General features: G+C 46.4%; 4 protein-coding genes and 1 long non-coding RNA gene across 5 annotated transcripts; 4 read left to right on the forward strand and 1 right to left on the reverse strand.

The window, feature by feature from the left end:
• Window positions 1–10,812: 10,812 nt before the first annotated feature.
• On the forward strand, window positions 10,813–11,521 carry LOC120702072 (protein CDV3 homolog). The gene is made up of 2 exons (XM_039985845.1): window positions 10,813–10,830; window positions 11,138–11,521. The coding sequence occupies exons 1-2, from the start codon at window positions 10,813–10,815 to the stop codon at window positions 11,519–11,521; spliced, it is 402 nt and encodes a 133-aa protein (XP_039841779.1).
• A 4,165-nt stretch (window positions 11,522–15,686) lies between these two features.
• Window positions 15,687–16,265, forward strand: LOC120702073 (zinc finger protein ZAT7-like). The gene has a single exon (XM_039985846.1). The coding sequence runs from the start codon at window positions 15,726–15,728 to the stop codon at window positions 16,263–16,265; it is 540 nt and encodes a 179-aa protein (XP_039841780.1). The 5' UTR covers window positions 15,687–15,725.
• A 7,364-nt stretch (window positions 16,266–23,629) lies between these two features.
• LOC120703593 (zinc finger protein ZAT12-like) lies at window positions 23,630–24,321 on the forward strand. The gene has a single exon (XM_039987719.1). It carries the CDS (start codon window positions 23,697–23,699, stop codon window positions 24,174–24,176), a length of 480 nt encoding a protein of 159 aa, XP_039843653.1. The 5' UTR covers window positions 23,630–23,696; the 3' UTR covers window positions 24,177–24,321.
• A 520-nt stretch (window positions 24,322–24,841) lies between these two features.
• On the reverse strand, window positions 24,842–26,728 carry LOC120703594. The gene is made up of 3 exons (XR_005687086.1): window positions 26,330–26,728; window positions 26,028–26,203; window positions 24,842–25,730 (listed from the first exon to the last, which is right to left on the reverse strand). It is a non-coding gene; the product is annotated as an uncharacterized LOC120703594 (long non-coding RNA).
• An 18,207-nt stretch (window positions 26,729–44,935) lies between these two features.
• On the forward strand, window positions 44,936–58,385 carry LOC120702074 (zinc finger protein ZAT12-like). Its single transcript, XM_039985847.1, has 2 exons — window positions 44,936–45,178; window positions 58,113–58,385. Exons 1-2 carry the CDS (start codon window positions 44,936–44,938, stop codon window positions 58,383–58,385), a joined length of 516 nt encoding a protein of 171 aa, XP_039841781.1.
• Window positions 58,386–72,089: the final 13,704 nt, after the last annotated feature.

The raw sequence follows: 72,089 nt of genomic DNA on the forward strand, positions 1-72,089 counted from the left end.
CGAGGTCAAAGTCTCGTCCTGTCATGATATACAATAAGAGCCACTGCTGCAGAGCTGTAATCCCCTCGTTGTATCCAATCCGGAACAACAGACTCTTCCTCAAAGCTAGGTGAACAGAGTGTGCCACGTGAGTCAGCCTGTCCGGAGTCCTCGGTGTGCCAGGCAGGAAGGGCTGCTGGAAGAGAATACTGATCTCCTCGTCAGATGGTACATGAGACTCATGAGGACGTCGAGGAGGTACCGTGCTGCCATAAGCCTGATAGTGTACGAAGTGTGGCTCCTCGGCAATCTGAACTCCAAGAAAGGTGGCCAGTCGTGCTCGGGTCAAGCGATAGTGCCTCTCCTGGAACATGAAGTCAATAAACTGCCGGTCCTCCTCAATAAACAGAGTGGCGTAGAAGACTCGAACCCACTCTCGAATGTACCTGGACCTCTCACTGAGTAGAGCAGGCAATCCAATATATCTCTCGAAGAGAGGAAGCACTGGAGTTCCACCTGCTGCTACACGCATAGCTACCCAATGGAGCATCTTGTGCTCACTGATCTTGATGTCCAACTAGCAGTAGGTATGGTAAAAAGACTCCTGGAGCAGAGTGTAAAAGCGACGATCAACTCCGACATCCCTCTGCTCGGGAAACCACTGCTCCGGGGTCACATAACGCAGTCTCTTGACCCTAGGTCCTGGAATACCCCTGAGATCGAACAACTCAACCTCGGGCAGCTCCTCACCACTATCCTGACCTCCTGACTGAGTCTGACTGTCAGTGTGCTGCTGTTGTGCATGACCTGCTCCCCTCTGAGTGCCACCACCTCGAGTCCGTGGACGAGAGCGGGACTCAGGTGTGGCCTGAGCTACCTGTGTACGTCCTGAGCGACATAACTGCTGCTGTGGCTCCCCCTGAACCTGAGGATCCCTGATCCTAAGCGATCCCTGCCTATCGGCTGCATCTGCAACTGCCTCAGCTTGCTCTCGCTCGCGGTCCTCACGGGTGCGCTTCTTCTTTTTCTGCACAACCATCTTACCCTTGCCTTTCTTGTCACCAGCCATCTGTCATAGAGAGTCAAAACAAGGATTTGATTTGAGCCTATGACGTGAAATCTAGTGGTTAGCAGCCTTGATATCGATGACACGCTAAAAGATTTAAAAGATAGCTATGTGAGCATGTGCAAAGATAAGTGACAAGATTCTTATGTGTGTGATCAAGGCAAAGATATATGTAAACATGTGTGCAAAGGATGATGTATGAAAGGAATTTCACTTTGCAACAAGGTGTAAAGGTCATACCCTTGCAAACCAGGGAAGAAATTGAAGAAAGACCTAAGAGGTAATTCCTCGAGCACCTTGAGTGCGCCTGATCAAAGGGTGTAGGGAGAGAGACAGAGCCCTTGCTGCGGCTCGAGTAGGGCAAAAAGGCAGAGGAACGCGCGTGCGGAGGTGTTGCGAAGCGGCGGCGCTGCTCGTGGAAGGCGGCGGCGCGCGGTGCGGGCGGCGCAGGGCGGCGCTGGGCGGCGCGGGCGCAGGCGCGGGCGCTGGCGCGTGCGCGGGCGCTGGCGTAGTGGAGCAGGAGCGGCGCGCGTGCGGCAGCGGAGGGGCAGCGCGGGAGTGGCGGCGGCGGAGCGGCGTACGGGCGCGGATGTAGGGCGGCGGTTTCGCGAGGAGGAAGAAAAACAGTGAGTGAGACTGACGCGTGGGACCCGCAGAAGAGTTAAGAGAAAACAGAACGAGCGGGCCCGCCAACCCTAAGCACCGGAAGGTCCGATGGTTCAGAGAAAGTAGCATCGGTGTAACCATCAGAGCAATGTTGACTGAATCTGTACGAAATTGAAACTTGGTCAAAAGGGGCACCAGAAGATCCGCCACTGAGGCACCGGAACATCCGACTGACGTCGGTGCATCGGCAGGAGTAAGGTCCAGAGGCTATGCAAGGGCCATTTACTCCACGCAGTAGCACCGGTTGAACCGATGCTTAGGCGTCGGTTCATCCGCCAACCATCGGAAGCACCGGTGGCCGTCGGTGTAACGGTCGGAGGTTGTTCCAGAGGCGATGCAGAAACCGAGCCACGAAGACTTTAAGCACCGGTTGAACCGATGCAGAGAAAAACCAGGCGTCGGTTTAACCGGTGGTTAAGGAAATTTTCTGCTGAACTACAAACTCTACTTCTGATCCAAATTTTCAAAACCAAAGCCATAAACACTCAATTTGGATCATTTTCGAGAGACAACCTCACCCCTCAAACACTCATTCTAAGTGCTCACAAGCTTTTAGATTAACATAGGCAAATTAAGATCCAAGCGAGGTTTAAACACAAAAACCAAATGTATGAGCCACTTTGCCTATGAACTTAGAGATTGAAACTTTAAGTTCGATAGGACGTGGCTCAATAGGCATAAAAGCGCAACATTGATCTTATCACTCTTGTGGAGATGATATATCATATTTAGCATGAATATCTTTCTCGAAGTGTGATTTGCTCCCTTGTGATGCTACTAACGTGATGCAATGCCAATGCAAAGCGAGAGATTAAATATGGATGCATTCTATATGACAAGCACATGCATTGCAAAATTTTAAATCTATCTTGTCAAGTTTGAACCCTCGGCAAGCTTCTTCATGATGAACCATTCTTCATGCCATGAGCGAAACAAAGACCACCGGCTCATGCAAGACCCATGTTCATCACTATCTTGACAAGGTTAGACAAGCCCCTAGCACATGTACAAATGAAATGCATCTATATGACAAGGCAATTATATGACGTTAGAAGCATCTAAAACGTTAAGCTCACTTCGCAACCTACAAAAGGTGCTCTCATCTAGAGGTTTGGTGAAGATATCCGCCAATTGATCTTCGGAACGAACACCACAAAGTAGTATATCATTCCTTGCCACATGATCTCTTAGAAAGTGATGGCGAATATCTATGTGCTTGGTGCGAGAGTGTTGAACCGGGTTATTAGCAATTTTAACGGCACTCTCGTTATCACAAAGGAGCGGGATCCTATCTAATACTACACCATAGTCCAAGAGGCTTTGCTTCATATAGAGGATTTGAGCACAACAAGCCCCGGCGGCAATATATTCCGCCTCCGCGGTTGACAAGGCCACGGAATTTTGTTTCTTTGACGACCAAGAGACTAAAGAACGCCCTAGCAAGTGGCACCCACCGGATGTACTCTTGCGATCCACACGGCATCCGGCAAAGTCCGAATCCGAGTATCTCAAAAGTGTAAAACTAGCGCCTTTGGGGTACCACAAGCCTATGCTAGGCGTATGCTTGAGATATCTAAGGATCCTCTTAACAGCAATAATGTGTGATTCCTTAGGATTAGCTTGAAAACGGGCACACATGCATACGCTAAACATGATATCGGGCCTAGATGCGGTTAGGTAAAGAAGTGACCCAATCATAGAACGATAAAGAGTTTGGTCAACCGATTTACCTCCCTCATCTAAGTCAAGATGTCCATTAGTTGGCATTGGAGTCTTGATCGGCTTGCAATCATCCATCTTGAATTTCTTGAGAATATCCTTTGTATACTTTTCTTGATGGATGAAAGTCCCTTCCTTCAATTGCTTGATTTGAAACCCAAGGAAGAAATTGAGCTCACCGATCATGGACATCTCAAATTCCCTAGCCATTATTTCTCCAAATTCTTTGCAAAGAGTGGGATTAGTTGAACCAAAAATGATATCATCAACATAAATTTGACATACAAATAGCTCTTCATTGATGATTTTTGTGAATAGAGTTGTATCCACCCTCCCGATCTTGAAGCCCTTGTTGATAAGGAAGTCACGGAGGCGTTCATACCAAGCCCTTGGCGCTTGCTTGAGCCCGTAGAGCGCCTTGTGCAACCTGTAAACATGATTAGGATATCTAGGGTCCTCAAACCCGGGAGGTTGTTCAACAAATACCAACTCATTAATCAAGCCATTTAAGAACGCACTTTTCACATCCATTTGAAAGAGTTTCATGTTATGATGTGAAGCGTACGCTAAAAGGATACGAATGGCTTCAAGTCTTGCAACGGGGGCAAATGTTTCACCAAAGTCCAACCCTTCAACTTGTGCAAAGCCCTTTGCCACAAGTCTTGCCTTGTTGCGAATCACTACACCATGCTCATCTTGTTTGTTGCGGAAGACCCACTTAGTACCAATGATATTCTTGTCTTGAGGACGTTCTTCAAGAACCCAAACTTCATTGCGGGTGAAGTTGTTGAGCTCTTCTTGCATGGCCATCACCCAATCCGGGTCCTCAAGAGCTTCATCTATATTTGTGGGTTCCAAGCAAGAAACAAACGAGTAATGTTCACAAAAAGAGGCATATTGACGTCTACGAGTTCTTACTCCACTAGAGGGGTTACCCATGACTAAGTCAATGGGATGATTCTTTGAAGTTCTTGTATGCCTCTCTTGTGCTTGTGACGTTGATTCTTCTAGTGATTCGTCATCTTGATCTTGAGCTTGGGCTTGTTCACTTGTGATGTGTGTGTCATCAAATGGAAGTTGTTCTTCAACCACTTGTTCATCTTGGGCACCTTGGAAAGGAGGTGAGGCTTCATCTTCTTCATCGGATGACTCATCATGGTGATGTGATGATGTAGACTTGTCTTCATCTTTTGAGTCATCCTTGGAAGTGGCTTCCACTTGAGTGGATGAGGCTTGTAGCTCTTCTACTTCCTCCTTTGGCTTGACTTGCCCAATAGTGATGTTCTTCATGACTTCTCGAAGTGGTTCATCACCTACATCATCACAAGAGAAAACTTCCCCTTGGGAGCCATTAGTCTCATCAAACTCCACATCACAAGTTTCTTCAATCTTGCTTGTAGCACTATTGAATACTCGATATGCTTTGGAGTTTGATGAATAACCAATAAGAAAACCAACATCACATCTACTTTCAAACTTGCCTAGGTGCTTCCTTTTCTTGAAGATGTAGCACTTGCAACCAAACACCCGGAAGTAGGAGATGTTGGGCTTCCTCCCAATAAGAAGCTCATAGGGTGTTTTTCCCAAGAAGCGGTGAAGGTAAACTCGGTTGGACGCATGGCATGCGGTGTTGATGGCTTCCGCCCAAAATCTTTGTGAGATGCCATAGTCATCCAACATTGCTCTTGCAAGAGTGATCAGTGTCTTGTTCTTCCTCTCCACCACTCCATTTTGTTGGGGTGTGTATGTTGATGAAAACTCATGCTTGATCCCCAAGTCGTTGCAAAGCTCTTCTACTTGAGTGTTTCTAAACTCCGTGCCATTGTCACTCCGGACCTTCACAACACTTGACTCAAATTCATTTTGAGCTTGCTTGACAAAAATCTTGAAGATCCCCATAGTCTTGCTTTTGTCCTCTAAAAAGAAAGTCCAAGTATATCTAGAATAATCATCAACAATTACAAGACAATAGAGATTACCGCCAAGACTTTTGTAGGTGGTTGGTCCAAAGAGATCCATGTGTAGTAGCTCCAAGCTTCTTGATGTTGACAAATAAGCCTTCATGGGATGTGATGATGCAAATTGCTTCCCGGCTTGACAAGCACTACACAATTTGTTTTTGTCAAATGTAACATCTTTAACACCAACCACCATACCTCGTTTGAAGGCCTTCTTGAGTTGACTCATGCCAATATGAGCAATGCGGCGATGCCAAAGCCAACCCATGGAGTTCTTGGAGAAGAGACATGTCGCCAAGCTTGCATCATTAGATGAGAAGTCAACAAGGTAGATGTTACCATGTCGAAATCCTTTGAATATTAAGCTCTTGTCCTCCTTGCTTGTCACTACAACCTCGCTATCACTAAAGGTGCATATTAGTCCTAAATCACAAAGTTGAGCAATAGATAACAAATTAAAACTAACCGACTCAACAAGCAACACATTAGAGATAGAGAGTTCCTTGGTTATGGCTACCTTACCCAAACCTACCACTTTTTCTTTTGAGTTGTCACCAAAGGTGACATGTTCATAATCGCCCACATCTTCATCTAGTGAGGTGAACATCTTTACATAGCCGGTCATGTGTTGTGTACATCCGCTATCAAGCACCCAATGCTTGCCACCAGCTTTGTAGTTCACCTACACACAAGTGAATCACTTTTGAGGTTTGGGAACCCATGCAAGTTTGGGTCCTTTGACATGAGTTACTAAAGCTTTAGGAACCCATAGTTGGCGTGGTAGCTTTCCCTTAATTTGAGTGCCAATAAACTTTGCCTTAACCTTGCCACTTTTAAGCTTGCTTAACAAGAAATGATTTTCATTGAATTGAGACTTGTAATTAGGAGGCAAGGTAGGAGGTGGACGTGTAGGAATTGGACACTCCCTTGTGTGATGCCCGGTGACTTGACAATGTTGACAATATGAGCCAACTTCCTTGTTGAAGCATGCCATGAGCTCCGGCGACTTGGGACAATTTTCCGGAGGGTTGGGAAATGATCCAAGTCCATTTGTCCCATAGTGCCTTGCATTGTGGAAGAGAATCTCTTTATGCAAGTATTCTCCTCTTGTCACATTGAACATGCATTTGCTCATGCTTTCAAGTTCCTCCTCAAGTTGTTTCTCCCTATCATGGTTAGTCTTTGAACAAGAAGGAGAAGCATGATGACAAGTAGTAGGGTGAGGCAACTTCACAAGATCATCACAAGAAGTAGCTATATTGACTTTGATGACTTTTGTTTGAGTTTCTTTTAGTTCTTCATCCAAAGCATCAAAGGCAAGGTCAAGTTCTTGATACTTCATATTTAAATTAGCATAATCAAGCTTAAGCTTTTTGTTGCATGAAGTAAGTGACTTGTTAAGCACAACTACTTCCTCATATTTAACATTTAATTCATCATGCTTAACAAGTAGCTTGTCATGCTCCTCTTTAAGTTGTTTGCTAGGAACAATGCTTGTATCATGAGTTTCTATTATCTCATTGTGCCTAACAATTAACTCATTATTTGAGGCCTTAAGCTTGGCATATTCAATTTCAAGAACTTTACATTTTGATTTGTACTTCTTGATCACTTGTTGGTACTCTTCTAGGATGTTTTGCACTTCAATAGGAGATAAGCAATGTTCACTTTCATCACTAGAGGAGTCATCATTATCACTTACCTTGGAGTTACCTCTTGCCATTAAGCACATGGGTGGTGGAGGTAGAGGTGCCTCATCACCATCATCTTCATCATTATGCATGGCAATCCCCACAATCTTTTTATTTGATTCTTCATCACTTGAGTCATCATTTGAGGATTCACCATCCGTGATCCATTCTCCAAGGAAAGCCTTGACCTTCTCTTTTCTTGTGAAAGACCCTTTCTTCTTGTGGTCCTTCTTCTCATGATTTTTCTTTGAAGTCTTGTATTGATTGTCACCATCTTCTTGTTTCTTGTTGAGTTTTGAAGGCTCCGGACAATCATATGAGAGATGACCATATTTGCCACAATTGTAACAAACTTTCTTGACATTGTCTTTGCTCTTCCGGGTACGAAACTTGTTTTTCTTAGGGTCATAGTTGTACCCTCTCTTGTTCAACCTTGACATCATCTTGGAGGTCTTTCTCATGAGAAGTGCTAGCTCAACATCACCATCTTCATCACTTGAATCTTCATTAGCTTCATCTTCGCTTGAGCTTGGTGATGGAACTTTGCACTTGTTCTTTTTCTTGGACTTGTGATCACTCTTAGCTTTGAGTGCAAGATCTCTCTTGTCTTGCGGTGGATCAACTTCTCCCAAGAGAAACATCTCATGAGATCGAATCTTCCCAACAACATCACTCACTTCAAGCGTTTCAAGATCCTTCTCATAGAGCAATGAGGTGACGATGTTGTACTTGGGCTTGTGTAGACAATGTAGGATCTTCCGTATGATGTCACTGTTAGACAAGGGAGAAATTTCAAGAGCGTTAATGTCCTCAATAAGCACATTTAATCGAGCAAACATTTGTTCAACCAACTCATTTGGAAGCATTTTGAATTCATTAAGTTTTTCCTTAAGCACTTGATATTTTTCTTCACGAAGCTTTTTAGAACCAACATAGATAGCTTCAAGTGCTTCCCAAATTTCATGAGAGGTCTTCTTGCTATGAACACGAGCAAAGATCTCCTCACTAAGAGCATCAAATAAAGCATTCTTAGCTCTAGCACCATATTTGACTTGATCCTCATTCCACGGACCAACAATAGGTTTTTCCGTGACCGCCCAAGCGATGGGATTTATAGCCTCAAGGTAACCCGCCATGCGAGCTTTCCAATAAGCATAGTTTCTCCCATCGAGCTTGGGTGGACCACCACTTCCCCCGGCCATTCTCTAGGATTTTAAGCCTACAAAGAGAGCCCTTGCTTTGATACCAATTGAAAGGATCGTGGCCCAAGAAGGGGGGGGGGGTTGAATTGGGACTTTTTCGAATTTCTAACTAGTCCTTAACCTAGACTAGTATTGCCCAAACTATAAATTCGAAACCTAGTCACTATAGCATGCTAGCAAAGGGTCCTTAGGTAGGTAAACACACTATCATGATCATTTTGCCTAGATGGATGCACACTAGCAAGATCAAATCCTAAGAAAGAGCTCACGCTAACAAGCAAGTTGTCCTAGTCAAACTACAAGCAAGAAGAGCAACGGAAGGAATTAAATGCTTGAAGTAAAAGTAAAGGACATGAGACAACCAGATTTTTCCCGTGGTATCGAGGAGTTGACGCTCCCCCCTAATCCACGTTGGAGCACCCACACAAGGGTATAGCTCCCTTGCTCCACCAAGAAGCAAGTGATCACTAAGAATGCTCCTTTTCCATCTCCGGAACGGCGAGCTTCACACCGTGTACAAACTTCTCGTCTTGGGGCTCCCACAAACTCCAAGAGCTCACCAAGAACCTCCCGATCACCAAGACCGGCTAGGTGCCGTCAAACACCAAGAGTAACAAGTTCCTAAGCCTTCACTTGACCTACACTCAGTTGGCCCTAGCTCAACCACACTTGCTACACTTGCAAAGGATGGATTCTTCAAGGTTGAAGCACAAACAAAATGCTAGATCTTCTCTTGTTTGCTCAAAGCACTTTCTCTTCTTCTTAAGGGTGGCCTCAAGTATTCAGGGTGTCAAAGGCAACTGAAATGAGCCATGGGGTGCCCTTATATAGAGTGGAAGGAGTTGCATAGCCGTTGGAAGTCCACTGCAGAAAAACCGTGAGCACCGGAAGAACCGATGGGTGTCTGTTTTGAGGCGTCGGTTCAACCGGTCTCTTTGTGTCCCAATTGTAGCCGTTGGAGTTCTGACACAGTGTCCAGGCTTGCTTCAATGCACCGGTGCATGCTCCGTAGAGGCATCGGTTCAACCGGTGCTGAAGAGGTTTACTGATTAATTCAAACAAGCTCTCTGGAACATAGGACGCTCAATGCACCGGTGCTTTGATTCCGAAGCGTCGGTTCAACCGGTGCTGAAGAGAAGTTGAAGTCCACCAGAACATGCTCTCTGGAACAAAGGACTTTCATTGCACCGGTGCTTTGATTCTGAACCGTCGGTTCAACCGGTGCTTTACTTGATTTCTGCCTTCATCCAGAGAAGATAGACCGACAGGGCATCGGTCCTTCCGCCAAGCATCGGATGCTCCGACGCTAGGGCACCGGTTCAACCGGTGCTGCTGTTTTTCCTGGTTTTCAGCTGAATTAACTTGGATTTCAATGTAACTTCGATTGTTTCTTCTTCCAAGTGTTGTGTTAACTTCTATTGACTATCTTGAGCTGTTTTTGATCGAGTGTGCAAGATTTCTAAGGCCAACTCAATTTTGATCAAGCTACTAACTCATGAACCCCTCTTAATAGTACGGTCAAGAACTAAAAACTATAAACCCTATCTAAATCAAGTGTCCTTCATCTCCTTGTGACACTTGAGACTAGAAAGGTCCTTAATCTTTGAAATTGAGTTCTTGGCACGCATGATTGTTTCGAATTGAGGGGTCTCATTTCACATTTCATATGGGACTAAATCAATCATTAATTTTTCCTTCAAAACATACGTTAGTCGCATACAGTTGTCATTAATCACCGAAACTTACCATTACATCTATCGGCCTAGATGCACTTCAATATGAAATGCTGGTTTATATGCAGAATATTTGATAGTGAGCAGTGGAAATCTTCTCGGCAACCTACGAGCAAGCAATTAGATAAATTACGCCTTGAGGGATTAAATGGAGGGCCCAGTTTCGTACAATGGTTCCGGCAATATGTAATTCTCTATCGACCAATCTTTTTTTTACGTTAGCTAGGTTAATACATCTTCTACGACAAGGTTGTAATGATGCCTTCTTAACGTTTGCAGTCTATGCGCCATCACAATGTCCATGAAGATCTGCGACAGCTATCTCATGGATCAGTGACCGCAAGAAAATTTAGTCGGTACGATGTAAATGGATTCCGGTTTCGAACAGCAAAACTGGAAGCAACTCGCCCAATGGCAGCCACTTGCAATAGCGGAGTGGTAACTAAGGCATGCGATGCAAAACAACAAGTTATTAATTACTATGGAATTCTTCAAAATGTAATTGAGTACACGTTCGGTGGAACAAAAGAACTCAAAGTTGTTTTCTTCGACTGTGATTGGTTTGACCCTAACAGTGGCACACGGGTAGACGAATTTGGTATGGTAGAGGTGAAAAGGAGTCCAGATTGCAAACGAATAATAATTTTGTCCTCGCTCACCAAGTTGAGCAGGTTTACTACCTTACCTATCCTCACCCAGGGTTATGTGCTTGGTCTGTCGTATACAAAGTGAATCCACGGGAATGGTTATATGCTCCTAGGGATTCTGACTATTTCGACAGTACAACTGGTGACGAGGATGTCTGTCAGGAAGAAGGTCTCCGAAGATCATTTCCAGTTGCCGAAATGTCTGGGCTTCACCAATTAATCACAGAATTAACAGAACCACCTAGTCCATCAAGAAAACACTCTCGCAATCCTAGAAGAATTCGACGTGCTGTGACGACACGACTCTCAAGACAACGAGGCAACAATGTGCCTCCAGAGACCGATGAGTTTTGAAACGTATATACTTATTATTTCGCTATATTCTGTACATGGTATTCTTCCTAATTCTGCATACGTTCTTTACTGCATATAATTTTTGTCATTATGAATTCTAACTTTTTGGATAATATTTGCAGATGTTTGGCTTTCGGCATGGAGAAGGGAGGAGCAAGGGATCGGGCTCAGGGTCGAAGGGCTCAGGATCAAAGGGCTCCAGGGGTACGGGAGGACGCAGGGGATCTAGTGGCCAGTCCTCCTCGAGGAGCCAGGGGCCGCTCTTCAGCGGGTCTGTGCACAGGTCCCGACAGGAACAGCTTCAGCGGTGCTTTGAGGACCAACATCAGGAGTACCAGCCGACCCCTGACTCGAACTCTGAGTTTGAAGAGTTAGAGGAGGAGCAGATGGCAGCGGAGGTTGGTCAGATGCAGAGTGAGATGGAGGAGGATGACTCGGAGGCAAATGTGGACGCCGACGCTGAAGATAACGAGGAGCAGGGTGGTGGCGGAGGGTCTTCCTCATAGACCCTAAGGTATGATGCAACTCGCTTAAATACTTTTCTATGTGCATAGATGTTAGTTAATTGTAACATTCCACTTCTCCTAGGTTCCGAAGCGCGAACCGTGTCCCTCCAGCTGCAAGAGAAGGTCACCTGCGGAGGTTGATCAGTCCCACCGGGGATTGGTAAGTAATTCTATATCTTCTTGGCATATCTAGCAGTGTTTAGAACTGCGCGCTATACGATTTTGCGTGGACCTTCCAGAAACGCTAAGCAACGCTATAGCGACGCTATTGCGGCGCTATGCCATTTAGCATTTTTCAAAAAAAAATGTAAAAAACACTCAAGCTCTCTTGGTCTGAAACAGACAATCACAAATGAAGTAGTCCAACAAGGCGATGAAGTACACAAATAAACATTCAATCTCTCTGTCTCAATCATAGGAGTTTGTTGCGCCTCTTTGTGTGAATCTGTAGATGACATTCCCAATTCTCAAATGAATATGCAAGTGACAGTGAGAAAGGAAAAATAGAAAAAAGGAATTTAGATGCTTACTTGCTCATATGCACTCCAATTTCTCTTAACAGCTGAGGAGCTACATGTCAAACTTAGAATCCTTGCAGCCAACTTCTTAAGATTTGGTGTTGAAGTTCCATGATTAAGCCAACACTTAGCTGCATGAAAAAACAAGTGAGGAGCTGCATCAAAAAACAATAGATAATGCTCTGCTCATACTATTAGCTATACAAATTATAGCGTCTTTAGCGCTGTTAGCGGGAGAAAGAGCCATATCGTAGCGTCACCTCGCTCAGGACGCTATAGCGACGCTATTGCATCGCTATAGCACGCTATTTTGTACACTGATATCTAGCATAATGAGTGGTTTCATATCTGACCAATAATTAGTTGGGTTTCCTTTCTCTCTCTCTCTCTCAAACTTTGGGCCATCTGGATAGAATAGAACGTTCTCACTAGGACTTTTCTCCAGCTGCATTTTTCCTACGCTACCAGATGCTCCTGTATATAAAGTTTTATTTCAGCTGAACAAACTTCTGCTGTTTGTTTTACACTTTTACTCTTATCAGATCATGTCCGTATTTATAACGTTTTAACATTTTATTGGGCCTGCGCCTTAGATACTCAAATATCTTAATATATTACTTATTGAAGGCTTTGATGAAGTCCCCATGATCATTCTCGAAAACACGGTAAGACAAAAAAATATAAATCATCACAAAAACTAGAAACATATATCGATTCATATAGTCCCTTCTATAGTAATAGGCGTCAAGTATATTTCTTAAATTACCCACTTTACCACTATGAAACATAATTTAAAATAACTTACACTTAAGTTATACCATAGCACAAACATAATTGAATTTTTTATGTAAATTACCCATCTATGGCATGGCATAATAAAATGTGATTTAAAGTAATTGCTAAATTTAATTTTAAATTACCAACGTATGCTATTATAAAGGTAATTTAAAATAACATCAATTTTTTCTTAGATTAGTCAGCTATTACCATAATGGAAATAACTTAATATAACCTTATAAACTTGAATCTAAATTATACGCATTTTTCTATAATAGTTAATCTACATAATGCATTGAGTTTGCCCATAAATTATTCACCTCTACATTTGAAAATACATAAAATTAGCTTTGAAATCTACATCTAATTATTAACATGTGCTACTATAAAAATAATTAGGTAAATATAAAGTAGGTCTATATATATACTTCTAAATTACGCACGTCTCCCACTAATTAATACAGGGAATAAAATAATCTAGAAACTCATTCTACTTGTTTTGTTGGTTAAAATTCTAGCCGATGGCAAGTAGTTTTTTTATTAATCTATCTAGAACGTGTTGGTACGTTCAGCATGTGGCCCTAGTGGGAGCAGCTTTCACACCTGGAAAAACATAGACTATTCCAAATGCTAAACCTCGATCGTTTCCGCTTTACTACTACATCTGATCTAAAGTACAAGGATCTTTGAGTCCTGATGAATAGATTCATTAATTCATGAATATGAACATGGACTAGTGAAAAACAAGGGATGGAGACAGCATTTGGAAACACGATGACCGGTCGTTATGAGGATATGTAAAAAAGCGGCTTAAACCGTGTGTATCAAACGTGCGTGCGTGGTGTCTATGCGAATAGTCCAATCGGATTAATATATTGGACTTTCTGACTGATTATATGTATGCAAGGTCAGGTCACTTTGTTTTGTGATCTGGATTGATGTGAACCCCTAGCTAGTCTATGCTAATAACAAATAAAATTAGCCAAGTGCAAGTCGTTAATTTTGGGGTCATGATACTGCGTGCTGATGATGGGAAGCCCAACTGATTTTGTATGAAGACTTGAAGGACGAGATCCGCGTTGACGATGTACTCATAATAACTTTGCGATTATTCACCAAATACATGTGTATGTAAGCAAGCGTTTCCTCCCTCGAGGAAGCAGGCCGGATATTAAGTAGTTGTTGAGCTGACACGCTAATATCATTGGCGCGTTGATCATCGAGCAACTAGCTAGCTAGCTCTGTACTGTATTTGTTACAGCAATTTGCTGCTGACTTGCTATTGTGAGTCGTCACGTGATATTGTTCACCAGCCAATTTGCTGCACAGTCTCCATCAGTCTTGATGATGAGTTGCGCGTATGTATTGTTCACCAGCCAGAGCGACAAGGCAATAATTGAAGAAACCTCTGCAATTGGCTGGCACATCCAACACGCTAGTTTTGTTGTTGCTCCCGTCTCCAGTGACAATCCATAGAATTCTTTGTGCATTGCATTGTATTTGTACTTCAAATCACACATGTCAAGTTAACTGTGGGCGGCATATTTAACCGTTCCACCGTGATTTAATTTGCATGGATTATATATATAAAGCTAGCTAGTTAGGAAAAAAAATGTATATAAAAAAACTACTATATATAAAAACATCATCCCATCTGACGACGCTCATCAAGTCGCTCTTGATAATGAGTTCATTTCGTTGTTGACCAGCCGACAATGCAAGCAGCTGGAACCATAACAGCAATTGGCCAGCACATCACACACATCCCATACTTACAGTTAAAGCACCCCCTCTAACCAGTACAACTATAAAACCTAGGTGATATAGAAGGAGCGAGGGGGCTTTTGTCCTCAGTCCAACATCCCCCCTACAGCGTGCGAGTAGCAAAAGGCGTGGCCGGGAGGGTTCGAACCCAGGACCACGGCTTTGGTACCAAGTTAAAGTACCCCCTCTAACCAGTCCAACACTTACGCTAGGCTAGATTATGTTAGATGCTGTCTATCCCATTTCTAGTGACAGAATCCATATATAGGAGTAAATAATCTAGCTCAGTGTACTACTGCGTTGTTGGTGGACGCCATCGGCATCAGCCATTACGCACACGCATGGCCATTCAAAGAGACACGCATCATATCGACGACGGCTACTAGTGTTGGGAAAAAGGGAAGCCATACTCCTATCTCAGGTAAACTGTGGGCAAATTTAACAACCGTGGTTTGTACGGAACAAGCTATGAGGAAACAACCTTAGCTACTTGCTCATCGAAGTCGTTCGCGCTGCTATATATGTTATCAGCATACGCGTGTGTGCACTTAGATTGGAAAAAAGTTCAATTCGTATATATGAACTTTTTTGGAGTATATAATAATTATTAATTAGTGTTGTCGAAAAAAAAACTAATTAACCAGGCCATTCATGTGTGAACAACTGAGGTATTACCAAACAGCATGCTCCGATGATCCTACCATTCGAGGCCGAAGCATCCCAGAAACTTGGTTCGGCACGAATCTACCCGCACAACTAACAACGGTCCATGCTAGCCCGAGACAGTCACTTGACGTGACGCCACCAAAGCTATATATGCTCGCGTCCACACATCCATCGTGAGCAAAGAAATTAAACCGCAGTTCCGATCCTGTGGGGAAACATCACAGGAACTTCGCTTGTCAAAGCTCGTTAGCTCCATCCGATCCCAAGAACTTGACGTCGTCGTCGTTGACGCTGGGTCAATGCAGCCAGCAGCCAGCAGGCATCGATCGATCGATGTAGCTAGGAGGTTCGTTGCCCTATAAATACGTGCCTTGCCTGAGCATGAAAACATTCGCTAGCAGCACCTGGCCTATTACCTATAGCTTGCTTTATCTTAGCACTACGTAGGCAACTAGGCACTGCACTGCACGTGCTACTTTATGCAGTATATATACATACACAGTACGTCATACGTGATCCATCCAAGCTACATCATATCGAGCTTCCATTCATGGCCACCACCACCGCACGACCAACGCCTGACGCTATCGCCGGCGAGCAGGGTGATCTCCAAGCAGCAAGGGCAGGGCGGTGGCTGCAGGGCAACGCGGCTGGACGGCGCCGGCGCCGGCGAGTTCCGGTGCCGCACCTGCGCCCGCGCGTTCGCCACGTTCCAGGCGCTGGGAGGCCACCGCACCAGTCACAAGCGCCCGCGGGTGCGCGCCGACGGCCTCGACCTCCTGCTCGGCGCGAGGCCCGGCAAGGGCGCCACCGCCAGCGACGTCCACCGGTGCAACACGTGCGGCGTCGTGTTCTCGACCGGACAGGCGCTCGGCGGCCACATGCGACGCCACAGGTCGCCGCCGGCGACCATCAAGTTCGTCGCCTTGTCTGATGATGGAGAGGGCGATGATGATGATATCGAGGATGACGATGCGAGCCATTTGTCCACCGCCACGTCGTTCATCAAGTTCTTATGAATTATTGAACGATCCATCAGTATATATATGTCATCAACGTTAGTTAATCTGGCCAGCCGGGGTGGTTTCTTCGTCCAATAATTAATATGCATGTAATAATACGCCACAAGAGGATTATTTTATTTTAATTTGTTGAACTATATAACAGTCGTAGCTAGTAAAAAATATACACAGTTTGAGCGTGAATAATGCTGCCATTTTTTGTTCAACACAAATCGAATAAATGATGGTCCAAATCCAGGGAATTGTGTTTTTGAGTGAACTGCACGGAAGGCCATTAAACTTTCACCGTGGTACCATCTAGGTCTATCAACTTTTTATTTTTGATTCACTAGAGGTCCAATCGTGGACCTACATTTACACTAGAATGAACCACATGAAAAGTTAAAGGACTCAGATGATCACTTTCGAAGTTCATAGACCTAGATGGTATTGCGGAAAAAGTTTAAGGACCTGGTGTGCAATTCGCTCTTGTTTTTTTACATACAGCTCAATCAAAGTTCCATTGTTTATATTTAAATTAAAAAATAATAACTCTCTCAATAATCGAATCCAAACAACCTCCATCCACAGTGCCATAGAAGGGCTTAAATAAACAATCCACATCAAAACCATGTTTTTTTCTGAGCTAGAACTAATTTGCAAGCTATAAATGTCTCCATTTTTTTTGCATCAACAACTCTAAGATGGAGACATCTATCCAGGAGTCGAGCAAGTCAACCTAGGATGCTTGAATTCAATGACTTAGAGCTCGATTTGGGGGTCGATCGAGTATAATATGGATGCTGAGGAGGTCCAAAATACCCAAGTGCTATAGAGATTTACCCTAATAACTGAAATCGTTTCCCACCACGCTGCCAAGCAACTTGTCTCCTCCTTCCACTAAAGGCCAATGTTGACACTGAACTTAAACCCCTAACGTCTGAACTCTGACTCTGAGGAGTTATCTAGGACTTCACCGAACAACGTGTATGAAAACACGATCCTGAGACGCTTCGCGCTAATATTCAAGAGAAAGTAATGATAGAATTTCAACTAGCTGTAAATAAAGTTTACTTTACTGTTGCTCGCATGTTCAAATTATTTTTTTCCGCACAACTGCAATACACGATTGATACATCATATATTCTACTAATATGAAGAAGTACAGTAATCACACCTTAAGATCAAAGGAAAGAGAAAAGTGAGCCTAACTGAAATGGTTGGGTGGGAGCTAGGTATAGTTATGCACTCATCCATCCAAGTTTGAGTCATGTCTAGCTTGTATTTGATGTCTATCGATCTTTTCTTATTAAAAAAACGCCTAGTTTTTCCCTAGGACGGCCTCACTTTTTTAGATAAAAGGAAAGCTCTGATAATTATTTTGTTGGCGTGCTTCAAATAGAGAACAAATACTACCCCAGCCAAATATGATTTCTTGGTTTTGGAAGCCATCAGAAGTTTAGCATCCCAATAATCTAGCCCCAATATGAATCTATTAGACTCAAACCACTTAATTATTGAGAAGTTATATTCCCGCCTTATTTTAGTGGAGACGGGGAGTTTATGATGTAGAAAAAAGAAAGATATCTTTAGGAACTGTGCTTGAGAGGAGTACATAGGAGGCTGTCGGTACCCTGCAATCGGGGTACCCACTACTACTGTATCAAGACCAAAGACACGCGTGTTATATGTAAATACGCACTAGGGCCCGAGCAACCAGACCCCTGGGTCCAGACCCACCTGGCGGGCCAACAGCCTCGGGACCGCGCCCACTCGGGAACGGGTCCGGTGACGCCATGTGTATCAGAGGTGGAAGTGATCAGGACCCGCAGCTGGAAGTCCGGACCCCCCGCAGATGGGTCTCGGACCTCCACTTGCCCATCCGGACCCCGGGGTGCGCGGAGCCTGGGCCTCTGCACAATGGTGGTTTGGAGCTGCCATGTGTCCCACAGATGCGGGCATTGGCACAGGCGCAAGCCTTCCACTGGAAGATAGCCCATCCACCGCATTAAATGCGGTAGTTGAGGCGTGCTCTGTCGCCGCAGAACGCGGGGCAGCTTTTGGCAGACTGCACTGTAGGGCGCATGTTACCGAGGTGAGCTTGAATGACCGTACAGTAGGTCGTGAGTTACCGAGGTACACAGTACAGCCACAGACGCCGCGCGCGCGCAGCACACGTCTGCCGCATTAAATGGAGAAGACGGCACAACTCTTTCCATCATGTCGCCTATCCCGCAACTGCGCGACTGACTTTGCTCACACGCCGCAACCTACTCTACCAGCTACAGGCGCCGCGAGACAAGACGGGGCAAGCCATACCGGTCAGAGAATCCACGCAGACAAGGCAGGAAAATCCCGGGATGAGATCTCCGTCGACCATAGAGCCATAATGATCTGAGTAGTATGTTATTTAATACATCATTGGGCCCACCTGCCGGGGTGCCAACGGCCATGTACGTGCCCCCTTGAACTATAAAAGGGAGAGTACATGCTAAGAACAGGACAAGTTCAACACCAGGACACTCTCACACACACAGGCTCTGGATCACTCAAAACCCGCTGAATACATCACACAATGGACGTAGGGTATTATGCTCCGGCGGCCCGAACCACTCTTGATCCTTGTGCATTTCCTCTCTGCCGCAGCCTCGAACACCGTGCCCTTCGTCGTGCCCTCAGGGGCTGGCGCCGTGCTGGAGTGGGTACGGGCCAGCTCCGTGGCAGCATCCTCCAAAGATTGCTGCTGGGGACTAGGCCCACCACCTGAGCTGGTGCTCGACGAGACGGGGGCGACGGGCTTGCGGACCGAGTGTGGAGCCCTAACTAGCAGACGAGAGTGAGGCTAATCGACCAAAACCGTGCTACAGGAAGTCAAGGAGAGGAAAGGGAAAGGTGCACTTACTTTGGCCCTCCTGCCTCCTAGCGCCCATGGTAGCCAGGGGACCGTTCCTTGGCGGGCTGCTGCGGCGGCGGCGGAGGTGGCGGTGCGTGCTGTGCCTGCTGCTGCTATTGCAGCGGCGGAGGTGGTATCAGTGACTGCTGCTGTGCCTACCGCTGTTTCTGCTACTGCTGATGCCTCTGCTCCTGCTCCTGCCGCTGGCGCTGTTGTGGCAGCGCTGACGGATCTTGGCGTGATGGAGGCACTTGCTGCTGTTGTTGTTGCTCCTGCCACTGTGACGGTGGTGGTGGTGGTTCTCGCTACTGCTGCGGCTGCTGGGGACGAGCGGACCCTGGTGGTGATGGTGGCGGCAGCACCTCTAAACCAGGGGACGTGTGGGAGCCGTGAGCCTGGGAGCTGCTCTGGCCAGGCTCCCCCCCCCCAGTCCTCTGGCGCTTCGCGGGGGGTTCCCTGACAAAGGACCCATTGCCGTGGTGTAGTCTGCGCCGCCCATCCTCCTCCTCCTACGCCAGACACGAGCCAATCGGGGCAGATCCGCTGTCCATGGCCTGCTTGCCCTTGTCCGAGCGGCCGAAGCTTGTGATGTCGGGCTACGGTCAGACCACTGATGCGCCGGGGATCCGGACCCCGCGGTCAGGGTCGCCCCCCAATTGTCGGGGCGCCAACCCGCCGTCCTCAAGAGTTGGCATGGACACCAGCATTGCCGACCTCAGGCTCTGATCCTCGCATAGGGGAATGATGCCCTGAGGGAAGATCAGGTGCTCCGATATGAATCCCTCGCCGATGATCCCCTGCACCAGGATCTCCAGGCCTTCCTGGGACAAGTCGGCGTCCTCCCCACGCTGGACCCTTCCGTAGTCTTTGGGGCTAGTGTAGCTCCAGGCCAGACGTGGGCTCTGCTGTAGGGGAGTGATCCGGCGCTTCAGGAAGTCCCCGAGCACATGCATCGAAGTCAGGCCGCCCTCTGCCAGCGACCTGATTTTGTCTAGCACAGGGGCGAACTCCGGTGGAAGAATCAGCTTAGTCCTCCAGTTCTTGCGGTCAAAGGCAGGACCGTCGGTTGGCAGCGCGAGGCGCTCATGGTCCTTGGTGCTGGCAATCACCTACTCATGGTGCCAGTCCTCCCATTTCCCGCTGGCAAAGGTGGGGATGTAGGGCGTCGGCACACCAGACCTCGTCTGGAAGTAGTACGCCTTGATCTCGTCCTTGCTCCTGCCAGACTTCACCAGGACGAAGAAGTGGCGGAAGAGGATGACGCAGGGCCGCACACCCACAAACATCTCACACAGGTGGACGTAGATCGCCACCTGGAGGATGGAGTGGGGCGTGAGTTGCTGGAGCTGAAGCCTGAACTCCTCCAGCAACAGCAGGAGGAAGGAGGAGATCGGCAGCCCGAGCCCCCGCGAAGATATGGGAGGTGAACATCACGAACTCGCCAAGGTGCAGATTGTGGAGGGGAACAGAGCCTTCTCGAATCCTCTCGGCGAGCCCCGGGGCGGTCCACCCAAGCAGACGACGCACCGCATCCAGCTCCCTCTGGAACTAGAAGCGACGGGGATGGCCAAGGGAAGCTATTGCAATGGTGGCACCGGATGCGAGGAGTGAGGGTTTGCAGGGACGAAAAGAGGAAGATTTGCTCGAAGGTGAAGGGACGCAAGAGCTCGGAGAAGGCGAACGCGTAAAGAAGACCGCAATCCGCGGCGGACTCCTTTATCAAAGCCTGGCTCTCCCACGTGCCTCCAAACCGTCAGGCAAGACACCAAGCGACACTCTCACCAAGCACTTGTGACCCAGACTAAGACAGGGGGCCCGGGCCAACGAGTCATAGGAAGTGGGTAGCCGGCAAGGGTGAGAAATGGCGGAATCTGAACCGCCGCGCACGCAGGCGTGGGCAGGGCCTATCTTTTCGGGATCCGCTCTGACGGTAAAAACTCCATTTTTACCCCAGACACAGTACTGCCGAACGTTATGCGCATGACCAGGCGTACCACCAAACATGGGGGCCGCAGGTCAGTGAGCCGATAGAGCGTGATGAGGCAGCCAGTGACCCGATTGGTGGGAAACACCCCCGCTACGCACGCCACAGCACGACTAATACGGTCAAACTACACGGAACGAGATCACAGCAGTGGCTCCACCTGCAGGTTCGTAGCCTCTCCCGAGGTGGGCTCGGGGGCCTCTGTCGGTACCCTGCGATCGGGGTACCTACTACTACTGTGTCAAGACCAAAGACACGTGTGGTTATTTGTAACTACACACTAGGGGCTGAGCAACCAGACCCCTGGGGTCCGGACCCACCTAGCAGGCCAATAGCCTCGGGACCGCGCCCACTCGGGAACAGGTCCGGTGACGCCACGTGTCCCAGAGGTGGAAGTGCTCAGGACCCGCAGCTGGAAGTCCGGACCCCCCGCAGACGGGTCCCGGACCTCCACGTGCCCATTCGGACCCCCGGCTGCGCTGAGCCTGGGCCTCCGCACAAGGGCGGTCTGGAGCCGCCATGTGTCCCACAGATGCGGGCATTGGCACAGGCGCAAGCCTTCCACTGGAAGCTAGCCCACCCACCGCATTAAATGCGGTAGTTGAGGCGTGCTCTGCCGCCACAGAACGCGGGGCAGCTTTTGACAGACTGCACTGTAGGGCACATCTTACCAAGGTGAGCTCGAATGACCGCACAGTAGGCTATGAGTTACCGAGGTGCACAGTACAGCTGCAGGCGCCGCGCGCGCAGCACACTTCTGCCGCATTAAATGGAGAAGATAGCACGACTCTTTCCATCATGTCGCCTACGCCGCAGCTGTGCGGCTGACTTTGCTCACACGCCACAACCTACTCTACCAGCTACAGGTGCCACGAGACAAGACGGGGCAAGCCATACCGGTCAGAGAATCCATGCAGGCGAGGCAGGAAAAATCCCGGGATGAGATCTCTGTCGCCCATAGCGCCATAATGATCTGAGTAGTATGTTATTTAATAAAACATCATTGGGCCCACCTGCCGGGGTGCCAACGGCCATGTCCGTGCCCCCTTGAACTATAAAAGGGAGAGTACATGCTAAGAACAGGACAAGTTCAACACTAGGACACTCTCACACACACGGGCTCTGGCTCACTCAAAACCCGTCGAATATATCACATAGTGGACGTAGGGTATTACGCTCCGGCGGCCCGAACCACTCTAGATCCTTATGTGTTTCCCGTGTTCTTATGCTTGATTAGGCAAAACCTCTCGCTACCGCCGAATTCTCACCCTCAGGGTTAGGCGGGTGCGATCCGTGACCCGGCTGGAGTTTCCTCTCCGACACAGGCTGTTGGAGATCGTAGATCCGCAGGCAACTTCAGAGGTACGGTACGGTGTCATTACTAGTGAACGTACAGTGACAGTACGTACTGGAAAGCCAAATTCCGAGAAATTTCCTAAAAGCTAGTCTAGAATAGAGCGAAGGGATATGCTTAAACCACACACGTACATACTCATACCTTTGTTCCTACTATATATGGCTAGGTTGACGTCTTGACCTATATGCACGATAGGTCTTAAGCTAGCTAGCTATATGCACCTTTCTAGCTTTAGCAGATGCATACTTATCTTAGCCTTTTATTTGCATTATATTGGGTTCTTGACATGGACATCTATCTAGCTAGCCCCCTACCTGGTCCTTGATTCCTAAAAAACATTCTTTTCATATATACAAGTAGGTCATTAGTGAATAATTACACGAGCGGGACACTTGATTTCATAGATATATATGCTAATAATAAAAGTTTTGTATAATATAATACGTACTCCCTCCGTTCTTTTTTGTTTGACGTCAAGCAAGTCAAAAATGACTTGGCCAACGTCAAACATTCACGAACAGGGGTAGTATAATAAATCAAAAAAATGTTGCATAAAATAAACTCACTAGTAGCCCTTTGTTATATACCATATAGGCCACTGCTGAATTGACTTCAATTCAAAGACGTGTTTTTAGTTATATGGTACAGAGCGCGTTCATTCGATTCCTGTCATTTCTTAATAAGCTCTGGACGCGTTGAATGGATAGAAGGGTCTAGATAGCATTGCTTGCACGCAGATTAGTAGCTCAATATGTATTCGTTCCATCGGCCCCAGCACATGGTTACATACACTACTAGGACTTAAACTTTCTTGGCAATTAAGTTGTAATCCAAAAATAGCTGGATAGCTACGCACAAAGCACTAGTTGCATGCGTGTGTATCCCCCTTCCCTACGTACGTACGATTCAATCATCGAATACTACACGGACACGGCAAGCACCAAGCTAAGAGAGAAACGCTTTGTAGCCGGCTTAGCTTGCATTTTGTACGTCGTCTGAAACGAATATGTCTTCAGGATATGTTCTCCTTCCATCTCATCCTCAATTTGCTTGTCAATTACTGCACCTAGCTAGAATCAAGCTACTATATATACAACTAGCAAGAAGGGTGCATCACCTCACCTCAACCTCATCAGCTCTCGACGACTCCATCGTCATCGACAGACACTACTCCATCAATCACAGCCAGCACCTAGCTGCTAGCGTCATCCATCCATGGACATGGAGCGTCGTCGAGATGACCTCCGTTTCATAGAAGAAGACAACGACGGCCACCGAGCGGCGGCGGCAAGCTTCCACCACGACGTCTTCCTCTCCCTATCCTGCGGCTCCTCCTCCTCCGGGGAAGCAGCAGGCAGCACGCCACCACGAACACGCCGTCGCTGGCGGCGGCGAGGGCAGGCGTTCGCTTGCACGACGTGCGGGCGGCAGTTCGCAACGTTCCAGGCGCTGGGCGGCCACCGGACCAGCCACCTCCGGCGACCCACGGCGAAGCCGAAGCGAGTGGTGGCGCACGCGTGTGGCACGTGTGGGCTGGGCTTCGCGACGGGCCAGGCCCTTGGTGGCCACATGAGGAGGCACCGATGGGCTGCTGGTCCGGCTATGGGTCCTGGTGATTTGGACCTCACCCAGGTCATCGTGCTCAAGGAAAGGCCCAGTTCAACCTCCTTGCAGCTACTCGATCTGTTCGTGTAGATCAAGCAAAAAAAGAATAATCCTGTATATATTATATACCTACTAGTAGGTTTTCAGTCTAAAATAAAATGTTCACAGTTGTGACAAATAATGTGTGTATACTATATATAGCAGCCGTATGAATATATTTTTCATTATAATTTGAGCTTGATAGTAGGGTGGGTGTGTGTGTGTGTGTGTGTGTATATATATATATATATATATATATATATATATATATATATATATATATATATATATATATATATATATATATAGGGCAGCACTATTTAGTCCCCGGGTTTCAAATAGGCATTTGGTCCCCAGCGTCCAATCTCCACCGACGAGAACGAGCCCCGGAGCCGTCCGAGTCATGTCGCACCCCCGGTTTTCCTCCCCTCCTGGTTTTCCTGTCGCTGCAGTTTCCGTTTTTTTTCCCCGACCTGGGGTCGTGGGAGTCGCTACTGTTTCCGTTTTTTTTCTTTTTTCCGACCTGGGTCGTGGGGGTCGTGGCTGGTTGCCTTTTACAACCGGATCCAAAGGCTTGCAAACTTGTTTGATTTGGTACCTTTATCTGCTCGTTGAAAGAAATTTTTAATACCGTACTACATAATCACTGATTTATTTGAATTGAGTTGTGACAAGTCTTTTTTACTATCATTCATTGCAGTTGAGCTCGGAAAAGCTAGCAATTTACATTCTCACCTTGTTGTCGTAACAACCAGTATCTGTTTCATTCATCAATGGCTGGTTTGTCTCTACCATGTATAAAAAGCTAAAATTTCCAACTTGAGTACAATTAGGGCGAAACCAGATCATTTCAGTGGTCATCAAAGCTAGCATTTTGCAGTTTGAACACACAGATTTTGTCAACACAATTCACATGTTAGGATCACAAAGATCGAATCTTCACACACTAGAGCGACGCGGCACAAGGCTAGCTCCACATGCAACATGACGGTCGCTCGGCAGCTTGAACTTGCCATCCCAGAGCTCGAAAATCTCATGCAGCCAGCATGGTCACAGGTGATGCCAGTGTCGTTGCAGAGGAACACCATGGTCAGCATCACCAAGTTCAGCAGTCAAAAATTCATACACAAAAATTGAAGACGTGATATAGAAAGCCATGAACTTGGTGGAGAGAAGTATCATTGAAAACGAGTATGCAACCATTTATTATGATTTCATCATATGTATACTGAGATGACTTTGGAATTGACTATATAATTATTCTTCCCCCTGCAGTTAGCAGATTAAAATCAAGCACACCTAGAATTCTGATTGTAATCTGACCATGAACATGCTACAATTTCGTTCCATATAAACCAAAAAAAACTAACCAGTGAACTCAGCTAGAACTGATACTGCATATTTTGAAAAATTAATGCACATAAAGGCTGGTAAATACATATTGTGCTTAGCAGGCTTTTGTTGTTTAGAAAGTACATAGCATAAAGAGTTGCGAAAAGGTGCTGGGGTGCTTTGTAGAAATCAGTAATTGTAGAAGAAACTACCTATGTGAGCAATCATGAAGAGCAGATGGATGAGGATGCTTTGATGGCAAGCGCTTGTGATCTGCAAAAAAAAAAAAAAAAATACAAAAAAAGTGAGAAGAGGATAAATAACATTGATGAAACTATTAGCTCGAACCAGGAAGCATAACTAATAAATATTCAGATCAGAGTAAAGTGGAAATTTTGAGAATAGGATGGAGATCTCTGGGATTTGTCAAAGATCACAGGCAAATAGAATTTATAGATGTGACTACACAAAAAAGAAATTGATTTTATACTACAATCTCTAACGGAACTAAAATAGGAATCAACGCCATGTCCAGACAGGTGAAGCAAAGATAACAAACGGGAAGACAACCTGGGGAACTGGATGCCATCTTTGGTTGTGGGAGAAAGCATCGATACAGCCAGACAGTGGGGATCAGCTGCTCCCTAGGCCTACTACGCCTGATCCATCATTAGGCCTACTACGCCTGATCCAGGAGGAGTCAGTGCCGGTGAGGCGGTGAGAATAGGTGCAAAATCAGCCAGCAACTGCAAGATCCACGTCCAAGGAAAGCAAGAATGGTTATCAACATAAATTAAGCAGTCACAACGTCTGCACACAAGGAGTTCACCGAGAAGGTAATAAAAAAAGAACGAAAAAGGAGATGGAAAAACCTCCAGCCTCCGTGGATCCCAGCTCGACAGCCAGGGGCACTCCACCATGGCCCGCCGCTTCCATGGACTAAGGAGGGAGCAGGACGCTGGTAGCATGGATGACGACGAGGTGCCAATGAATCGGTCCCGTGGTGCGCCGATGGACGGGATCCGCAACCGGAACGACACCATCCGTGTGGACCGCGCTGCGCTACTTCCGCAGTTACGGCCCTTGGCTGCGTGGGATCGTGCTCCGGCGAGGCTGGTGAGGCCGCTGGCGCCTGGTTGAGGAGCGGCGCCGACGAAGGTGGTGGGTCGAGGAGTAGCGCCGGCGGCGGGTGGTACGGAGCAGGCGAGCGGACGAGTTTGGGGTAACCGAAAAGAACGTGCTATCGTGGGTGGAGTGGGGGAGCTGACGAGATGTGATTGTGCTCGGGCCTCGGCACTGGAAACTGGGCCGGGCATCGGCGTGGAAAAAACTGGGCCTGGCCTGGGAGCCTGAGCGTGAGCGGACAGGGGCCTGGAGCCTGCGGACGCGGACGCGGTGCTGCTAGGTACTGAATAAGTATTCCGTACCCGGGTACCATATAGCAATACTATATATATATATATATATTTGTGACATTTTACATAATTAGAAAATGGAAATACATAGTTCTAATCTGGCCTATGTGACCACACACAACCAAGTTTTAGCTATCAAACTCTCAAATATGTGGCAAAATTTGAACATAAGCAAAAAAATCAGAAGCAAAGGGTGTTGTATTACTTCTATCTGTTCTTGACATAAAGACGAAAAAATTACTTAAAACTACGCAGTCCTATGTGCCCATATATATTATATGCTCAACAACATTGTAGTTTTTCAACTTCTAAGCAACAATCCCTGGCTCAAATTCATAACTTGAAGTGGATAAAATGTTGAAGAATAATCAGGTTAATGTAAAAATTTGATAACACTGTCACCAGGATGAAGAAGGTGTTTAAATAACAAATCATGTACGAAAGATTGGCACAAGTACCTTGACTAGCGATCTAGTCCCCTCGCCCTCTTGAAATATGATCCCCTTGTCATCACCTGTTGCGTCATAGAGATCGAATGAGGCGGTTGATGGATAATGAGCGAGGTTTCCGAAGAGAGGAAAGAATCAATGAAATTGCTATCGTCGTCAAAAGGTAGATGTGTTGTAGTTTCCCCAATAGTACGAGGGCTTGCACTAGTACTTATTGTCATGAACAAGATGAATACAGTCGAGGCAACTTCTACGTTGGATTAGATTTATTGCACAGATAAATTAAATGAAGCCTCACCATTATCGTTGTTGGTGACTATAGATTGAGTTTGGGGTTGAAGAGCAATCCCATCTTCTTCATTCATGCAAGGAATGCTCTTAGTTGAAGCAGTCGACTTTTCTTGCAATTCTTTCTTCAAATTAAATTCATATTTTTAATAGGATAATAGTTTGCAATTCACTAGGTAGAGGGAATATATATATATATATATATATATATATATATATATATATATATATATATTGGAAAAGAAACTGAAATTTGAGCTTGCATCAATTGTAATGTTGAATATATTGACATTGTTACCTTGGGTTTCGATCATGTGATCAGATATTAGTCAATCCAAGTCAATAATGATACCATTGTCTACATAGCCTAGTGTGTATTCATATGCTTGTAATTATTGATACTTTAGATAATTAATGTCATGTTTTTAATTAATTGCCAGTTGATTTGATATTAAGTGTAGCTATAATTATCAACCCACTAGAGGAGGTATCATCAACAAATGGCCAGACATGATGAATTAATTAATGCTACGCCAAGGCTGATTCTCTATGTCTCAAGTCAAGTCTTCGATCGGAGGTACTTGTTGGACTATAAAAAAGAAGGAAACTAGCTAGCTAGCAGACTGGTGGCTATAGTTAGCTACTTTTGTTGCTTCGAGGACGACAAGACTCTTCGATGCAGTGCCGAGTTCTAAGCAACTTCTATGATGATCGGCAGGATATTATATGTTCACCGAGAACACGTAGGTAGGTATTGATCTTTCCACAACGTATTACACGCGACATGCACAGAGTGGACATCATATCGATCGATGGAGCCTAGCTGATTCGTCGAGGTAACATCTGCATGCATGCACACGGGTGCCACGGCAAGCACACCCCGTACGTTCGGCGCAACACGCGTGTGTGTAAGTGTAAACCGAACATATTCAGTCGTGCCTGCAGGAGCTGTCGCCGTCGTCAGGGGCCGGCAACATGACATGCATGCATGCATCCTCCTTGCCAACGATGAGAGAGCAGCACAGACCAGCACCAGCTCCGTGAACCGTGATGGAGACTGCCACTGCCGCCCACGACAGAATATGTGTCTATCGGCGTCCATCTTTCTGCTGGCGCATGATCAAGCTCGTATGTGTGTGCTAATAATGGAGTTGAAGCCAGCCGATTAGTGAGCTCTCCTGTTTTCAAAGTAAAATCATGGACTTTGTATGACTTCTACAAGCAGCTAAGAGAGAAGGCTCATGGATGGAACCATGTCAATACTAGAAAACAAATCTTTACAAGCGATTCGGTCAAAATAAATTCATATAGGCAGCTGAGCAAATTAAACCACATATGTATCTCACTTTAACAAGACGATTGAATTCCTGCCAGAGAGAAACTGGGTAAGCTCACCGATTACTTTTTTTTTTTGTTGACTTGACACTAGCCAGTCTTACAATCAATACATATAACAGTACGTCCACACATGATCGACTCTTGGGTCTTGGCCACTACATACTGCTATAGTGTAGTAGTATACTGTGCTTTCGTAGCTATTCTTTCTCCAGCTGTTCCGTCACCAATGCAACCAGGAAAACGAAAACGCAGTGAAAGTTCCATGGTCAAACACTCTGTATCTTATTACCACCAGTTCTAAAGTAAAACTGCGCGCTGTCGTAGTGCGCGTATGCAACTTCTTCTTTTTTTCCCTGAATACTATCAAATATTCTTTGCATTTTTTCATTTCTATAGGACTAAACGTGTGGAAAGATCAACTATGGGCATGCGGGATATGAATGGATTTTGGAAAAAATTGAACAGGATGTAGAAAATTCCAACCCACGGCCGTTGGCTAGACATGGACAGGAAGAGCCAGTTCAACTTCTTGGATCATGCATATCTGTGTTTGGCCAAGTCCTGGTCATATATAAACATATGAGCTAGGATATACCTAACCTAGCTAATGTAATGTGCATCACATTACCATACAAAACATGGCGAAATTGGCGCATTATGTGTTTCGCATTTTCAGAGACAAAGACGGCACCTTTCACGCAAGCTATAGCCATCGTCTAAAAGATTTTCTCAAGAAACAAAAACGAATTGAATGCCACTCCAGTTCCCACTTTGCTAGATTTTTAATTGCCGGGAACAACATATAATAATATTACCGTGTGGAGCATGCAGCTAGTGCTCTCCTACTGGCATGCATAATCAATGGCCTTATAACTAATGCAAATATATATGTTATTACTGCGTCCATTGGTAAATATAATGTATGACGTTCTGTATTGCGTGCAACCATGCATGTTTCTCGAGCTTTATTTTGGTAATTGATTTGAGTAAAACTATACATATTGAACATGTGGTACTGGTGTCACTGAATTTTTGCAAAAAAAACCTTTTTATAAGATCATCCATCTTTTAATGAGAATAAATTTCTGATAAAACATTCATTAAAAATGGCGTAAATACCATGTCATGCCACCAAATATGACCATGTGGCACGTCATTTAATAAGGATGTGTTGCCGCGGGAAAGCCGACGGACTGGAGTCCGGCGGGCAACACGACGAGAAGCTAGGAGATCGGACCACTGCTACCCTCGTCTCTCCTGGTGCGGCTCGTGGTCGGCTCTCTGGTGTTAAGGGTGTGCCACCTGGCTTGACCTGCTGTCGGACCCCCTTTTCGGGAATCCACTGTGCTTACCGTATCAGTCCCTGGATCAGTAGCTGATACGCACAGATAACAGAAATGGTACATAAGCCTTACATTGTTTACAAAATATGAAATAGAGTCTTACACATAGGGTTCATACATAACAGCTCGCAGGTCGCAAACCCTAACACAACTGAAGCGCTACGCTAATCACCCAACTCCACAGGCATAGGTTTGGGTGTAGGAGAAACCTATCTACTTGTCTTCTTCGGCGACAAAGTCGTCTTCTGCTTCTTCTGCTGAAAGGCATGGCGATAAGCGGGGTGAGTACATAAAGTACTCAGCAAGTCCCATCTTAAGCAAGAGTTTATTTAGATGCATGGGATGAGGCAAGGGAAGGCTTGGGTTGTCTTTGCGGAAAAGCTGGTTTTTTATGCATACGTGAAGTTTTCTTTAAGAAAGGGAAGGCGCCAGCGGCGGAACCAGAAAATTTTTGAAGGGGGGCCAAGAGGCTAAGCCAACATATGGCCATGGCGGCGGCCAGTGGCATTACTGCGACGTATGTACGTCTTCAGTTCGGCTGAGGCGTCCGTTAGTTTGTTATACCATTGCAAAAACGATTCAGAGTCTATGTGCCATGTCTGCGGCTAGGGGCGAAGCTACCTCTAAAATTATCATGGTGCAACCGTTAAAGACCATAAAAAAAATTAACAATACATGGTAAATGCAAGTCTAGCTAGTGCTAAATTTTTCATTACCCTGGTGCATCGGTACCAGGCAAACTGTACGTAGCGTTAACCCTGGCTGCGCCGCTGCGGCTCCTCCTAAAATAGCTCTGGTACAGTTTTTTGATGAAGTAGAAACTGAAGTTGTGTTAAAAAATTGTTTCCTAAAACGGCTTCAGTCGCCTAGGATCATGGTAGCCGCGAGAAGCCACAATTTTTTGCTCGCAGGCAAAGCCGTTTTATGGCTTTATTCACGGCTCCCATGATAAAATCATTTTGAAAATGATATTTTGATAGAGCTTTCATCAAAAGTCGGTGAGGAAGCTATGCAAAACAGACTACTTTTTGCTTGTAGTTATTGCCTCTTAGACTATGTACTTGATTTTAATTGAAAATACAACGTGAGCTACTAGATATTGAATTTGTTGTAGAATCACTTATCTAATTATTTGTTATATACTGCAAAAAAGAGGGAGGTTCAAATTTTTTTTTCAGCCTTAGGGGGGGGCCGTGGCCCCTGCTAGCCCCCCTGGTTCCGCCGTTGGAAGGCGCGAAAGAGAGCATTTCTTTATATGGGTTTTGGCCCTGGGGGAGAAACTTCTATCCCGCCAGTTCCTGTGCCCTAAGGCACACTGCCACACTTGGCATTCTCACACAGCTTTACCTGACATCTCGGTAACCGAGTTTCAGGATCTTATACCACACAGCACTCACCCATAACCATTCAAAAATTCTAATCACTGTGACTTCACCATAGCATGCCTGAGACCGCAGACATGGCTATCCGGATAGATTAAACCTCTGCCGAGTGTGTACACTTTACCCACATGATGTGCTTGAGTTACATCAAGCACAACTCGATCTCGCACACACATAGGACATATAGCCCACAATCACCACGGATCAACCAGGGGCCCAAATTAGCACACAACTAATCAAGGATATCTTATTTAGTTAATGACATGGTACGCCACACAGGTCCCATGCCAGGGCCAGACTCTGGTACGCCACACAGTTCCCAGGTCCGCTCCTGGTGTCCGTTGCACTGCCTCCAGGTGAATTGCGGCTTTAAGCCTATGGGTCCGTGACCAAGTCCGTCCTAGGTCGGACATGTGGTTGCACGAAACAGATGTTAGGATACGACCACAACGACAATCCTTATATGCCAGGGCAGACTCTCCGTAGCATATGCACAAAGTAGGTGCATAGCCATGTCTTTCCCAGCTTAAAACAATTTTAAAACATTTGCGGACTCACCCGAGAAAGAGTTGTTTTTGAAAGTTTTGCGGTGGCGAAGCACCTAGCCTACGCATTTGTAAAAGACTGATCAACCTATGGTAATCAAGGGATTAGGGTGCTCAAAGATCAAGCAGTGGCTTAATCACAAATTTAGGGTAAACCTTAACCAGGAGAAAAACATTCTAAAAGACACTTCATGCATACAAAACAAGTTTAATTTAAACGTTGATCATATTTTATATTTGCGAAAAGTGGGTTCAACATGATCAAGGAGGGGTCAATAGGACTTGCCTTCAAACTCTTCAACTGGATCTTCCATGTAGTCCGGGTCCTCGGGGTCGTCGCCGAACGCGTCGTCGTTCGAATCTACGCGCGAACGTCGGAACGTTACTAACGCGATCAATCAAACAAGCACACAACTTTTGGAAACAAACTTGGATTTAAATGAATTTGGTACGGTTGTGTAGATCTTGATTTTTGAAAATTTAGAAACAAGAATCATTGAATTTGGATGAAAAATGGGAAAGTTATGGCTTCGGGAAGTTTTAAAACCTAGAAATTGTGAAACCAGGGAATATTCCTGAGAATATTATCGGTCCAGGGGTCTGACTGCAAAAACTAGGGACCTAAATGTGAGAAAACTAAACTTCCCGGGGTCGGGCTGCAAAAGACCAGCCCTTGGATGGTGGGTTCTATATTTTAAAACCTCAGGGTTTAAACTGTAAAGTTAGGGGCTTATTTCTAATTATTTATGCACTGGGCTGGATTGTGGGTTGGTTTCTAAAAGTTCAGGGGCTCTTTAGCAAAACTACCCGGGCGAAGCGGTATCTTCTATTCTGGGCCGTTGGATCTCGATCTAATGGCGTGACGAAGGGGTATGCTACTTCTAATCTGGACCGCCGATCTCGGATCGTACGGCTCTGGGCCTTCCCCGCGCGCAAGGCGGCGGCGGCGCTCGCCGGAGCTCTCTACTCCACGGCGGTGCACGTCAAACTTCGCCGGAGTTCACCGAAATCAGTGCTCCGGGGGTCCATTTGGCTCGGGCTTGGGCCAGGGAGGTTCAGCGCGGCACGGGTGATCCACCTAGGGTCTTAGCTAGGGGCTACAGGAGGCGTAGCGCCGGGCACAGCAGCGGGGGCGGCGCTGCGGTGGCGAAGCTCACCGGCATGAGCGTTCAGGCCATGCCGGGACTCGGCACCAGGGTTTAAAACAGGTCTGGGGTTTGCGGGTGATGGTAGGAAGCTTAGGCAAGGTTTGCACGGGGTCCTACTGTGCAGCAGAGGGCTCGCCACGGCGAGATCGCGGCCGCACGCGGTGGCGCCACGCCGGCATCGGCGTTCCAGTGAGGGGAGGGCCCTAGGCTGCCTTGCAACTAGCCTAGAGGTTAGAGCAGGTCGCGGTGGTGCTTACCAGTGAGCTAAGCGGGGCAATGCGAGGTCGCCGGCCACCAATTGGGCGGTGGCGCAGATGCGGCCGGAGCACGAGGAAGGTGGAGGATTGAGCTCGGTGGAGGGGATGTGGAGCTTCTGGATTGTGGCAAAAAGAAGCGCACGAAGGTCAGGGTTCCATATATAGACGGAGGTAGGTCGGTTCGAGCGGAGGATGAAGCTCGCGAAGCTTCCTGCGACAATGGCGGTGGCGGTGTGGGGGCCAAGCGCGCGCAGGGAGAGGGAGTGGGGCATGCAGGTCGAGGGAGTAGGGGCCGGTGCGAGGAAGGTGGGGGGTCAGGCAGGACAGGGCCGGGGCGAGCTCGGGCTCCGCGGAACATGTGGCGCCGGCGGGTGTAGGGGCCGGCCGATCGGGAGGAAGAAGAAGGGGGGAGGAGGGAGGAGGCGCGGCATGGGCTGGCGGGGTGAGCGGGGCTGGGCCGGCGCTCGCGGCCAATTCGGGGGAAGAGGAAAAGAAACGCGGGCTGGGCTGGGCCGCAGGGAAGAAAAGGTAGGAGCGGCCCTGTAACACCCGTATTTTCAAATTAGGAGCCTAAATAAATTTAATTAGGTTTTCTGTAGTTTCGATAAGGTTTTATTTATTTTATCTCGAATTTAGAGCATTTATCGCAAGCTTAAATAAAATATTTAGCCATAAAATAAATGTAAGGAAAATAGGTATGTGCATCTCATGCTACTTTGCATCTTTTATTTGTTTGGTGTTCAATTTAAATTTGAATCCTTGTGTTTGAATTTAAATTGAAAGAGTTGAATCGTTCCAGAAAATGAAAAGGCTTTTCTCTTTCTCCTTCGCTTTCAGCCCAAACCAGCCCAACTCTTTTTTTCTCCCTTCTCCCTTTTCTTTTTCTATTTCGCGGCCCGTTTCGCTCACGCGCCGGCCCATCTCCCAGCCAGCCCGCTCCAGCCTTCCTTTCCCCTTCTCTCTCTGACGCGGGGGAACCGCCCGTCATCCCCGAGCTCGGGATGGGCCGGGACTCTCCCCGAGTCCGAGCGCCGCTCACGCCCCCCCCTGCGGCTTCGCGGCCCGAACGCCAAGGCCCGCACTTCGCCCTATATAAGCGCCACCCCGCACCCCCGTGGAACCCCAACTTGAAGCCGCAGCTGCCGCATTCGCAAAACCTAGCTCGCGCCGCCATTGTTGAGCCCGAGCTCGGAGTTCTCCGCGACGCCGCCGTTCCGATGCGTCCCCGTCGACTTCAAGCCCTCCAGGAGCTTCGCGCCGAGGTAGTGAAGCTCGCAGGCTTGTTTTTCCCCTCTCCCTCGCTCTGTTTCGCTCGGGAGAGCTCTCCGTCGCCGCCGATCCGCCATGCGCCGCAGCGAGCTCCGCTCGATCTGTACTAGCCCGCGCCACTGCCCTAGATGAGTTGCCCGCGCCGCGCGCTTGCTCCTAGTGCAAACCGCGCTCGAATCCGAGCCTTGGACGGCTATCTACGGCCAAGTCCGGTGAACTGCCGCCATGCGCCGCCGCTTTGCTCGCCGCCGATCGCCCAGCGTCGCCGCCGGTTCGCCCCAATCCACCTCAGCCGTCCGATCTAGATCGGGTGGCCTAGATCCAATCCAACCCCAAGTCAAACCTAGTCAAGATCGGTCAACCGAGGAATTTTTGCTAAAGAGCCCTCCAGTTTTTCCAAAATAAACCCGCCGTCCTCTGCTTTTGAAAAGTATTTACGACAAAGCCCTTTTCTTTTATGTGTTTAGTCCCTGAGTATAAGGTTTAATTAAGTTTTAGCCCTTCGAACTTGTTTTATCCATAACTTTCTTGTTTTGGATCCGTTTTTGATGATTCTTGCGCTCACGTGATCATTGCAACGAGTAGAATAGTTTAGTAATCTTGTTTTGTTCTGTTCATGTTGTTTGGTGTACTGTTTCTTATCTTTTGCAATTGTTTGTTTGTATGTGCGTGTGCGATGCGATAGACGATCCGCAGTTCAAGGAGCAGCAGCAAGATCAAGACTTCGGAGGACCGGACCAGCAGTAGTTTGAGAAAGGCAAGTGGACCCTTGATCATGTTTTTGACCCATGAAATCACCAAGTCTATCACACTTACTTTTATGTATATGCATGTGTCTATAATATGATGGGAACTGAGTTAAGGACATGCCCAGTATTGTTTACCTTATTCCTTGATCAACTTGGGTTTATTTTTTTCATGTTGGGTAGCTATGCTAGTCGCTTTACCTTGGTTATGGGTGGATAATGTTAATACAAATGCTATACTTGTTTACTTCATGTTCAAGATGGCTTAATGTTGTTAATCAAGATCATGTGTTATTTGGAACAAGGAGAACCACCCAATAAAACAGTGCAACCACAATACCATATGGCTCTGGTCTTGGCTAAGTAACTAGATGATCTATATGTCATGCCTGGGGCGTTTGATTGGTGGATTTTCAGGTTATTGTGTTTTGAGGAGCAGGTGAAGGAAGCTTCATCTTCTGAGGCACCGCAGAAAGCAAGGGACCACTGCGTACATATAGTGATTCTTTGGAAAAGCCTCGTAGTGAATCCCTAGCCACTCACCAAAGGAAGTGTTTAAGGGCTTTGCAAACCCGGGCGACATGGGAAACATGAGTTGTGGGTAAATTGTACAACCTCTGCAGAGTGTAAAACTGATATATCAGACGTGCTCACGGTCACGAGCGGCTTGGACCCTCACATGATAATTGAACTTGAAGTTGATCTAAATCGATGCTCTAACTTATGGTTATGTTGCTTATCTTCATATATGCTTATCTTATGGGTTTAATGGTATATAATTATATCTAGTTAATGCTTGCTAATAAAATTTGATCAACTAAAAGTGTTGAGTGCAGATAGCCGTGTCAGCTATTCCTTGAATTAGCCTTGCATATATTATAGTTGTTTCCCTACCACTTGTTGAGTACCTACCATAAGTGTACTCACCCTTGCATACTTGCTGCTCAGACTATAATAACCACTGTCCGGAGTATCCAGAAGACTTCGAGGATTTCTAGGCGTATGTCTCCCAGTCATCTGCCTGTGCTGAAGAAGATTCTGCTGCTACTCTATAGACGTTTATTTATTTGCTTAAGATATTCGGTTTTGTAATAAAGTCTAAAATACTCTCTTTATGCTTGCACTCGTTGTGATATTCACTCGGGTTTCTTTCTCTGTCTATTTTCAATCTGAAATTTTTGAAAATCCTTCTTTCTTCAGATTAGACGCTTTTGCCGATGATGTTGACACACGGGCACAGTTCACACTGATAACCCGCCCTTGCCTCCTGCCTGTCAGCATGAGCACTAGTAACAGAATTACCAAGCTAGGCTATGAGGCTTACCAGCCTGTGGTGGCAGCACATCAACTCGGCTTAAACCAACTTCCCCCCTCTTTTATCATCCATGAGAACTTCTAAAGCCGAGCCGACCTTACCAAACACCTGATAGCCAATCGCGCATACGGCCTCTTCTCAGATCTTGCCATTCCAATACCACACGATCTGAAATTCACATACTCCTCTGATGGCTTTGATCCCTAGTGGTCTTGCTGGAAAACACACCTCTTCCGAGGCCCACTTGGAATCCTCCTGATCAGCATCAACCCATCGCACATGCCATCACAAGAAGAGGTAAGTTTGCCGATCCGGATCCTTCCAACGTACCTAGGTACTTGAACTATTGATCTGAACACAATTCTTCTTTGCAGCTTGAAGAGAAACCTGCCGCCAGGGATGCTGAAGGGGAGCCATTTCAATACGTGCCGACAGCACCAGCACCCATGTACGTCAAGAATGCCCCTTCCTTGGAGAAGGTCCTGTTTGCTTCCCCCGAGACAAGATGCCGGCGCGATGATACATGCCAGCCATCGGCCAAGAAACCCAGGGTGACAAAGCTTCTAGGGAGGAAGAAGCGAGCTCCCATAATCCCATTTGATGACTCTGACGATGTTCCGGTATGTCCCGTACCCGAAATATTCTGGCCCAAAACATCTGTCTTCCGACTATTTTTTTCTTTACAGGCACAGAAGACTGCAGAGGGCCGCATCAGCTTGCTTCTCTCAGCCATCGATGAACCCCTGCTGGAGCTACCGCCTGCTGACGCTCTCTCCACGGGCTTCCAGCCACACATCGGCTCTTCGGCCGACGTGCCGGAAATTTCAAGAGGCGATTTTCCACCAGCACCTGAGGACTCAAGATATGATGCCCCACCATCATTGGAGGTAACTGCCCATTCTGAGTGATCACTCACTTCCTCTTGCTCTGCTGACGCCAGCATCTCAAATTGCTCCCAGGCCCAGAGCTCGTCGATTTTCCATGGTTCCATCCTTCCTGCCCCGAATGCTGGTCATCAGACCTCTGCATCCCCTTCCTTGCCAAGAGACATACCAACCAATCTCATTGATCGGCTACGAGAAATAGCGGCTCTGGTGGGAAAGCCCTAGGAATAGTTTGTTTAGGATGCGAACTGCCTTCGCGGAATGCTAGACCCAATAGCTGGGCGCCTTCCTGTTGACCTCCGGCAGATGCTCTACCGTGCATACGACCTTCATCTTTATCAGGGAGAGGTAACTGCCACGACAGCGTGAATCGTGGCCCGACAAGGTGAAGCTGCACTAAGACAAGAGATCGTCGATGAAAGTTTGACTTTACAACAGGAGGGAGTTACCTTGGCCGATGACAGCATCCGGTCGGCCCTTTCCTCGGAAGTGCAGGAGTTGCGGAAGGCACATAAAGAGATAACCGAAGAGATCCAGAGCCTCCAGCAGAAACTCTTGGCGGTTGATGAGAAGCTTGCCACCAAAGAGCCTGAACTCCAATGCCTTGATGATGAGAGGCGGGAGCATGAGGAGGCGGTCGAGTGCAGGCTATCTGAACTCCGATCCCGAGAGGCCGCTCTCATGCCCGGTGTCGACAGCGTTGATCATGCTCTTGTCACCAGTGTCAATGCCCAGCGCTGGCAAGTTCTTGATGCTCTTCTGCTGATCCTTCGGTGAATGGACATTGTAATGAACTTGTGCCCCCCGAGCTTAATAGCTTGGCACTATTAAACACCTGCCCAAACTCATTTGAACTTTTGTATATATATCCCCTTTAGGTGATGGCAAAGCATCGGCTTTATATCTATGGTTTTATATTTGTCGCCGATGGCAACGCATCGGCCCTCTACATACCCAAAATTTTGCTAGGCCCAAACATTTTAACAGTATATCACCGTGTCCTCCTGTCTGCACCCCGAGTCGGATCCTTCAAGTGTTGGAGGAGATCGACTCTCCAGTCAGCAGCGCTCAACTTCAATATCTGGACCGGAAGATCATAAAAGATGCAGAACAATAAAAGGGGGCCGATGGTGTGCATCAGCCGATTTCATTTCATTTTGACTTGAAGGTTTTACATATCCTTGTTCTGATTACTAGAATCGGTTTCACAACTAGAGAAAGAATATAACCCCTTTAAAAGGGACCGATCGCCAGGATCGGCCATATTCTGGGTAGACATTTTCATGCGTCATCGCCGATTGCTGGAAACCGGCGTGACCCCGTTTTTTGACTGGTTGACAAAACACCAGTCCTGCTCCTTTTTGCCCGTTAGGCACTCGATACCTTCTCCCCACCAGCTTGGAGGATCTGCCATGGTCACATCACAGGAGTAGTCAGCTTGCACCACCTCCACTTCATCGCCGTCCCACTGCATCAGGCACTGATGCATGGTGGACAGCACACAACAGTTGGCGTGGATCCAATCTCGGTCGAGTAGGGCCAAGTAGCATCCATCGGAGTCCACGACGAAGAAAGAAGTGCTGACCATCTTATGGCCAATGGTCAGGTCGACGTTCAGTAACCCCTTTGCTGGCGTGGGGTTGCCCTTGAAGTCATTTAGGACAACATTGGTCTTGACCAAGTCCTCCTCTATCCTGCCGATCTTGTGGCACACCGCGTACGATAGGAGATTCACCGCGGCACCGGTATCCACCATCATTCAATTGACCGGCTTACCATTGATGTAGCCCTTGAGGTAGAGCGGCTTCAGGTGACGGTACTTCTTGTTGGCGGGCTTCTCGAAGATGACAGCCGCATGCCCCAGGTTGAGTTGTGCCACTGTTTCTTGGTTCGGCTGCGGGCTACGGAACTCCTCCAGGAGGAAGAAAACAATATTTACATCGGCCGATGATCCTGCCCTGCCCTTGCCTGATGAGGCGCCTGACAAAGTCACTGCTGGATCAGCCGATGCGCTTGTGTTGGCCACCGGCGCTGTCGGCTGTACCCTTCTCCAGACCATGCTGCACGTCCTGCGAGGGGGAGTGATGACCGCTGGTCCGGAGTTTACCTATTTAAGGAGCCGAAGTTAGTGTTCTTCGGCTTGTTCGAAACTGCGCAACCTCTGGACTCTACGCTTCTGTGATCTGGAGAGCCCGTCTAGGCACCATCAAGGGAGGTGGCACTCATCACGCTTCCATCCAGATTCATCCTCTTGAGGCCGCTCAGGTGACGTGTGGCGCGACTAGGATGGCGACGGGCGTTCGAGCCTTTGGAACACCGATGGCCGCCGGTCCTCGGTTCGTCGGATGGAGCATTTCGGGCAATCCTCGGAGGTCGGGAGCCGCTCCATCTCTCTGCTCCAACAGTACTGGAAGAACGGGCACCCCCAATGTGCACCAGCTCCTCTGCTGTTGCGGTTCTTTTCACGACGCCGCTCGTGATGGAGGCATCCCTCCTGCCGATGTCGAGCTTCAAGGCGGTGATCCCCACTGCGTGACTGGTGACGCAGGCTGCGGTAGGGCCTACATCCTCTGTCATCCCACCCACGACGGTAGGCGAGCCAGTCATCACTATGTCTGCCTTCATCTTGTTGGTGTTCCAGTCTCGCATACAAACTGATTAGCGCAATAGAATTGGGCCGCGACCGACGGTTCCTAGCGACTTCCATCGCTGACACGTGACACTCGGGCTTGAACTCCATGAGCCGATCGATATCAGGATCATCTTTCTCCTTCCCTTTGGCACTATGCGCAGAGGACACCATGTTAATTGAAGGGAAAAGACAAGTGTCGTTCTCACGTGCAGCTCTGGCGATGATGCGTCCTTGCTCGACCGAACTTCGCATCCGCTGGAAGGATGCAGATGATGATTGAGGCGGAATCAGTTGTTGCGCGGGGGTGACTTCCACCATGTTGGCGCTCGGGAAGGGCGTCTTTTTAACCTTCATCTAGTTCTGCATGTACACCAGACGCCCTTGTTCGATAGCATTTTGTATCTGCTGGCGTAAGGCTTTCCAGTCGACCGTCTGATGAGAGTTGACCGTGTTATGCCACTTGCAATACTTGCGCCCTTTGAGATCGTTGGTCGAGGGAATCTGGTGCCCGACCATAAGCTCTAGTTGCTTCTCCTTGAGGAGCAGATAAAAAATCTGCTCCGTCTTGGTGACGTCGAAGTCCTAGCCGACCGCCGCCTCGGGACGTTTGATCCAAGGGTAAGGCAAAGGCTGCGACGCCTTGGCCCACTGGATGACTGACACATCAGCCTCATCGGCTGATTCCTCCTCGTTAGCCAAGAAGTAGGCAACCGGCTTTCGCATCTTCTCTGGATACATGTCAGGATGTAAGCGTTCATATGCAGATACCTTCAACAAGAGGTGGCCGATGGAGTCAAAATCCATCGACCCGTTGACTCCTCTAGTGACTCGGGAGAGGCCACCATAAGCAAGCTCCGCCAAATTCCTCTCCGATAGATGGAGAGAGTAACATCTGTTGCAGGCCTCTCTGAAGCGCTGAATGTACCGGTTCATGGTTTCCCCTGTGCGTTGATGGAGGGCCGTGAGATCTGACAAAGTAGCCTCGTTGGAGCCAGAGAAGAACTGTGCATGGAACTGTTCTTCCAGCTACTTCCATGTAGTGATGGATCCCGGTGCCAGAGAGGTGTACCAACCAAATGCTGGTCCGGTGAGTGACAGAGCGAAAAGCTGAATCTTCATATGTTCGGCTGCAACTGCTATGCCAAGTTGAGCAGTATACCGGCTGATATGCTCCACCGTACTAGTGCTGTCATTGCCACTAAACTTGGAGAACTCTGGCACCTTGAATTTCAGTGGTGGTGGCAGCTGGTGGTAGACATCGGGATATGGCTTGGAGTACGTGATGGTGCCTCTCTTTGGAGTGATCCCGAATTGATTCCTTAAGATCTCAGTTAGCTGATCCTGGAGGTTCTCCATCCCTAAGCTGAGGGACTGACTCGCCTGGTTGTGAGAAACTGGCACTATTGCATACTGGCTTTGCCAAGCCAGTAGCTCTTGATCGGTAGGTTTATCCCTGCTGACGGCTGTGTGGTTGCTGGTGCCGGCCTCCTTGGCCGGCGGTTGCCGATGGTAAGGTTGCTCGTCCGCCCGCAGAGGTCTGTAGCGGAGCTAGCAGATGTACCCCTCCGGGATGACTGTTGGCGGCTCCTCGTAGCAAGTTGGCCTGTCCTGTGGGTCCTGGGGCGCATGGAGGACGAACTCAGCCTTTGTCCCTTTAGGAGCATTGATCTGAGGGACTTGGAGTGGACGCGTGTAGAACATCTTTTCTCTGCCATGGGAGTTGATTACTAGTCCAATGTCCTGGTCATGTTCACCAGCCAACACGGACTTGACAATGCGCGCAACGACGTTGTCCATGGAGTTGATGATGACTTCGGTCTGCTGAATGATGGCGTAGTGGGTCATGTAGTTGATCTCTTGCCGAAGTGCTTGGCTGCGCTCCTCAGAGAGCATAGACAAGTCGATCCCGCTGAGTGCCGACTCGGGATCGCCGATGTACCTGACCCCTCCATTGCGGGTCCATGCGTACTGCTTGAGGACTTTTTTTTCCCAGGTCCGCCATGACCTGGTCGTACTTGCACTTGTGCTCTGCCGTGAGGTCATCCAGCGTTGGTGGGCTGGACTTCCCTCGGGAAGAAAGTCGTCGTCGTCCTACTCGCCGCCTTTGGACATGGACGGCTTCTAAGGCATGCTGACGGAGTCGATGGTGTTGTCATTGATGTGGTCCCACCGGGCGTGCCAAAACTGTGTTGCCGCGGGAAAGTCGACGGACGGGAGTCCGACGGGCAACACAGCGAGGAGCCGGGAGATCGGCCGCTGCTACCCTTGTCTCTCCTGGTGCAGCTCGTGGTCGGCTCTCTGGTGTTAAGGGCGTGCCACCTGGCTTGACCTGCAGCCAGGAAGGAGTGAGTAGTGATGCTTCTGTCTCCTGTGTGTCCCTGCATCACACGAGATAAAGCATCAAATTCTTGCCGATCACCCGGATCGGCAAACTGTGAGCCCAGCTGCTCCGTATCGGCACAAACAGCTGATCCAGAGATGTTCGAAGGCATATCGGCACATTTGCCGATTGTAGATGCAATCGATAAATAACATATAAACAGCATCTGTGATGGATAAAACCTACTCCGGAATATGATATAAATAAATCTACCCATACGAATCGGCTCTTGCTACGCACAACATAAAACAATCTAAGCATACGTGAGCATAGCCAGGATCTCCAAAGAAACCCATCCAAACAGATAGATCCAATCTAAGACATATCGGGTAGGGTGATCGGCACGCGCTAACCCATCGGCAGGTCGCATGTACGTGTTACATCGCACGTCGTGGATTATAACAAATGGCTAGGCAACACGTCCTGATCTGACGCCAAGAACGAAGAGGATCTTATGAATCCAGATAAAAATGAGTCAACCTCTTGGTAGAAAGATACTCGCTCTGCTAACATCAAATAAACTCGAACCACGACTGTCACAACCCTTACCGCTATATAGGAACATCCCGTCCACGAGTTAGACCAGATGAGCGTAATAGACGGTGTCTAAGACGCCATAGGAATCATCCAACACGTTTACCAGGGCCAGATATAGCGGATGTTGAGCGAATCCTTATTGATTAAGGACAAACAGTAACAAATCGGATCTACCGGACAAAACAGAGCAACGCGTCATCCCTGTACGAATCGGCTCTATGACACGCTGGATGAACAGGAAACTAGCCGATTCCGTGCACAAGGATGACATGATGAATGCAACAATTAAACAACGAGAAAGCATGATCGATCTACTAAACCCATGCTACAAACATCGGGATAAATAGCAGATCTCGCTATCAAAAACGCTTCAGCACGAGATCCACCAAAGGTAACGAGGCATTGAGCCATGATGCTCTAAGGAAAACCCTTAGAGCCGCATGGCGCTTACCTCGAGGTTGACCCTAACGTGATTAGGGCTGGCGATGCGCCGAGAGAGAGAGTTGGAGACAACCACAGCTGTGGGAACGTTTGCCGTCCATCTTTATTCATCGGGTATGGTTACATATTTATAGCTTGTAGTCTTGATGGACAAGCTAACAAACTCTAACTTAAACAATACATAAGAAAGCTAATCTATCACTAAAAGATACAGATAAACAGGAGCCCATCGGCTCCAAGCATGGACTGTAATCGCCTATTCCCTGGACGACCCGAACCGGCCCATCAACAGTCTAGGCCCATTTCAGTCTCGGTCAATTTCCGGTGGTAACAGGATGTTACCGGCACTGAGAACGATCTAATACAGTAGTTTTAGATGTTATAAAAGGTTATGGTCAATGTCCAAAAGAGGCCAACCTACCGTGGATTTCTGAATGGATGGACTAGGAGGTCTAGGTCCACTTATAATGATTTTTAATATACTCCATAAGATCGAAATGGCCCAATTTTTTAGTTGTGTTGTACACGGGGAACATATTCTTGTGTGTTGCAGTGGTTGAACCTTACTACCGACTAGCGCATGAAGCTCAAAGGAACACAGATGGACGACGACCAATATTATTCATTCATGATGCATGCTGCTCCCAATCCATGTGTAGTAACGTGACTGATCGATGCCACTTAGAATCACACCTACACGCTAGCATTACCTGCCTAAACACTACGCAAGCAGGACCATGTGACACGGCGTAAGCAACGTATACTTTCCTGGAAACACACATAAACTCATCTCACTCCCACGTGGCCGCAATCCGTTGGCTGTGCAGGCCTGCCGCGACGTGTATATCGAGCTTGACCATGACCTTGACCCCGAGCGGTGGTCAACCAAGATAGGCACACACCCATTGGCCATTGCGTGCACGATCACCACTATAAATACCACCACTGCCTCTACATTACAACATTCGATAGCTCGCTTACCTGTCTAAAGTCCATCAACCGTCGTGGGTTACATACTACGCACGCACTGCACGCACGTGTTAATATTGATCAAAGCTTAACGGCTGAGTATTGGTAATAACCACGGCGAGCACGTACGTACGTGAACCATGGACGACGACGTCTTGTCCGATGCAAGGCCGGCGAGCAGAAACGGCTTCTTCCTGCTGCTCTCGCTGTCCCTCTCGCCGACGAGCAAGGCGGCGATCGCCAAGGGCGGCGGTAGGCACCACCAACACCACCGGAGCCGGGCGGGGGTGGTTGGCGGCGCGTTCCGGTGCCGGACCTGTGGCCACGCATTCGCCACGTTCCAGGCTATGGGCGGCCCCCGGACCAGCCACAAGCGCCCACGGGTCACTACCGGAAGCAGTAGCTTTGCTGAGTGCCTCAGGCACTCGGCAAAAGCACAAAAGTTCTCGGCGAAACCTTTGCCGAGAGCGGCTCTCGGCAAAGAAGCCTCGGTAAAAATTTTGTCGGCAAAGGCCTCTTTTCCGAGTCTTTTGTCAGGCGCTCGGTAAAGGCTTTGCCGAGGGCCATTACAGCCATCGGTAAAGAAAAATCACCGTGACGGGTGACGGCGCCTTTGCCGAGAGCCCGAAAACAAGCTCTCGGCAAAATATATCCTTTACTGAGAGCCGCGTGCATGCTCTCGGCAACACTACTGGGCTTTGCTGAGAGCCTCGACAGCCCTCGGCAAATATTAGGTCGATTTGCCGAGAGCTTGGATGGCGCTCGGCAAAGTTTAGGTCGATTTGCCAAGCACCACCCTGACTCTCGGCAAATCTTAGGTTGATTTGCCGAGTGCTGCACTCGGCAAACCTACTAGAACCCCCCATTTTTATTTATTTTTCTATTTCATCCATACATCAACCAAAACACAGATTTAACAATCACAATAGATCACAAACAACCACATATATAGATCACAATGTCACATCTCAACATAATAGATCACAATGTCACATATCAAACATATAGACCACAATTCACAATAGTTTCTCAAACATGACCAAACTCACATGACCAAGCACATAACATATGTCTAAAGTTCACAAACACGTCCAAACTCACAAACAATCAACTTGGTGGTGGCCAAATTCCCGGATATGGAGACACTCCCGGATTTGTAGACACATATGGATCATTTGAGCCCGCCGATTGATTTTGCAAAGGGAAGTGTGAGACATAACAAAACACATATATACATGACTAAAACACTACCGGACTCACCGGAGTAGAGAACGCATCTCCTGGAGGTTGAGGTGGAGCGAACAGCGAAGCTGGTGGAGCCACACCTGTCGCGGCGCCAAGAGTGCATGTAGTGAAGAATGTCCGCCATCCTTTGCTGCTCGGTCTCCAGCTGGGCCCTCATCCTCACCTCCAACTCCACACGTTGCATCCTCTCTTCTTCCAGTTGTTCTTGCAAAATTTTCATCCTAATGTTACAATAATGCAAGGAAAGGTATATAAAAATCAATGAATGACGGATAAAGAAGGGATAACCTGGAGGGCCTGAATCCGGTACTGTGAACCTGTCGAGGTTGGATGGCTGGCCTCGCGCTCGTGCTCCTTGCTCGAATCTGAGATAGAGTTGGAGTAGAGGACGAGTCGATTGCACCGTCGGCAATCCAGTACCGCCCGTGCTTCTTGCCTCTTCCAACTCTCATGATGACTTCTGCGTCAAGGTCCTCAGTGGTCGGATCAAAGTCTGGTCCATGGACCTCCGTTGCCATCGACTTGTACTCACTGAGATGGGTGTGGACGCTCGGGTTGCTGTATGCCTCAGGCCCGTCCTCCGGGTTGTAGTCGACGTCGGACGTCGGACGTCGTCTTGCCTTTGTGGGACAGAGCGTATGCCTTGAATAGGGTGCAAGGCTGCCCACGGTGTGATGACGACTGCGTGAAAACCAGTAAGATGAATAGAAAATCATGCATAATTGAGTGTTAGAATAAATAAATGAATTCGTGCACCCAGGCTTCTACGTATCCTCTGAGGCTACGGCTACCTTGATGGTGTGCTACAGCTGGCATCATCAAACGCCACTCTCAACAAGCGTTGTGCGCCTCCTCCCACTCTTCCGAGCACCACTTCTGCACCATCTGTTGCTAGCACTCGGGATGCGCTGCGCACCAATACGGAGTCACCTAAAGGACATGAAGTACATGTAACATAGCAGAAGTTGAAACTGATCGTAGTTAATGTCGAAAAGAATCAATGTACTTACTTGCAAGTACTGCTCCGGAGACAACCTCATGGTTCTTGCGTCTCTTTTGGTGACCCTCTCACCAAGGACAGTGGCGTGGAAACTCACAATGGCCTGTATACGTGCCTCGTAGTGCATGTCCACGATGAGTTTCCGACAACATTTGGTAGCCACCGCATCTGCCCTGCCCTAGAATCCTTCTTGACATCTAAAGAAATCCTGCATACAAACAATGTATCATTTCATTATTTCAAGAATGTGCAATGAATACAATGTATTGAGCATGTACCCACAGCTCTTGCTTTACCCGCTCTGCCTTGTTGCTGAATACCCTGCCGGCTCGATCTTCAGCATCTGGGAGGCAGCGTAGTGGTCGAACGTATAGGCCGGCCCTGTCACTCCGGCGTACTCAACAAGCCCAGGGAAGTGCTCCCTGCAAAGAAGACCGAGGATCCCATTAACTTTGCATGTGTGGGCCCCTCCACTCGCCACTTTCGTCCAGTTCCTGCTCGAGTGATTAAGAAAAATAATTAGTTTCTATTTTGAATTTGAACATATAACAGGAAGAAGCAGTGATAGCATCTAAAGTTACTTACTTGTCCCTCTCGGGTCGAATCACCGGGTGTCTCTCACGAGGTATCGGTCGCTGCGGGAGACTCACGGGACCTCGCAAGTAGATGTGTGATGAACCAGAAGCGCCGGAACAAGACGACTCCTGTGCCTCCTCGTCCTCCTACGCCTCCACCCGCGCCTCTTCCTCCTCCTCCACCCGCGTAGTCCTCCTCCTCCCCTTCCTCCTGCCAGACGACTCCTGAGCTGAAGCAGACTATCCAGAAAGCCTTAACCTAGCCCTCTAGTAAATCGATGCTATGCTCCTCATCCCGCCCACCATCTTTGTTCAATCACCTGTGATTAAGAAGAGTAAACCAATAAGTATAGATAAACAAGATCTGCTTAAAAAGAGATGCAAAATAAATAAAATATAATAATATAGTATTACATTGATTAGAAATAATCTTCATAATCGGGATTAGCTAGATCATAAGTCTCATCATCACTATCAACCATGTCGTACTCAACACTATCCGACTCAATGTCCTCATCGACATTGCCTAAATGTAACCTTTCTAGCATTTGTAAGTCATTCGCGTTTTGCACCTCTTCCGCCGCCTCCTGATCATCGACAACCATTTCAACTTCCATTCCGATCTCTTCGATTAAGTCTATCTCAAATCGGCCTTCTAGCCCCTCTTCTTGAAAGAACTCTCCGTCATATGTGTTTGAGTCTAAGATGTAATCTTCATCATTTGGGACAAGTAATTTACCATGCGGTGATACCTTATGCACAACATACCAACCCTTAAGATGCTTGCTCTTTGGTTTGACACACATATGGGAGATAATAAACTTGTTTTGCCTGCTGGGCCACAATATAAACATCGTCTCCCGGTAAGGTAGAATCCTATTGAATTTCGACTAGACCAAGATTAGAATATGTCCTCCTCGTGACTTCAGGATCAAACCAATGGCATTTGAATATGACCGGATTAAGAGGTTTGGAACCATGAAAACTGAGTTTGTATATTTCTTCAATTCTTCCATAATACTCGACCCCATCTAGGTCAGGAATAAAAACTCCAGAATTTGCGGTCTTTCGATTGGGCCGACTTTCCTCGTAGCTTCTTGTCCAAAAATGATATCCATTCACGTCATAATCAGAGTATGACTTGACCCTATAGTCAAAGCCATCGGCAACCTGTCTCAACTCGGCACTCATAGATGCATCCCTTTGGGCCTACAAGTTCAAACACACGATAGATCGGATGTAAGAGCAACTTCGAATAACAAGAAATGAAATGAACCAAGTACGAGATAGATCAGACGGTACCTTCTATTTGAACAAAGAAATGAAATCGGGCAATCCTTTTCCCGCACCATGACTAAGAAGGGAATCAAGTTCCTGCTAGGCAAGACTAACTCCTCAGCGACAGAATTCATGAATAAATTACTCTATGTACGGCACCACCTCCTCAAGGTTGGTCAACACATATAGCATGATCTGACGCCACTCTTGATATCTCAATGTCTTAGTGGTTGAACCACTTGCGGTTCCAAGTCGCCCTAAAAAATGCTGAGTTTGATTCATTTTCGTTAGCATTATAACAAGGCGGTGGATTATGCACGCTAGGGAGGTTGTCACCATAGTATGTTGTTGTGAAATTAGACACCTCCTCCAGAATGTATGCCTCTGCAATGGAAGCCACAATTTTGCATTTCTTTCCACATTTCTTTCCACATTTCTTTCCAAGAACCTTTAGACATCTCTCGATTGGATAGCACCACCGACCCTGCATGCCCCCCATCCGTGCCTCATACGGGAGATGCAAAATCAAATGCTCCATCTTATTAAAGAAGCTGGGTGGAAAGATCTTCTCCAACTTACAAAGCAACATCGGTGCAGATCTTTCCGAGTCTGTAACCAAGGTCCGAGATAACTCCTTGGCACAAAGCTGGCAGAAGAAATAGCTCAACTATGCAAGCACAAGCCAGACATGCTCAGGGATATTGCCTCGGACCATTGCCGGAAGAAGCTGTTCAATCCATATGTGGTAGTCATGACTCTTCATCCCTAAGACTCGCATAGTAGATAAGTTCACCCCTCTACTCAGATTAGCTGCATACCCATCAGGAAACTTCAACATCTTGATCCATTCTAGTACTTCCCTCCTTTGAGGCTTGCTCAAGATGTAATCATCCTTAGGCCTTGTCCATGTCTTTCCGCAACCTGGAGGTTTCATCTCTAGGTTTGGTCTATCGCACAACGTTGCTAGATCCACTCTAGCCTTAACGTTGTCCTTTGTCTTACCGGGAATGTCCATCAATGTTGCCCAAGCTGCCTCAATGACATTCTTTTCAGTGTGCATTACATCAATGTTGTGTGGAAGTAGAAGGTCATCATAATAGGGGAGCCGTGTCAAACCTAACTTATGAGTCCACATATGTTGCCAACTATATCCCTCAAAGCCACCTTCTGGATTGACCATGAGACCATCTATCTGCTGACGAACTGCGGCACTAGTCTTCATCGGAGGTCCAAGGTCTGTCACTGCGACACCTTTGGTAAAATTTTTGATGTCTCGTCTGAATGCATGGTCAAAAGGGAGGAATTGTCGGTGTTTGTCGAACACCTAGTACTTGCCACCCTTCTGCAACCAAATGAACATAAGACCTTCCTTGCATACTGGGCATAGGAACTTCCTGTGGACACACCAGGCGCTGAATATCCCATACGCCAAGAAGTCATGCGTGGAGTATAGGTACCACACATGCATTTTGAAGTTTGTCTTGGTAGCCTGATCGTATGTCCATACCCCTTCCTCCCAAGCACGGACCAATTCATCAATGAGAGGCTCCATGAACACACCCATATTACTCCCCGGGTGTCTAGGAATAACCAACGACAATAATATGTTCTGTCGCTAAAAGCATACGCCGGGGGGGGGGGACATTGAGGGGAATAACGAACATGGAATAACATGTGTATGTGGCAGCCATGCTTCCATAAGGATCTAACCCATCTGTTGCCAGCGCAACACGTACATTACGAGCCTCTCTAGCTTTCTAACAATGAATGCTATCAAAGTGGGTCCATGCCTCACCATCGGATGCATGTACCATCTTGTCAGGATTGTATTGTTTTCCATTTTTGTGTCATGTCATCTATTTCGTGGACTCCTCAGTCATGTACAGCTGCTGGGTCCTCGGTATGAATGGAAGGTGACGTAGAATGGCCATGGGGATGTCAAGCTGCCTCTTGTGGCCATCACCGGAGTCTACCTCCATGAACCTAGAGGATTTACACTTTGGATAGTACTTTGCTTCTGCGTATTCTTTCCTAAACAGGACGCACCCCTTCGGACAAGCATGTATCTTGTCATACGGCATCTTAAGTGCACGAAGGAGTTTCTGCACATCATACAAGCTCTTCGGTAAAATGTGACCCTCCGGAAGCATGGAGGCAATAACTGTCAACATAGCATCAAAGGCTTCTCGGCTCAGGCTATACTGCGACTTCAACGCCATTACGCGACCAATAGCATCCAGTTGAGAAACCTTTGTATGTCCGTGAAGGGGTTTCTGTGCCGCGGCAAACATGTCGTAGAATGCCTTTGCGGTTGCCTCTGGCTCCTCCTCCGTACATCCTTTAGCGAATTGTGCCTCGTGATAGTCATCTAACATGTCCGCTACCCCAGCTTCAACATCATAATCCTCAACGCGTGGTCTCACCACCTCCTCTCTCATACGACCGGCTTCACCATGGTTGTAACGACCTATTTTCAAAACTAATTTAAAAAGTCGCACTAAGAAATTTTGAACTTTAAATTTTACAAAAACTTGAGTGCTTCTCTTTTTATTTGAATTTATTTTTACTCTTGATGCTTGTTCGAATTCCTTCAATTTCCAATTCAAATCTTCTCTGAAAAATTGTGAAACGCTCCTATTTATTTTTGGGCCAGCCTTTTCCCTCCTTTCTCCGTGCGGCCCATCTCTCTTCCTTTCTTTTACTTCTCCCTCCCGGGCCCGCAACCCAGTTTCGGCCCTCTCTCCCCGCGCCGCGGCCCAGGCCGGCCCATCTTTCCACGGAACCCGCGTCCCTCCCGCTCCCTTCCACCTCCTGCGCACGAAGGCGCCCCGACCCCCGACGCCTCCGCCGTCTTAAACCTTGCACCCATCCCCTACACCCCACCATGCCACGCGTCGCGCTGCCTCATCCCCGCAGCGCTCAGCGCCACAGCGCTCAGCCCCATCCCCCACCTGGCGCAGTGCCAGAACCGGCCCCTACATCACGCGCTCGCACACCCCGCACTAGCCCCTATCGAGCCCCATAGAGCGCCCACCATGGATGCCGTCTCCCGAAGCTTCCCCCTCCCCCGTGAACCACCTTATGGGCCTATAAAAATCCCCTTCCCAGAGCTCGCTGAGCACCACCGCACCGACCTCAAGCCCTCCAGCCCCTTCAATCACTCCCTCACTCCCTCTGCCCTTCTCCTCGCATGCACACCCGAGCACCACCGCCCCTCGCCATACTGCGCTCACCTCTGACTGCCTCCCATACCCACAAGCTGCCCGGTGAGTACGCAGTACGCGCCGCCTCCCATTCCCCCTGTCAATTCGGTCTCCCATCTACTCCCTCGCTCCCCCTTCCTGCACATCGGCGTGCCACCAAGATTAGATCTGAGTTCCCCTTCGCCCAAGGCCGCCAGATCTAGATCGAATGGCCCGAACCCCAATGGTGAACCCAATCGGCTCCAAACCGCCAGATCTAGATCGAACGGTCCGGACCCCAGCCATGAAACAAGTCGGCTCCGAACCTTCCAGATCCAGATCAATGACCCAGTCTAGAATGCCCCTAGATCAGGTCCGAGTCGTTAGATCCAAATCCAACGACCGTTGACCGAAGATACCGATCAGCGCCCGCGATTTTGCTAAAGATGCCTCTGTTTATTAGAAATCAACCCGCAATCCATCATAGTTCAAAAGTAATTACGAATCAGCCCTGGTTTTTACATTTTAACTCCTGAGCTTTTGTAAAATAGGGTCGCCGCCCCTGGACATGCAGTCTTGCACGCTGGCCCTAAAATCTTTTACCGAAGCCCCTGCAGTTTCAAAAATTCACAAATAAGCTCCTACATTCGCTCGGAAGCCCCTCAAAAATCCTAATTCCCTAGAATTTACCCGGAAGCCCTCCAAAAAATGTTTAACCACCATTATACCCCCGAGCCTAGAATATTCTCTGGTATTCCAATTTCCAGGACCTTCAACCTCTAACGGCTATAACTTTCTCATCTTTTATCCAAATTCGATGATTCTTGTTCCTAAAATTATCTAAAATCAAACCCAACCCAACCATACCTAATTTATCTATTTTAAATTTTGTTTATTGTGTGCATTGTTTGCCGAGCTCATTCGCACCGTTAGTAATGATCATTCATCACTCTACGAGTAGGATTAGACGACAAGACTATCGACGGTGACCTCGAGGACCCGAATTTCGAGGCAGGATCGGTCGACGAATCCGAAACCAAGTCTTATCGACTCCTAGATCATGTTGATCCCAAGTTTTGCTAATGCTAAAATTGACCAACCTAGAACCTGTTCTTCAAATATGTTGCATGTTGTTTGGAAACAAAAATAAAGCTATTTTGTCAGTTAGCTACACCCAATATTGAGGAAGCCATACCTTGACTTTGGTTTAACCTTAATCCTTGCTCAACCTAGGATAGTTCATCATTAGATTACTAATGATGAACACATGCATTATGCTTAGGATTTTGCACTACGCTTTAAGACAATGATTTCAAAAGATGTTTCATGTTATTTAACCACTTAACCATTTTGAAAACTATGTGAGTTGCGTGAATAGTGGGTTAAGGTTTATTGGGTTTGTTTCAAATAAAAGGTTTTAGTGCCAGGGTAGACATGGCCATGTGCCTACTTTGTACACGCGCTAAGGAGAGTTTGCCCTAGCCGTATAAGGACTGGTTCGTTGTGTGTCTCCCCTAGCATAATCTAAGTGCAACCACACGTCCAGCTTAAGACAGACTTAATCTCGTATCCCACAAGCTTAGAGCCGCAACTCACCTGGAGGCAGGGTGCAACGCACGCCAAGAGCGAACTCGGGACCTGTATGGTGTACCGGAGTCTGGCCCCAGCACAGGGACCTATGTGGCGTACCGTATAGTGACTCTAAGTTCTTATTCAAAGAAAATATCCTCGACTATCGGTATGATGTCTTGGGCCCCTGGACGGTTCCGTAGGTGGTTGTGGGCAATATGCGATGTGAGTACGGATTGAGTTATACTTGATGCAACCCAAGTATATTGTGTGGGGAAAGTGTACAAGCTCTGCAGAGTTATAACCTATCCGGATAGCCATGGCTGCGGTCTCAGACATGCTATGGTGGAATCATAGTGATTAGGTTTTAGCGTGAGTTCTTTTGTGTGTGTGTGAATTTGGGAATTTCTTTTAGTAATCGAGTTATGGATTTGAAAATGTGAGAGGCCTTCGTGGTATTATAAGATTAAGGGAACCCAATGGTTTGGGATTTCCCCTAGCTTATGATGATAAAACTGTGTGAGTTAAACTTAGGAATGGGTACTAGCGGGATTGATGGATCTCCCCCAGGGCCCAAACCGTTATCTATTACTATTATCAAATAGCTCTTACTCTTACCTTTTGGTTTTCAAAATCAACCTAGAGAGTCTCACCACTTGCATTAAAAATTCAGCGTTTTCGCAAAACTAAACCCTAAGCCTATCCTTGATGTATGCCCTATGCATTTAAATAACTCACTTTCAAGAATAGGACTTGCTGAGTACTATTTGTATTCACCCCTCCCTTGTATAAGTTTTTCAACGGGAGAAGCGGAATACGAATTCGACGCCGAGGATGAAGCGTAGGTAGGGTTTCCCATACGCCCAGACCGTTGCCTATGAACTTGGGTGTCCACGTAGGAAGTTCCGCTGTGTAATAAAATTAAGCAGGCCTGCGAGCCGTCTTGTATTGTACGTGTAAGACTATTCTATGTAATAAAATCACATGATGTTTCTGTACCTTTCTCTGTTCTTGTGCGTATCAGCTACTAATTCAGGGATTGATACGGTAAGCACAGTGGATCTTGGAAACAAGGTCCGACAGTGGTAGACCCACCAGGTATAGTCTGCCGTAAATCCATTCCTCCAAAGATGTTCCCCCATGACCTTCTTTGTTTGTCTTTTCCTGTTTGCACATTTGCTGTATGGACAGACAATTCTACTTGCTCCTTTAGCAGCTTCCCCAAACGCCCGTTCCAAAAAAGCATCGATCTTGTTGAACCATTCATCGGTGACCTGATCCCGACTTAACCAGCCAGTGTACATCCACTCGCGGTCCTCTATCCTCTAACATATGCAACAGAGAGTAATATAAACATTAATTGCATACAAATTTAAACAAAATTACAGTAAATAAACATTCACTGAAATTAATTTGTGCTAACAGTGGCATGTGCTAACAATTAATTTGCTTACACATATATATACTATTAGGTCACGGAGATATGCTGAGGTCACTTTGCTCGTCATTGTGATATATCCTTACACAAATAATTCATAGAAAGATCATGGTTCTGTTTTATGGTATATAAGAAACTGATGATTACATAGTTAATCTGTAATAGAAACTAAAAGAGGAAAAAATGAAAATAATCACTTGCAATATCTTTTCTTAATAAATATGGTAGTTCTATTCATTTCTTGATAAAAACACATAACTCCAATAAATCTTGGTAGTAAATATATATATGAATCGTGAGATACATTCATGCCCCTGCATATATATGCAAACATTATAAAAGAGACCTGACATTACTTGATCAACTAGTTAAACCTCACAATATATAGGGCCAGCAATTTTCTGGGGGAGCACTGGATTTGACATGTACACACATATGCAACGCGGTTTCGTAATCTACTTTCCTATGTACACACTGTGCATGCTAATGGGTTCATACCACACGCACGTCACGCGCCCACTGTCTGCAAGCAGCCATGATGCATGCTATGCAACGCGGTTCAGACATCATTAGGGAGCTCATCATGTAATTAGTTAATAATCCTAACTATATTGTTCAGACACACAAGCACTACACAATCTACCTATCTACCCGGCCTCCAGTGCTGTTCTATCTATCTAGTAGTGGCTTCTGCCGGACACCTCTAATTTTTTGCAAATGTATGCGTACACAGGAATCCAGGGCATCAATACCGTCCTGTAGGACATAAGCAAAGCAAAGCAGCTGCCTGCACCCCTATCAGCAACCATGTGCTTCCAGTATCCACCATGCCCTCTCTCTTTCCTGATCACCCCTAGATGCAAATCTCTTTTCGCTAGTGATATGTATCTTTATCCATGCAACTGAAAAGAGGGCAAAGTAAGAAAGATCTAGCAGCTACACCATGTCGCGCAAAAGCTACACAAGTCGGCAGAGATATATCATAGCTGAAGCACCCATTTTCAAATGGAAAGCATACACCGTTGGTGAACCACGTCTGGACCGTCCCTCTTGGGCATCCATGGAATCCACGGTGCTCACTTGGCTCTACAGCACCATCTCTGGCTGCGGCGGCGGCGGCCGCGTGTCGCTCGGACCAAATCGGTGGGGATGAGGAATTGGGATGCCAGAAAGGAGGGGAAAAAGGGAGAGGAGAGGGAGAGGAACTCAGGGGTGTGCTCACCTTTGGCGGAGAGTGCCGGATTTGGCTGTAATCCGGCCGGTGGTGGCGGCGGCGGCGGCGGCGGTGTGTCCCTTGGCGGCGCGAAGTGGGGGTGAGGCGGCTTGACAATGGCATAGGCAGCCAGGCGGGGGAGGCCGGAGGCGCGGTGATCTCGGAGGCTGGAGAGGCACGAAGCGCCAGGGAGGCACGGAGTGCCAGCGGTGGCGGCGTGTCACTCGTTATGCGATAGGGCGTGCGGGAGAGAATACTGTTTGAAGGCTAGAAAGTTTGATTCGGCGGGGGATAAATCAATCATTTGCCGAGAGCTCACGATCCAGCACTCGGCAAATGAGGTCATTTGCCGAGGGCCAGATCGCGGCACTTGGCAAATAGAAAATTTACCGAGTGCCAGCGACCAGCTCTCGGCAAAGGCACGATTTGCCGAGAGCTAAATTTTCATTCTCGGCAAATCATATTTATTTTTTTTAGTTTTGGCATCGAATGACTTTTTCTATTATGATCCCATATTATCTGAAACTACATATTCAATTTTGGCCCAATGATCATACTATTTGCTATATTTAGTAAATTTATGTCCTTTAATTGAATTTCTTGGGATTATTCAAATTGAAGTGCAAGTCATTTGAAAAATGGAAAATAATGAGTGCAGAGTTGTTATTCATGGTAGTGAGCATGTGTTGACACCTTATTCTAGGAAAAGATGAGAAATTTCAAATTTTGTTTTCATAAAATATGACCACAAACTTGCGGTCAACCTATTTTTTAATTTTATAAAAAGCAAACGATGCTAGAAAATCATGAATCTTGTTGAGATATCATGATATCGTATGGGGAGACTATGATAAAAATTTCACAATGTTTCATGAAAGTTTGACATGTGCGATGCTTAAAACCTATTCGGGCTACACACGAAATATAGAAACCTATTCGCATATTTTTCGGTTTGTAAGCATCATATGTGACAACTTTCACGAAACTTTGTTAAATTTTTACCACAACTTCTCCTTATCATATCATGACACCACGACAAGTTTCATGATTTTCTGACCATGTTTGCTTTTTATACAATTAAAAAACAACATAATTGTAAGTTTGTGGTCATGTTTCGTGTACAGGATGTTTGAAATTTCTGATCTTTTTTCTGGATAAGGTGTCAACGTATGCTGAAAAATATGAATAACAATTTTCCATTCATTTTTCATCATTATTTGAATGACATGTAGTTCAAATTGAATTATCCCAAGAAATTCAATCAAATGAAATAATTTCACTAAATATAGCAAATATTTCCAAAAATTGGCCAAATTTTCATACGTAGTTCAAGGTAATGTAGAAACAATAGAGAAAAAGTTTAAGGTCAGGAGGTGAAAAAATTTAAACTATTAAGCCGAGGGTCACAAAATTACGCTCGGTAAAGTATTTCTTTGCCGAGAGCCGACGTTTGGCTCTCGGCAAAATGGGAGGTTTGCCGAGCATCCAACTATGCATCTCTCGGCAAAGGTCATGGCCGTCAGGGGCCGTCTGTGGGTAACGGCGCTTTGCCGAGGGCCACACTATGCCGAGCGTATATGTCTCGGCAAAGATGTTTTTGCCGAGTTTCTTCCTATGCTGAGAGTTTATCCCTCGATAAGAAGTTTGTTTGACGAGTGTTACTCTCTGCCGAGGGTTCGGCTCTCGGCAAAGGATATCTTTGTCGAGTCTTGTATTGTGCCGAAGGTGGTTTTCGGCAAATCATCTCGTTGCCGAGTGCCCGTGTTTTTACCCTCGGTAAAATATTTGGCACTCGGCAACGCCCGCTTCTCCGGTAGTGGGTGCGCACCGACGGTCTCGACCTCCTGCTCGGCGCGCGCCCCGGCAAGGGCGCCGCCGCCAGTGACGTGCACCGGTGCCATGCCTACGGCGTCGTGTTCCCAACGGGGCAGGTGCTCGGCGGCCACATGCGCAGGCACAGGGCGGCGTTCGACGCCGCTGCACGGGAGGGCACCACGAAGCCGGTGGTCGTGTCTGCTGAGTCGTCGTCGGAGGAAGTTGATGATGACGCTGGCCACTTGTCTAGTAGCAACTTGATCCACTTCATATGATCGAGTGATTGAGACATCCATCGGCTGTCAACAAGTTTGGTTTGGAATGGTTACGTTGATATACACACACACCGTCCTCATGTTCATTACATCATGCAAAGGCAGGATTTCAATTGATATTTGTAAAAAAGGTTATTATTACAAGGAATAACAAGTATTTGGTTTGGATTATTATACGGAAGGTGCCACCGTAATACCAGTATTATTTTGTGGTTGGCCATGTCGCTAGGCGCTAGTGGCCAATACTACTGGTAGTTTATTTTTCTCACATAAATTCGTCGGCCAGCCCATGACATTAAAGATAAATTCGACAGTTTTTCCTAATTTCGATGGTGTTTGACCCATGAATCTTTGCATTGTTGCTGTAAGGTCCAATGTCTGCTTCCATTATTCAAGTGGCGAGTCACGATATTGAAGGAGAAACTAAGTGATCGAGAACTAATGATAAGGATCGAAGACTAGAGACGTGGAAACAAAACACAAATCTTGAAAACGAAGATCCGTTTGTATGCTAGAGTCATGTGGAGACTAGGTTATATTGAGGACCTTTTGTGATTACACGGCGCACACGGTCCTATATGGATTCTCCTAAGTCATGTGTATCCACTCCCTCTATTCCAGTAAACCATGGGGCAAAAATGTAGCGATATTTCTAACCCCACATAAATATAGTACAAATGTCTGCAGCGGAGGCCTAGTTAATCTTATTTTGGTATGTCAGAATGCATCAAAAAAGAACACTTGCAATAGAGAATTATTGTGATACGAAGAATTGCCTACGGATGCCAATCTACCACTTCCATCACTTACCTTGCTACTTATAATACTAGTTATGACAATGTTTGGCCCAGCTCCATAGTGTGATTGTGGGAGCTCGGCCAAATAACACACAGTTAACTCTTAATTACTCTAATTGCGTACGATTGTTTATCTGAAAAATAGCTTTTATAGTTCACTTACCTCACTATTCTTATTCAGCCATCTAATCGCTTCATGCTAAGAATTAATTCCAAGGGATGGAGCTTCCTAAACAGATAATTAGGACTCAACTAGTAACCAACGCTAAGCTATGTGGCATGCCCGCGCATTCGCAGCGGATAAAGCTCAGAAGGTGTTCGGACTCGGCTCAGGAGAGACAATCTCCCAGCTCCGTGTGTATTGGTCGTGATTAGCCTTCTTGTCGGCTTTTTTCTGACAACACATCTTCTAGCATGCCCAGTGGGACAGACAACATCAACAAAAGTTTGTTAGCAACCTTGTGACAACGCCAAGTCACCGCTGCCTCCCTGAGAACCTCCTCTAGTTTCTCTAGTGATAGAGGAGCCTAGAAATCTACAACCCTTATATGAGTGCTCCCTCTTCCTCTCTGGTTCCGGTGGCATTTGGCCAAGGCAACCATACACACTCTCTGAAACACTTGAAATTTGACGATATCTTAACCTTAGTGCAACCCAATAATCTTGAAATGTCTTCCGGAGAAGCACTTGTAGAGACTAAGATAGAAGTCAACTGTTGAGCTGCAGAGACAGTCAACATTGACGAGTTAGAGCAGAGTGTCAAAAATATTTTCGTGTGGGCACATCTCTGTCTGTCTGAGCGCAAATTATTATGAATTCATTATTTTATGCCGAAGTTTCTAGTGTACGTGCAACTCTAAAGACTAACTGTTTCCTTCTCTCCAAGAGAAGGGCACATATTGCGTTATACTTACATATATATTACCTCTAGTTTTTTTTATGTGACGCGGAATAGTACAAATTTACACTGTTTGGCGTCATATAAAAAAATCGGAGGGAGTATATAATAATGAAGAGAAGCAGATAGACATGACACTACTAGAAAACGGGCCTTGGGCACCGGCTGAGAAAGGCCAAAGGCACCGGTTTCCCAACCGGTGCCCCGCAACCGCGACCATTGGCCTCTACTTAAGACACCGGGTTTTTCAACCTGTGCCTTATGCCTCCATTGGTACCGGTTGGAAATACCAACCGGTACCAAAGAGGCTGCCACGCTGATGTAAGGTGGCAGCCCCTTTGGTACCGGTTGGTAATTCCAATCGGTACCAATGAAATTTTCCCTTTTTTCCCAAATCTAGTTTTGTTTGTTTTATTTATTACTGTTTATTCTTTTTATAATTGCTAAACGCACTCAAGCTCTACAGTACTCTATGTTCATTGGTTGTTCGTGTTCGTTTTCAGAGAATATTTGAAACTAACTAAAAATGAAATGCGAGCATATAATTAAGCTAATTACATGAACAAATATATTTACAAATTTACAAACATCAAGGCATAATGTTTAAAAATATTTACAAATGTACAAGTCATGTTAGCCGTCCAACCCTCAGGATGTCGATGAAAGTCCTCTATCGATGTGACCGTCATGGTAGAACTCGCCTCTAGGATCCAAGATCTCGTTCAAAATGAATCCGGCGAGCTGCTCGCACACGGCGTTGATCCGATCAGTAGAGTAACATTCATCCCCCATTTAAGACATCTATCATTTAGGAAAAAAGCATTAACATTCTGTGCGTTAGTACAATTATGAAAATATACTAGTGAACGGTTTGGACGTACTCTCGTTTCTTCATCAGTAGCCTTCCCGCATGGAGTCATGATGTGCAAATAGTCGCATACGTAGTACCCGCACCAATCAGTTCCTTGTTGTTGTCTCGCACACTTAAGGAGAAACAAATAAATTACTCAATTTAGAACAATTTGGGATTATATACTTAACTAGACAAATCTTTATGAATGAACATACCGGATAATCCATGTTAACGTTCAGTTCGGGCCTCCATTGACTACGTCCTTTGTTATTTTTCACAATTTTTTTCCAAACCCTGCGCTCAAAGTTAAGTTTGATATTCAGGAATTGTTATTAACAGAAAAAAGATTTGATTGTGCAAACTGAACTTACCTGTTCAAGGGGTCTATGATATGTTGGATTGCGGAATATGTATTTCTCATTGAGTCAAAGACTATAAGATTGCCAGTCTCTACGGAAAGTATGAGTAAAATCCAATGATAACTGTAGATATAGATAGGATATATACATAAATGTATTAGACAACTTAGTATTTATTTAGTAATATAACAGAGGTTTGAGTCGATCAAGACTTACCCAAAGTTGTATGGTATGAATATATAGGATTTGTAACTTTGCCTAGTCAACGAATCGTACATGTTTTCGCACGTTTCCTTGTAACTTTCGTTGATCAATTTCTGGTTGACTAGCAAAGGAGACATGAAGCCGATCTGATGGTGCCATCCATGTTTTCGGCTTCTTTGGATCTCCTGTCTAAACGATGCAATAAAAATTTTATAATGCACACATATAATTATGTTCTTGTTAACAAAAAGTATTAATGTAGAGGTAAGTGATACTTACAAAACCTAAATGGTGATGATAGAGGCGTCGAGGGCTTGTCGATGGTAAATGTGATATAAATTTTGGAAGTACACCCAGAAGTCGTCCTCCCCGCGGAAGAAATCATGGTCACGATACTTGACTCCAAACATTTTCCCTTCGTCTTTCGCCATTCGCAGGTACCATCTATGCAAATTGAACATCTGTGTGCCTAGACTTTTCTTCTCTTCCTCAGTGACAAACGGTTTTCCATGCTGGAATGGAGTAATAGTGCGAGCGACAGGGATTTTTGCCTCCACATGCCCTGTTGCCTCCTCTAGCGTTAATCCAGTTTCAGAAAGAAATATTGCGGCCTGTAGGTCCGCCTGGAGTTGTACGTCTGTCGGCTGTAGGAGTGGCAACCCTGGCACCCGGAGGGGCTCGAGTTCTTTTTGTTGTGTGCCAAGCTGAGGAATGGTCTTGCCACATTTTTTCTTCAGATTTCTCACCTTGTGTGCCTTTGTCAGAGTACGATCATAGTCCGAGGGTAAGCTTTTCGGTTTTGGTGGGTTGTCTAGGTTTGCGAGAAGCTTTTTCCCTAGTTCTAGAGGTACCTTTTCCCTCGGCGGGGGGGGACTTTAGGCTTCAATTGTTCTTTTATATATCGAGCAGTCTCCTCTTCCAACTCCTTAGTGCGACCCAGCAGTGCCCCTTTGGTTCAGAGCTAGCTGCACCGCCTCATTGACCCTGGCGTCCATCTGAGATTCCAAGGACGCAACCTTCTTATTCATCTTTTCTTCTATGGCACAAAGTTTCTCTTCCTGTTCGGCTTTGCTCTTTCGGTGAGTCTTGTAAGAGGGATCTCCGGCCCAAGCAACTTTCCATGGGACCACGCCGATGCCGCGGGCTCGTCCAGGGTGTTCTGGATTCTTTAATGCCCTTGTCAGCTCATCATTCTCCCTTTGAGGATGGAATGTTCCTTGTTGAGTCTCATCTATTGCAGCGACTAGATCGCGGGACACTTCTTGCATATGCTTGGGCACGACCAAAGTTCCATCCAACTGGTTTAGTGTCACGCCATTAGCAAATAACCACCACTTGGATCTATCCGGCCAATCCCAAGTCGTCGGCCTGATGCCTCTATCTATAAGGTCATGCTCCATCTTCTGCCATTTTTTAACTGACTTCTTGTACCCGCCAGCCCCAAGGTGGTGGATGTACTTCTTATTTGCAGCATTCACCTTGGCTTGTTCGGATTTTTTTGGGCTTCCTCTGATAGTTTGTATTGTTTGAACTCCTCCCAGCATGGTTTAACCTGAGGAAGATCGTCCCAGTTCGGCTCCTTATCCTTCTTGATGTAATTGGTGTACAACTTCTTCTTGAAAGTTGCAAAGGCAAGGGCCATCTTTCTCAAGGCACATTTCTTCACAAGTTCTTGGTCAACTCCTTCAGAAAGAGTGAACATATCCTTGAGTTCTGCCCATAGCATTTCCTTCTGATGTGCAGGCATGGCGTGTTGCTGTTCTTCGGGTTTTGTCGTTTTCCATAGTCTTGTGGTGATCGGAATTCTTGCCCGAACAATAACCCCACATTGGTTGACAAATTTTGTGCTAGCATCCTCTGGAACACTTGGACAGCCCTCTGTGTCCACTTCTCTGACGACCTGTCTTCCCTCCATTTTCTTGGTTGGCCGGCGTCTCCCTTTTGACTGGCTCAACGAAGTCGATGCGGAGGTCGACTAAATTACAGAAAAGATATGTTAATCGCAAAACTAATCTACCGAAGTCACCATGCATATAGTTTTAAGATTCGTACTGGAACATGCTGCTGTTGATTGGGCGGCGGTGCAAAGTCATCATCTTCTTCATCGGCATCTCCAGACATATTCAGGAACGAATCAGCTGTCCGAGCATCTTCTTCAGCGATTGGCTGGGTGGTGTTGGCCCTCGTATCTTCGTTTATTGCGTCCAACATGTATTGCCCGGCGGCCTGCTTATCACCGAAGGGGTCCATCCTTAACTGAAACCGTAAAAATGTGTTAGAGTATTTGTCCATCCTTAAATGAATCTGGAGAATAAAATTCTTTGAACGAATATGCGTGTTTGAGAGAGAGAGTGTGTGTATGTTAGAGGGACAGAGAAAGAGAGAGAGTTAGTGAGTGTGTGTGTGAGTCAGTGTGTGTGTGTGTGTTTGTGTGTTAGTGGGACAGAGAAAGAGAGAGAGTTAGTGTGTGTGTGAGTCAGTGTGAGTGTGTGTGAGTGAGTGTGTGTGAGAGAGAGAGTGTGTGTGTGTGTGTGTGAGTGTGTATGTGTTCTAGGGTCGAGGGTCGACGGTCGATAGTTTATACAATTGCGGTACGAACGGGGTCGAGGAACGGGGTCGAGGGTCGAGGGACGGCGAATGCATTAGTGAGTTAGAGAGCGAATACGAACAGGTTCGAACTCGAGAATTAATTTAACTCAGTCTAAATTACACATGCAATACAAGTACATCTAAATTACACATGTCGAACAACAGATTCGAAAGACTCATTTTTAGCTCCTGTTCGAGTCAGGAACTGGGGCTCAAACTTCATGTACAAGCTAAACTATCCAAAAAGGTCACTCAGAAATATTTTCATGATTTAACATCAGCATAAACTATTTATCATGATTAAAGTCTACTAAACAAGGTTTAAATCAAATAAATAGCTACACAAGAGAACTGATCATGAAATTTTTATAGCAACACTAGTGTTACAAGAACAAACTACCATAAAAGTTTCACTATAAGACATGGCTTCAATCATCAGTTAGGAAAAATATAAAACATCTAGTATTTATTTACCTAGTGACACAAAACCATTTATACAGCAAAAATTGCAACAAACACCTACCATATTATGGTTCTACTGCAAAGAGCTTTACACAAGGATTCCAGAACATCAAGATTTTCTATTTTACGAATTTCTACTGAATTTCAAAGTTCACTGCTAGAAATTACAAAGAAGTCCTTAGAGCACTATTCAACTGAGTCACGGTCTACTCAAATAACCCCCTAGGGTTTCTGGAATTTCAAACCCAAAGTCCTTGGCCGCAGGGGAGAACAGGGGAAAGGGAGGCCGGCCGATTCCCTGCGGCGTGGGTCGCCGGCGGCGAGGGGAAGGAGGCCAGGGAGGTGAAGTGGGCCAGGGCGAACCTGCTGATGGGGTCGAAGTGAAAGATTGGGGGTTGGATGGTGCTCGTCGACGTTGAGTAGGGCGCGGCGGCGGAGAGTGCTCGTCGACGGGGTGGTTCCAGTAGGGGATTGGCGATGAGAGGAGGGGGATTAGCTTCACTAGAACTTGGTGAAGCTCTCCGAGGGGTTGTAGTGGTCGGGCTCGGCTTGGAATGGCTGGTCCACGGCGGACAGCAACCGGCAGTGAGCTGCGCTCGTTGGGGATGGGGTTCGGGTGGAGAAAAGACGCAACTGAAGGGTCAATGAGCTTTACTGAGGCACCATGAAGCTTCCTAGGGGGGTGATGGGGTCAATGCGGTGTTGTGGTGGTGGATCCGGGGTGGAGGGGGCGGCATCGTGGTGCTTGCCGGCACGGTGGAGGGGGGCGGCGTCGACGTCGGCGTCGAGGCGGGCTGGGGAGGGCGATCGAGGACGGCGCGCAGCGTAGAGGCGGGCCGGGGAGGGCGACCACCAGAGAGGACGGCCCGACAATGCGCAGCCTTAGGCACCGGTTGGAATCTAACCCGGTGCCTTAATAAAGCTTTAAGCACCGGTTTCTGTTTCACCCTGTGCCTTAGGTCCCCAACGGGCGGGAATTGAAATACCCTTTGGCACCAGGTGAGGACAACAAACCGGTGCCTAAGGCTTCCTTTCCCTTTATTTGGACTGATGGAACGCTAAAAATTGAAATCTCTAAATAGCGCAATGGTTTCTCAAAGTGTCTTTGGGCACCGAAGCCGGGGTTCGACTCCCGCCCAGAGCACCTTTTTTTTGACGAAAAAAGCCTTTGGTACCGGTTGAAACTACCAACCGGTACCAAAAGGAGTTTTATTTTTCTCTTTTCCCCATTTAGTTTTCTATTAATTCTTTTAATATTCTGTGAATTCGGTATTTGCCTAGTAAATCAATTAATTGCCCAATAAATATTATAATTGTCTAGTAAATCATTTATTTGCCTAGTAAATCAATTACTTGCCCAATAAATCTCAATGGTAACTCACGGAATTTGTCAGTATCTCAATGGTAACTCGCGGAAATTTGGGCTTCGCGGCCACGGTTCGACTCCCGCGCGACGCCCCACTTTTATTTTTTACCCAAATATGACCCTAAGGTACCAGTTGGATTTTCCAACCGGTACCAAAGGTTATCTTTTCTTTTCCCATTTCTTTTTCTCTTGTAAATCTATTAATTGCCTAATAATTTGTAATAAATCTGATATTTGCATAATAAATCTGATAATTGCCTAGAAAATCAGATAATTATCTAATAATTTAAATAATTGTCTAATAGTTAAAATAATTGTCTAATAAATTTGTTATTTGCGCAATAAATTTATTAACTGCCTAGTAAATCATTCAACTAATTATTTGCACAATAATAAATCATTTAAATGTACAATAATTTTAATTACTACATAATAAATCATTTAGGTGCATAACTAATTATTTTAATTGCATAATAAATCAAATAATTGCATAAGAAATCTAATAATGTTCATAGAAAATATTACAAGACATAATCATTCAACTAAGGAATATTAACGATGGTTTGCTTTACAATTGTCTCTTCATTATGATCATGACATGCGTACGGAGCCTCCTCTTCGGCTAAAAGAATACTTGTGTCAACCTCCACTGCGAACGGAGTCATATCTTCAACCTTATTGTATTCTTCTTCATCTGTGACATCGTCGACTCCCACAATTTTTCTTTTTCCTGCCAGAACAATATGGCGCTTTGCCTCATCTCCGGCACCTGCAAAACTTGATTTATTCCTAGACTTGTCCTTTCTCGTTTTGCTAGACATGTCCTGCACATAGAAAACTTGAGTGACATCTTTAGCTAGGACGAATGGTTCGTCTCGATAGCCAAGCTCTTTGAGGTCTACCGTTGTCATTCCGTACTCGTCGATATCGACACCTTTTCCTATGAGTTTAACCCATTGACAACGAAATAGAGGTATCTTCAACGGCCCATAGTCGAGTTCCCAGATCTCTTCAATGTAACCAAAATATGAGTTCGTTTGGCCACTAGGGTTGGTGGCATCTATACGGACACCACTATTTTGATTGGTGCTCTTGTTATCTTGGGCTCTTGTATAAAATGTGTAACCATTAATTTCATATCCTTGGTACATCAGGATTGAATTTGCCGGACCCCTGGCCAGCCAAGCTAGCTGCTCATGAATTTGATCGTTGGCCATGACTTCCTTCTGCAACCAGGTGGCGAATGTATTGTTATGATGTTTTGTTTTCCATGTCTCAGACTTCAAAGGGTATATACTTCGCACAATTTGCATGTGCTCCTCCATGTATGGAGCCACCAAGGCTGATTGTTGCAGAACTGTGAGATGTGCTTTGCTCAACGTGGCATGATCTGTGGCATTTACTGATTTTCTTCCAAGTGTGCCTTTTCCAATCAGCCGCCCCTCATGACGTGATACTGGAATCCCAATTGGGCAGAGTTCTTCCACATAGTCAACACAAAATTCAATGACCTCCTCTGTGACGTAACCCTTTGCAATGCTTCCTTCTGGACGAGCCCGATTACGAACGTATTTCTTTAGTACTGCAAAGTATCGTTCAAAAGAGAACATATTATGAAGGAAAACATGACCGAGAATACCAATCTCTTTGACCAGGTGAACTAGAAGATGCGTCATAATATTGAAGAATGATGGAGGAAATATCATTTCAAGACTGACTAAACTTTGGACAACATCCTCTTGTAGCCTGCTTAAACTCGATGGATCGATTGTCTTCTGAGAAATTGTGTTGAGAAATGTGCATAGCTTTATGATTGTTGCTCGAACATTAGCTGGTAGAATACCTCTAAGTGCAATTGGAATCAATTGCGTCATCAACACGTGACAGTCATGGGACTTTACGTGTGCGAATTTCTTCTCTTTCAAGTTCAGTAGTCTCTTTATATTCGAAGAGTAGCCAGATGGGACCTTGATACTGTTCAAACAGTCGAACATACTTTGCTTCTCATCCTTACTAAGAGTGTAGCACGCAGGACCTAGATAATGATGTCCTTCATCCCTTTTTTCTGGATGTAGGGCGGCCCGTTGTTTCATACGTTGAAGATCTTGCCGCGCTTCCAATGTATCCTTTGCCTTACCGTAGACACCAAGGAAACCAAGAAGGTTCACACAAAGATTTTTTGTTAGGTGCATCACATCAATTGCGTGGCGGATGTCTAAGACTTCCCAATAAGGTAACTCCCAAAAAATACTCTTCTTCTTCCACATAGGTGCACGTCCGTCATCACTCTGCACTGATTTGTTGTTGGGTCCTTTTCCGAATACTACTTTTATATCTTTGACCATTTCTAACACCATTTTCCCACAACGGTGCCTAGGCTTGGTACGATGATCTGCCTTTCCATCGTAGTGAGCATGCCTCCTCCTTAATGGGTGCTTGATCGGAAGAAATCGACGATGACCTATATACACGATCTTCCTACAGTGCTTGAGGTACATGCGGTCGGTTTCTTCTAAACAATGGGTGCATGCCCTATAACCCTTATTGGATTGTCCGAAGATGTTACTTAGTGCTGGCCAATCGTTGGTGGTTACGAAAAACAATGCATGCAGGTTAAAATGATCCTCTGCGTGCGCATCCCACATACGAACACCCTCATCTTTCCACAACAATAGAAGATCCTCAATCAGTGGTTTCAGATACACATCTATATCGTTACCGGGTTGCTTCGGGCCGGGGATAAGCACCGGCATCATAATGAATTTCCGCTTCATACACAACCAGGGAGGAAGGTTGTATATACAGAGTGTTACAGGCCAGGTACTATGACCACTGCTCTGCTTACCGAAAGGATTCATGCCATCCGTACTTAAGCCGAACCTTATATTCCTCGCTTCATTTGCAAATGTTGGGAATGTTCTGTCCACTTTTCTCCACTGTGACCCATCAGCGGGGTGTCTCAACATATTGTCTTGCTTACGTTCTTCTTTGTGCCATCGCATCAATTTAGCATTCATTTTGTTCATGAACAAACGTTTCAGACGTGGTATTAGAGGAAAATACCACATCACCTTGGCAGGCACCCTCTTCTTGACACGCATCCCCTCAACGTCACCTGGATCATCTCGAGGGATCTTATACCGGCATGCGTTGCATACAGGGTATGAATCCAAATTTTCATACTCACCTCGATATAGGATGCAGTCATTAGGACAAGCATGTATCTTCTGTGCCTCTAATCCTAAAGGACAAACAACTTTTTTTGCCTCGTATGTTGTCTCCGGCAAGGTGTTACCCTCAGGGAGTAAGTTTTTTATAAGTTTCAGCAACTCCTCGAATCCCTTGTCAGACAAACCATTTGATGCCTTCCATTGCAATAATTCCAATGTGGTACCCAACTTCTTTTGGTCTTGTTTGCAATCAGGGTACAACAATGTTCTGTAGTCCTCCAACATACGCTTCAGATCTCCCGATTCCTTTTCTGTTTCGCAACCTTCCTCAGCTTCGCGCAGCATCTGACCAAGATCATCTTCTACAACGTATCCTTCAGTATCTTCTTCAGGCTCACCCATTGCAGTGTCGTTGAAAAAGGAATTATAATTGGCTGCAAAGTCAGGAATCCTGTCCTGTTCTTCTACATTATTATTCAGCTCAATTCCTCTTTCGCCATGCTTGGTCCAAACATAGTAGTTCGGCATGAAACCACTATTGAACAAGTGACTATGGATGGTTCTTGATGATGAGTAATCCTTCTCATTCTTACAAAATTTGCATAGACAACGAACGAAACCGTCATACTTGTGTTTCTCGGCCACTTCTATGAATTCATGCACGCCATCAATGAACTCCTTTGAACGCCGATCGGCCACGTACATCCATTGCTGACTCATCCAGGTCCACAATACATTTATATACATCATTGTAGTGTACAAATAGTACATTCATACTATAATAAATTTGAATTCAAATATATAATTGATAATGCTTATAACTATAATAAATAGATACTATTCACTTATCAAATAAATTAATTGATAACTGCTTCTAAAAACCAATTGCTAAGTTATGGAGAAAAATAACTAACCTTTTTTGGAAAAAAAACAAAAATTCGCCTCCCCTCTCCTCACTCAGCTGCTATGAACAGTGAGTTCACGGCAGCTTGGAGGGGGGAGGGGTTGGGGTATTTATAGGCGTGGCTCAAAGGCACCGGTTGGTGCTCAACAACCGGTGCCAAACAAAAGGCATAGGCACCGGTTGATGTTACTAACCGGTGCCTTTGTTGTGGGCACGTGGTGGCACCGGGCCATGGTAAAATCCGGTGCCATTGTCCACCCTTTAGGCACCGGTTGGTTCCACCAACCGGTACCTATTCCTCTTTGTGCTTTTGGTACCGGTTGGTGGCACTAACCGGTTTCTATATTGAAGTTTTGGTACCGGGTGATGCTTTAACCCGGTACCAAACACCTTACCTTTGATCGCCGCTGGCCAAAGGTACCAGCTGCTTTTGCAGCCGGTACTAATGTGTGGCATTAGTACCGGTTGCAACAGCAGTTGGTACCTTTGGCCAGGACCTTTGGCCTGTTTTCTAGTAGTGTGATGACTTTCAAAACACCCATGTCTTTTTAGTACCGGTTGCGTGGCATATACATATACTGGAGTAGTCAGTACGTTGTGTGCGTACTAGCTAGCTAGTACGTAGTTGTTGCTCTAACAAGCGACACAGCTAGCTTATTGATTGGTAGGGACTAGCTTGGGAGCAAGGCAGGGCGAGTTTCCATGAAACTTCGGAGACAACCGATCGATCGAGGTGTGTCACTGAATAGGAGTATACTTGGCTACCAAGTTCTGAGCAACTTCCATCCAGTGTGATACACTACTTGATGGACATGATAGATGCTTGATTCTATTATTCCACGGTTGAGGACAAGAAACAAGATAAGGATATGTGCCCGCGCATCAGCACAAAATTGTGTTTGCTTTATTTAATTTGTTCCACACAAGACCTTGACGAGCACGCACGACGGTTCGTTCTAATTACTTTTATTGGCATCAAATTAATATATCTACATGTTGGCTTATCTTCCTCGATCGCATCAAGAAGAAAAATATATATTCTTTTAGCTTAGCTTCTGTATGTGTAAGTCTTGTAGTGGACATTATTATATTACCAAGTAAATAATTTGCCGACGAAAGTATTTTTTTTCACTCTAGTGATTACTAAAGTTTAACAATATATATATATATATTCATTAATTAATGATCAGTGATCTTCGCATATCCTAGAATCGGTGTACGGTGTGTGGTCATGATCGAGTTCCATGCAATGCAAGCCCTGTATAGATATACCTTGGGCATGAAGTCAAAGACGTGTGCTACTGCTAGATACACAGAAGCTCGAGCTTATTCAATCCCTGTCAGTTTTGAAGCAACATGGCCGGTGGATATGGATGATATCATGATACGCACAGGAAAGTCATACTCTGTCTGACGACTACTACACATCTATCCAGTACGTTTTCAGCTGGATGTATTGATCTTGGTTAATGAAATGTTCCATTATCAAAAATCTATCCAGTAAGCATGCTGCAGTAGTTTCCATGTACAACTTGGTCCAGGTACGTACGTTCATGTCAGCAAGTAATTAACTTGGTCGCTAAGTTGCTAACCACTAGTAAGTGGCCGGGATCGGATTATTACTTACTTGTCAAGGCAGTATGCATAAATATTAAAATAGTTGATAGAAAAGAAATTGTATATTCCAAACCGACAAAGTGCGACCCCCTCGTTAAGTTGTACATCGAGAATATCATCACTCATCAGGATGGACAGGTACTAGCTACCTTGGTCACTAAGTTGCTAACTAACTACTACTAGTATTAAAGTAGGATTAATACAAATAAGTCTCAACGAAATGAAAAGCTTGTCATACCGCCGCTGGTACGTTAGTTGCAAACGTAGTAGTGTACGTGCATGCGCCGTGTAGTGTAAAGCGAACATATTCTTCTTAGAGAGTAGACAGAGACAGCATATCCCGTTCGCACACAACAGTACTGATTACTGAACCAAGCATTCCAGAACTCTGATCCAGTATATATATGCATCGATCATATCACCTGGACAAGGACAATGCAAAGTAAGCACACACTTTCTGTGTCTCTGAGAAGAACGCGACCGGG

This window comes from Panicum virgatum, chromosome 4K (genome assembly GCF_016808335.1).
Source record: "Panicum virgatum strain AP13 chromosome 4K, P.virgatum_v5, whole genome shotgun sequence".
Lineage (NCBI taxonomy): Eukaryota > Viridiplantae > Streptophyta > Magnoliopsida > Poales > Poaceae > Panicum > Panicum virgatum.

What these genes read in the sequence shown, in the direction of transcription:
- LOC120702074 (XM_039985847.1), top strand. Translation starts at nt 44,936, where the DNA reads ATGGACGACGACGTCTTGTCCGATGCAAGGCCGGCGAGCAGAAACGGC. An exon ending in CCAGCCACAAGCGCCCACGG is followed by an intron (nt 45,179 to 58,112) that starts GTCACTACCGGA and finishes CTTCTCCGGTAG; the next exon opens with TGGGTGCGCACCGACGGTCT.
- LOC120703593 (XM_039987719.1), top strand. Translation starts at nt 23,697, where the DNA reads ATGGACATGGAGCGTCGTCGAGATGACCTCCGTTTCATAGAAGAAGAC.
- LOC120702073 (XM_039985846.1), top strand. Translation starts at nt 15,726, where the DNA reads ATGCAGTATATATACATACACAGTACGTCATACGTGATCCATCCAAGC.